This window comes from Mesoplodon densirostris, chromosome 7 (assembly GCF_025265405.1).
Source record: "Mesoplodon densirostris isolate mMesDen1 chromosome 7, mMesDen1 primary haplotype, whole genome shotgun sequence".
Lineage (NCBI taxonomy): Eukaryota > Metazoa > Chordata > Mammalia > Artiodactyla > Ziphiidae > Mesoplodon > Mesoplodon densirostris.
Genome location: NC_082667.1, coordinates 124,842,392 through 124,910,921, shown reverse-complemented (window position 1 = coordinate 124,910,921; position 68,530 = coordinate 124,842,392). Strand labels below are relative to the sequence as shown.

The 68,530-nt window shown below is 58.6% G+C and overlaps 1 protein-coding gene across 1 annotated transcript; it reads left to right on the top strand.

The window, feature by feature from the left end:
- Positions 1-16,026: 16,026 nt before the first annotated feature.
- IGSF9B (immunoglobulin superfamily member 9B) lies at positions 16,027-57,559 on the top strand. The gene is made up of 20 exons (XM_060104662.1): positions 16,027-16,090; positions 25,093-25,290; positions 26,657-26,803; positions 31,752-31,903; positions 32,152-32,269; positions 33,301-33,442; positions 33,710-33,855; positions 35,990-36,132; positions 36,416-36,556; positions 36,641-36,757; positions 36,986-37,136; positions 37,937-38,048; positions 40,117-40,292; positions 41,518-41,744; positions 42,465-42,549; positions 44,352-44,513; positions 44,772-44,817; positions 45,379-47,028; positions 54,276-54,397; positions 57,351-57,559. The coding sequence occupies exons 1-20, from the start codon at positions 16,027-16,029 to the stop codon at positions 57,557-57,559; spliced, it is 4,308 nt and encodes a 1,435-aa protein (XP_059960645.1).
- Positions 57,560-68,530: the final 10,971 nt, after the last annotated feature.

Here is a 68,530-nt window from a genome sequence, read left to right as displayed (position 1 = left end):
TGGGGTTGAGGCCAGAGGGACTGGAGGTCCCCAGAGCGCTGCTCTTCCGGCTCTGGTGACTCTGGCCTCCTGGGAGTCTTTTGTACGGCGTGTGGGACTCAGGATTCCTGGTTTAGAGGTGAGAAACCAAACAAGCCAAGATCGGAGGTTCCTTAAGGCAGGCAGCATGCAGCTCTGACGTCAGTCCCCTGGAAGGGGAAGCCCAGGCATCAGGTCAATCTGGCATTGTCCCTCCTGGCCAAAGCACAAGGGCCCAGGGCACCCTGCGGGATCCTGGGCTGTGTCTTCTCTCTGGGAAGGGTCAGCTCCGGCCAGCTCCGCTCTTTCTCTTTCTGGGCTGAGGGAATACTAAGGATGGACTCAGGCCATACAGCCCCTGCTTGCTGTGTCTTTGCAGGGCTGCCCTTGCATTCCCAGCACTAAGTTTTTCTGTCCCTCCCTGGCTTATGGATGGAACAGAGCTCTCTACAGGCTGCTCAGAAAGAGGGGGTGCCAGACATCTCCTTGCCTCCTGGGAAGATGCTAAGATGAGGTGGCCTTGGAAAGTAAGGCCTCTTCCACCTGCTGTGCCCTTTGGTGGCCCACGGGTCCCACCAGACTGTTCAGAATTCACTGCAACCCAAACAACAGGTCTGCCTGTGGCAGGTGAGAAGAGTCACATCTTGCAGCTTTATGGTGCCTAATTAATCCCCACATACCTGCAAGCACAACCAAGTCTTTGCTGTGACCATCTTGCCGCTGGAATCTGCTCCACCCACTCTGGCTCAGCTGGTGGGGGAGGAAGGCAACTGGACTAGGAACCTGACCCCATCTGTCCAGGTGTTACTCTCCAGGCATCCTGTAGTGCACTTGCTGTTTCCTACCTCTCACAGGCGGCCCTTCTCCCAGGCCCTTTATCTGGCTGCCATACCGCTGCAGCGCCCTGCAGGGAAACACTGGGGAGGTCGTGACCCCGCCTGGGTGACCTGCAGGTTACAAAGGCCTTTCCTCAAGGCGGGGGCTTGGGGACTCCAGGGGAGAGCGCAACTTCACATGAAACCCCATCTTTCCTGGCTTCCTCCCTAGCCTCTTAGCTTCCTCCTGGGAGCTCCCACCCCAAAAGTCCCTCGCACAAGAATCCCCATCTCAGGTTCTGTGTCTAGGGAACTCGACCTAAGACAAATAGTTCCTTCCTCTGTGTGTGTGTGTGTGTGTGTGTGTGTGTGTGTGTGTGTGTGTGAAAGAAGAAATGTTGGAATGGGAATCAGATGGATTCAATCTACTGAGCACTTCGGTTTTTAAAAAAATTTTTTAAACGTATTTATTTTTGGCTGCGTTGGGTCTTTGTTGCTGCGTGTGGGCTTTCTCTAGTTGTAGCGAGCGGGGGCTACTCTTGGTTGTGGTGCACGGGCTTCTCACTGCAGTGGCTTCTCTTGTTGCGGAGCACGGGCTCTAGGTGCATGGGCTTCAGTAGCTGAGACTTGTGGGCTCGGTAGTTGTGGCTCACGGGCTTAGTTGCTCCGCGGCATGTGGGATCTTCCCAGACCAGGGCTCAAACCCGTGTCCCCTGCATTGGCAGGTGGATTCTTAACCACTGAACCACCAGGGAAGCCCTCAATCTACTGAGCACTTTGTATGGACCATGCAGAGAGGTTATGGGAGAGGTTAATGTAGAACAGAGGCACTGATGGAGGAGATCCAGGGGACCTCGGGGAGAGGACACTGCCCAGCGTGTGGGCAGATGAATGATGGAGACAAAGGAGAGGAGGGGCAGCGGGGGCAAAGCAAAGAGCCGAGCCCTAGACAGAGCGTAGGCAGCGTGCCCGCGCTCAGCCGCGGTGAGCACTGGAGCCAGGCCCGAGCCCGTCTGCCTGCCTCCCAAGGCCCCCTTTCTCCCACGCGCCTCTCTCCCTTGAGCTTCGCCGGCTGGGTGGGTGAGACCCTGCTCCCCCTGCCCTCGATGTGTACGTGTCTGCGTGGGCACCGGGCCAGGGTAAACAAACAGTTTGTGCTCATCAAGAACCTGCTACACTGAGTCGACTCCCAAACTGCCCTTGCCCCAGCGTCACCTTGTTTGTCCAGGTCCAGAGAAGGATGACGTCTCCCCTCTAGAGATTCCAAGCAGAGGGGGATGTGCTACAGGGTCGCAGGGGCTTGCACTCTTGGAGGGCGGGAGAGGCAGGTTCAGTGTTGGGACAACTAGAACCTCCCAGACCGGCGCAGAATCAGGGCTGCTGAAGCACTGAGGCTGCCGGGGGGCTGAGCCCGGTGAGGTTGGAGCTGCCACTGGCTCCAGACCGTAGACTCCGGGGATCAGACAGTCGGATGGAGAGGCTGCTGTTCACCAAATGCAGAAAATGAAGAATAAACACGGAAGCTCCGGCAGGCGACCCTGAGGCTCCCAACAGCCAAGGCTGTAGGCACATCACCTCCACCTGCTGGGCATCCAGATCCTGTGTGGGTGCGTGTCGAGGACGGGGTCTGACTCACACCTGGAATCACAGCATCAAGTGGGGTGGGGGGCGGCTTCCAACCTCTCCATGGAGATGGTGGGGAGGGGGAGTGACATGGGGTGGCAGAGCCGCCCCGGGGTCCCCCACAGGTTTCTCTCCCCCAGACGGACCCTCTGTTGTTTTCCCTGGAGTGACGGAGGGATGAGTAGCAGTTACAGCCTGGAGGGGAGGGGCAGGGGCGTGGCTGAGAGTCCTCAGGCCCTAGAGGGAGGGGCTGGGAAGGCTCTGCGTGAGTGAGGCGTGCTGGGTCATGTGGAGAAGGTTCAAACAAAGTGGAGAAGGTGACTTCAGGGACCCCGTTTCCTGGGCTGAGGGCCAGAGTCTACAGCTGGGCTGAGGCTGGGCGTCCATGTGCAGGTGCGCCTGGCAGCCCGCATGCTCGTCTCAGACCTTGGACGTGGCGTCTGCTACGATCCTGTGAACCCAGGGGACCCCCACTGTCACTTAGGAAGATCAGTCTACAGAATGAGAGCCGGAACCCAAGTCAGGCTTCCTGCAAAGGCTGAAAGCATCTTGGACTTTTCCAACGTCTCCTCTCGCACGATTGAGGTCAAAGTTACCTGCACGTCCTCCCGAGGGGCAGACCACCCGGGGCCCGGTCGGCTGCCTCTGCACAGCGCCTCCTATTGGGAGCTGTGAGCAGAAACGCTGTGAGACGGTGACCCTTTCTGGAAGTAGCCGCAGTAGCAGAACTGGCCATTCACGATTAAAATGGCTTTCCTTCTGCTTCATGCCAGGTGGTGGATGCTGTTGGGAGGAAGGTTTTGACTCTATTTGGAGAGAATTTGAGAGCTGTTCATCCTGGGACTGGATGAAGGTTCTGCATTTCCCAAGTGTCCAGTGAACACGTTTACATAACGGATGGCCACTTATCCAGAAAGTCCTCAAGGAAAGGTGGGCATTGAGAGGATGGGGCTCGGTCCTCCATAATACCCGGGTCTTTTCTATTTCTGACATTCTGTGCTTCTGTGACTCGACCCAGAGGGGGACCTGGCGTGAGGTCAGTGGCCTGGGGGTGTGTGTGAGGCTGAGTGGATGAACTTGACCTCGAGGGCAGAGGGCCGCACAGCCTGAGGCCTTGGGCTTCAGCATGGGCCGTACCGAGTGAGGGTCCCATTCTGCCTTCTCTCTGCTCTACACTTGACGTTCTCTCTTGGTCCCCACGCCGCAGCCGACGGGAGCGCGCTGGTGGCTGTCCCTGTGCTTTGGCTTCTGGATGGCTGGGCACCTCATTGCCCGCTGTTTGGGGCCCCGGTGCAGACGCACACCAGGCTTCTCTTCGGATGGCGGTGTAACGGGAGCCCGGCTGAGCTGCAGTGGGCGTTGACGGGTGAGGAAGTTGCCAGGCGTTGCTCCAGCCCCCTGCTGAGATTAGCGGACAGGGCACGTCCCAGAGGTGTGGGCACCGCAGCCCCACACAGCCACAGAGGCTTCCACCCGAGGCGTGTCAGAAGCACATGGGTGTGAATCAAGCCTGCGGGCCCCTGAGTGTGCAGCCAGGGAGCGGGCGGGCGGGGCTGCGGAGGACTAGAACTCTGCTCTCCGCTTGGCCGGGACGCCCTTTCTGTGGCTCCAAAGGGTCTCTTCTTCATGCCAGCGGCAGGTGCGTGCCCCCACGTGTGCGTTTGTGTCTGTGGACACTTCTGTACACATGCACGAGAGTATCCAGGAATGGGCATCAGACTACGTGTCTCCACGTGAACACCTACGTGTGGCCGGTGCCCTTTGTGCACATACTCATCCGTGTGCCGTCCTGGGCACGTGCGTGCGCACGTGCGTGCATGCGCCCGAGTGCACGTGCGCGTTTGTGTGCGCATGTGCTCACGTGCACAGTTTGGGTGGGCAGGTCTGTGCTGGGCTTGACCTCGGGCCGTTGGTTTCCTCGAGGGGAGTTTGTATTCGTCCCCCTGTTCCGGTCGATGGCATTGACCCAGGAGGAGTGAAGGATCAATTGTAATCTGGTTGCAGGGCTGGCGCCAGAGTGATTAGAGCTGAAGAGCAGTTGCGGAGGGCCGGGCCCTGCGCCCGACCGGCTGGTGGCCTGGGGGCAGCTGGGGTGCCGGGGAAAGGAGACTCGTTCAAGGGGGTCCGAGCGATTCTGCCTCGAGCCCTCCTGCCAACGAGCCTTCCTTCCTGCCTGGGCTTGGGACGGGCTCAGGGTGAGGCCTGGGGGCCAAGCTTCCTGGCTTTGGTCTTGCTGCCAGGGCACGAGCACGGGATCCCTTGACAGATGCCCCGTCGCCCCCTCCCATGCATCGCTTACATAATAATAAAAACACATGTAATTTAGTCAAGGCTTCTAGCTTCTCCACAAGGTTTCACTTTTCTTTTCTCGTTTGAACCTTAGAGCATAGTTCTAAGGTGAGAGAACAAGCATCACCCCATCTTACAGATGAGGAGGCATAGGCCAGGTGCACGGGGACAGTCGAGTCACCGCGGACAGTCGGGGTGGAGCTGTGCACCGTCCCAGCCCAGCCTGCATCAGCGATTCTCCAGTGTAGCACAGACATGCAAGTGTCTGGGGTGAAGGCTTGTGAGTAAGGATGGCTTTGGAGGCTGGTTCCTGCACATTAGGGCAGCAGGTCCTCAAAGTGAGGGCCTGAGCCACAAGGGGCTCTGCAGGGCGAGTCCTCAGGCCTTTCCCGCTTCTCAGGAGGGCTGGGCCCAGACTAGTCACTAGGCCAGTGACTAGTCCGTCTTATATGGAGCAAGTGAGGTCGGGGGGCAGGGAGCTTCCAAAAAGATGGGGCTTTTCCCCATGTCTGTGGAGCAATTCATTTCTGAGAATCAGAGAATCTTCTCCAGGATGAGTCAGGTTGGGGTTCAAGGACTGTTCAGGGGTCTCCTTTCCCCGAAGTGAGTTGCAAACAGAGTTCCTGGTCTCCACGTCCTGCTTTTTGAGGTGGCAGGGGGGCCTGATACACGCTCACCCTGGCTCTGCTCTGAGACCCTCCTAGGATGCTCTGGGCTACAGCAGCAGCTGTCCCATCACAGCAACTCCCAAATACGCCACCGCAGGTGACACGGTCTACACTAGGGCTGTGGCCGAGGCTGCTGACAGGAAGGGAGCTGGGGAGACCGCAGTTAGAATTGAGAGGCACTTCCCGGGAGACTGGAGAATGATCTTAATGCTCCACAGAGCCATTTGGGCGCCAGGCCATCATGGCCTGAGAAGAGTGTAGCCCCAGTGAAGGATGCTCACGGCTGTGGTGTGGACCCCCTCTCTACTTAGAGTGACGTGCCAGGCCCCGGTGGCACCGAGCCTGTCCTGTTTCCAGCAGTCATCCCGGTTCTCGCTCCCGTGAAGTTACTCAGAGCATGAGCCAGGCTGGGATGCATAACCACTGGCCCTCACGCTTGTGACAAGCCTTGTCTGCAAACTACAAACTATGCCCACGATGTCACTGGTACACAGGACACGGAGGAGGAGGTGCTGCAGCATCCCGGTTCCGAGCGCGGGTTCTGGAGGCAGCTGCCTGGGTCCCAGCCCCGCCTCAGCTCCTGCCGCTGCTGGGATCTTAGGCGAGGGATTTCATTTCCTCTTCTGTAGAATGGGGATGTAACAGAGTGTCCCACCTAGCGTCACGAGGAGTCAGCGATCTGCTCTTTGTAAAGTGCTGGGAACAGGGCCGGTGCGTAGGAGGCTCGGTTAGTGTTAGCTGCTTCCGGTCAATAAAAGGAGATCCCAAGACATAGCGGGGTAAGCGAGCTGCCTGGTTTCAGAGCTAAAAGTTGGCAAAAGGCTGGAGCTCAAACGCAGGTCACCAGCTCTCAGTCCCTCTTACCAATCGAGCAATACTCCCTGCACAGACTGGTCAGCTCCCGGGCTAGAGGGTCATGGGCTGGAACCCAGAGCAGCCGTCCTTGTCACCCTGCCAGGCACGGTGCTGGGGGCCGCGTGGTCTTCAGCTTATGTGATCCTCACAACAGCCCCCGTTTATAAGACCCCAAAGTCCAAGGATGGGGACTTGAACGTCTCTGATTCCAGTGCTGTTCTGGGTGCAGATCAGGGAGCCCCAGGGTGCCCCCCTCCAGAACGGCCCAGGGGTCCCCTGCAGGAGGAGGCGCTGTCCGCAGTGCTGACTCTGCTCTCACGATCCTCAGACCAGGGGCTCTCGTTGCTCAGAAATTGGGATGTTGTGTAGCTGGGAGAGCCATCTCTCCTGGGAGGGGCGGTACCGAGAGCTCCCGGATACGGCACAGAGTGTGCAAGTGTGCACGCACGTGACGCGGGTGCTGGGCACCGGCGAGTGTCTTGGAGGCATCTATCCGTATCCCCGTGGTTCTGCGCAGGGCCACATATATGTGTGAAAGCGCGTGGGCGGGCAGGTCCGAACGTGGTGCCACAGCACCTGTCCGCGTGGGCGGTGAGAGCGTGTGTCCCTGGAGTGTGTGGTGTGGAGAGTGAGGACGGGGGTGAACGACTGCAGCCTGTGGTGCTGGCGGTGCAGCGTGGTGAGGAGCCCCGCGAGCTGGGCTTCATTTCCACCCCCGCCCCGAGCCGCTCACGCAGGTGCACACGTGCGCACACACACACCTGCACCCTCAAGCCTGTCCACACCTGCTTCTTCCACATCCACGGGCAGAGGCAGCCCAGCAGTGGTGCAGGGCACACACACACAGAACGTGAGCACGCGCGTCCACTCGGCTGCCGCCCTGCGCCTCCGCGTCCTGACCTTCAGCCCCTCTTCTCCGGAGCCCCTGTTCCTCGTGCTCCCCTCCAGCCCCTCGGCAGTGGCGCTCCTTGGCCTGGTGCTCGTGGCAGATCCACTCACGGGGCTCGACACCTGCCGCTTTTCCTCCAGACGGGCTTACAGGCGGCTCCTGCTGGCGCCACCTGCTGGTGGCCACTCCCCAGTGTCTGCATAGGTCGGGGTGGGGAGCTGGGCCCCCGGAGACAAGAATTGGGGCGAAGCCCAGAGCCGCCCGGACGCGGGGCTCAGGGCGAGTCTGAGGAAGGTGGACGTCACTGGACAAGGCTCCTTGGGGCCTGACTTAGGCAAGAGGACCGGATGCCATGCTGGGCGTCCTGGCTGGGAAGGCAGGAGGTCCGTGCACGTGGGACGCCCCGGGGGCGGGAGGCTGAGGCACCCACCTGCCGTGTGAGAGCTCGGGAGGATGTGCACTCCGCAGGCGTGTACAGAGGTGGACATGACACGTGCGTGGCTGTCAGAAGAGATCCTGCTTATGGAGGTGGGCACAGGCGTGTCCCGCATCACGTGTGTGATTTTTCATGTGTGAGTGAGTCCCTGCAAAGGTGTGTGCACTGTGTGTGTTTGTGGAGAGAGGTGGGTTCCAGTGGTACAAACATGCCACACGGTAAAGCCTTGGCGTTATCATGCCAAAGGCTTCAACCTAGGCAGGGACCTGGGACGGGTCCACGTATTTTCCTGGGCGGTGACCCCCTGACCCCACCCTCTAAACGTGCTGCCCGATTTCCAGCTGCTTCTTCCCTTCTCCCCCTTTCTGCCCCCCTGTAAATACCCGTCGTTCATGGGGGACAGTCAGACGCTGGAATTCTGCATAGAGAGAACAACCTCTCAGGGGACTGAAGGCAGCGGAACCAGCCATTGACCTCCTTCTTGTCCACCAGGGAGGACCCTTTGCTGCTGAGACTGCAGACCATCCACCCGGCCCCGTGCCCCGCGCCTTTTTGCAGGGCTCATGCCTCAAAGAACCTCCACAAAGGACAGCAGCCCCGGGCAGAGAAAGGCTCTTTCTCCCACAGCAAATGCTCTTTTCAAACCAGCCCCCCTCCTGTTGGAATGGAGCAGGGTCGTCTTGGTGCCCCTCAATTAACCTTGGGAGGCTGCCAGGAGAGCAGCCGTCATGACAGCCTGCCCGCCCCCCCCCCCCGCCCTCTCTCTGCACAGCCCTCCTTCTATGGGCTCATTGTCCTGGGTCCCCCATGGGATCTTCTCAGCGCCTCAACGGGCCTCTCCCACAAACCCTCCTGCCCTGGGCTCCCCTGGCAGCCATGAATCACCCCCCAACCCCGCCGCCACCACTGCCCGGCAAGGCCATGGGCTTTCCCAAGTGGGTTTCCTAGAAAGGGAGGGGGGAGGGAGCTTAGCTTCGAAGCCCTCAGAAGTTGCGGCTCTGGAAGAATTCTCCTCCTTTCCAAAATGGTGCTCATCACTGTTTATGTCTTTCTCCCACGCTACCCCAGGGAACACACCCTTCTCAGAACACACGCCAGAATCTCCCTCTAGCTGGTTCTTCCCGGGTTGGGTCGGCAATCCTCTCCTGTGCAGATAAATCTTCACTCTGTCACGTCGTTTCCTAGTTTCTAACCACCTAGAAACAGACAATGGGCTGCAGTTCCCCAAGGTTAGAGGTTCAGCCCCATCTTCTAATTTTAACCGGTGCCAAAGCGGCTGCGTCCCACGGGGGCTCTGGTACACCTACTTCTCCAGCTACGGGCTGGCCACTGCGCTGACCCTTTAGCTCTCTGTATGCTTCTGGACAACCCTATCGGCTGTTAGCTGTAAGTTCTGTGACAACAAGGATGTGTCTGCCTCGCTCATCCTGCACCTCGCGGGGTGTTGGGCTCACAGCAGGTGCTCAGTACGCATTTGTGAGTGTCAGCTGCTGATTACATGGTTGGACGTTTCTGGAATTCCCAGCGAGGCTTAGGGAAGTCGCACAACTTTCTTAGGATGCACTGTTGCTGAGACAAGGCAGGGAGGGGACTCAGGTCTCCTGACTCTGGGTCCAGCAACTGGTTCTTTACACCATATGTACCTTGTGTCCAAGCACCATGGCAACTTGTTGCTGTGGTACCCTCTGCCATGGATGCTTTTTCCAAGAATAAATCCGGTTCTGTCTCCAGGCTCCCCATACGACTCTGAAACCCAATGAGGGGAGCAACAGAGAGGAAGAGAAGGAGAGAAAATTGGGCAGTGAAGGCTCGTGATAGAGGGGCCGGTGAAAGAAGGAGGGGGGCAGGGGCAAAGGGGCGGGGGGGCGGTGAGGGCGGAGCCGCTGGGGGCAGAGGAGGCTGGGGACGGGAGGGCGGGGCTGCATCTGCACCCGACCTCTGGCTCCTGTCTGGTCCCCAGTCCCCCCTCCTGTTTCCTGCACCTGGTAGAGCGATGCTCATGCCAAGGCTCTGGGGGAGGGGGGGCACGGAATAAAGATGCCCTGGGCATGTCCCAGCTCTCCCGCACAAGGCCCTTTTGTGTGGGGGCTGAGAACCGAGTGTGGAGGGGCCCGAGAAAGAGAGGGCTGGGGGTGGAATGTGTGCCAGAAATAGACCCGCTCGAGCCCTCCAGCTGTGGCTGCACCCCACCCCCGCCCGTCCATCTGTGGGTCCAAAGCAGAAGCGCAGCCCCTCCCCTTTCACTGCCTGGGCCCCTCGTTCTCCCCGCCCCCGCCCTTGGCCCCTTGGTTTTACTTGAGCCGATAGAGATGCTTCTCTTCAGCTTGTTTCTCGCCTCCCCCTCCTTCCCCCTCTCCTATCTGCCTGCTCCTCCTCCGCACCTTTCCTGGCCCACCAGTTCCTCGGTCCTCCAGTGCAGTCTCTGCTGTCCCCGTGTCACCGTACCACCCCACCTGTAGGTCCATCCCCACGCTCGCCCACTGAACGCCGCCGCCTGGCAGGCACCAGGGTACGGAGAGCAGAGAGTGAGGCGGGCCAGCTCTACCCTCGCGGCTCCCAGACCAGCAGGTTCCCTGGCAGCAGCACCTGTTCCCCATCCTGCCTCCTTTGCTCCTTCACTGAAGGTTTAGCTCATTCCTCACGCCCTCCACTCAGCTCTCACCCGTCTCCGCCTTCTGGAGGTTCGAGCCTGGACCCCAGTCTCTCCCCAGGCCCCCGCTGACAGGGTAGTAAGTGCTGCTCAAGTGCTCAGCCTCATCCTTCCAAATGGATGCTAAGCTCCCGGGGGACAGGGATGCTGGCTTGTCACTCTTCCGTCCTCCTCCTCCTCAGTGCCTGGCACAGTGCTGACTGCAAGCTGGTTCCGAGGCTGCCTGTCAGTTGGAGAGTTCCTCCTTCTGAAGCTCCTCGAGCCCTGCTCCTTGATCTCTCCATTTCCTGCGTGTTGGCATGACTTGTTCTTTGGCGGATTCCCCATAAATTCCTGATCCTCCGCTGACATCAATCTTTTGCCAATTTCAGTGATGCCAGGAGCTCCAATCCATGGCTCCATGTGCCTCTGCAGAAGCTTCCACACTATACTAGAATCCCTGGTCAGTCAACAGTCTTGGGATGAGGCCGGGCCCAGTTTTTCTCCGATGTAATGCAGCAGGGGCAAAGAACCGGAGACAGAGAAATAGCACATACGTCCTTTCAGATTCCTCTCCTGCAGACCCTCATCCCCATTACCTTCTCCTGTCCCCTCTATGGATGGAGGGAGTATGGCTCGGACAAAAGAATGACCCAGACCCCCAGCTTGTTAGGGCCAGAGCTGGAGGGCTCCTTTAGACACCTGGAAGCCAGAGCGTGTAAGTGAGGGCCACAGCTTTCCACCTGCTCCAGCGCCTCGCTGCTGGGCCTTTAGTTCCGGGCAGGCAGGGGCAGACTCCGGTGGAGTCCTGTGAATCACATTTTCTGTGACGCAGCCTTTGGCAAGATGAGGGGTTTCTGAAGAGTGACGACCGCGTATTCCTGTGGGTACGTCACAGGGAGGGCTGTCATTAGGGCCCCTAAGCTCTGTAGGACAGACCTATGCAAAGCAGAGAACCTCTTTTCTGCATTCTTTTTTTTTTTTTTTGCGGTACGCGGGCCTCTCACTGTTGTGGCCTCTCCCGTTGCGGAGCACAGGCTCCGGACGCGCAGGCTCAGCAGCCATGGCTCACGGGCCCAGCCGCTCCACGGCATGTGGGATCTTCCCGGACCGGGGCACGAACCCGTGTCCCCTGCATCGGCAGGTGGATTCTCAACCACTGCGCCACCAGGGAAGTCCCCTACATTCTTACATTAAGCCACAAAAACATGAAACATGTCTTCTCTGAGACTGTTCAGAGCTGGCCTGGAAAGCCACGAAGGAAGAGGAGCATGGCTGGTAAGGCTGAGAGGGTTATCATCTGGTTTTCAGATAAAATCATCCTAAATTATGGCTCTACTTTCTTCCTTGGGTAAAAACTTGATCTCTTTTCAGCCAGACAAGAAACGAATACAGTTTGGCTAAAATTCCAAGAACTGGCACCCACCTGCTCTATCCCACCGTACACACGGTTCTGCAGTATCACGCTCTGTAACAGGTGGGGTCCTGGTAGACCCCCTCCCATGTTTGGGAACCCATCTGGATGAGACATCATAAAATGATCCTATGTGGTGGGGAACAGGTGTCTTAAGCCAGGAAGGCCTGGATCTGTCTCTGGGCCAGTCACCACCTCCATCTCACCAAGATGTGGCCTTCAGGGAAACTGTAACTGAGCAGGAGAATACTGGATATTCTGGGAAATTAGAATCATAATGAAGTTTGAGTTTTAAAAAGAAAAGTCTCCAGGAATTTATTTTTGGAGAGGACAAAGTGGACTGTTAGAATAGCTATTCAGGTCCAGAAAAACAACGTATGGCCAGAGGCTGCAGGTGCCTGCAAAGATCTGTGAGCATTTTGAGCTAAGATGGAAAATTCTTATGATAAGGAGGTTTAGAATCCTGCGAAGATTTTCCCCACTTCTCCTGCATCAGATCTTAAGATGAGATATTTATACTTCGGAAATCCAATTTCCTTTGTTTATTTTCTTCTCTCCTTCCAAGTTCTTTTAAACATGCTGACTGGTCTCTGGCATATTGAGAGAAAACAAGGTGAAAGAAGTTGCTTCATAAATGGGCTAGGCTTCTGTAATGGTCACGCTCACATCCCTGTGTGCCTGGGGCTGGTGGCGGCAGCTTGAATTCAAGCAAGAAAATTCTAAGATCTAGATACTGTCTGTCTACAAATGCTTTCTTTCTAGGGATTTCCTCTAGAGTTCAGTTTTGGCTGAATTTTGGAGACTGTTTTCCTGGCAAATTGTATCATTTCCCAAGTGGCTGCAGCATGACCTCACATCCCACGAGCTTTGGGATGTGGACACCGCTCCTATCAAGAGGTCGGGATCTACATTCCCTGCCTTGGAATCGGGGCAGGGTTTTGACTCTACTGGAAGTGGTGCTATGTGTCTTCCAGGGCTAGGACATAAAGGGAAGTCTATCTTCTGCCTGGTTCTACTGGGATGCCAGCTCTTGGAACCCGGCCACCATGCTGTAAGGAAGCCCAAGCATCCCGCGGAGAAGCCCACCTGGAGAATAACTGCAGTTCTTTGCCTGCAGCCCTGGCTGCCAGCCAGCATCACTTGCTGACCACGTGAGTGAGCCGCCTCCAGCGCTCAGCTCCCCTCCCCCGGTTGGTCAGATGTATGAAGCGGAGAAGAGCTGTCCCCACCATGCCCTGCCCAAATTGCAGATTTGTGAGCAAATAAGTGACTCTTGTTGCTTTAAGTCGCTACATTTTGGGATGGCTTTTTTTTTTTTTTAATATGGCAAGATAACCGATACAGTTCCTGACTATAGAAACACTAAACACCCTCTCTGGTGCTCATTGGGGTAAATTACTTGGACTTGGAGATGACTCTCTTCCTCACAAGCAGCTGTTCTGATGGCCGTCCTCACCTAGATTCTACAAAGAGGTCTGGGACCACTGAGGAAGGGGGGATGACAGTGAGTGAACAACTGGTTTTGAGTCCTATGTGCTCAGTGGGTGTGAGGAGGGAGTGAGTACCCCCTCCTCTTCTAGATTTGAAGCTTCCGCAGCCACCTGTCCTTCAGGGCTCCAGGGGGATGTGTGGGTAGGTAGCTAGATGGTTTTACATGGAGGAACTGATTAGACTAGCATTTTGTATTTCCAAAATGTAGGAGGGATGACATCTACTCCCTTACCTGATGTACACACCTGCATTATTAGAGACACTGATGACTAACCAGGTACACCCAGGAGCTGCTCCCAGGAATGGCTTACATCCTTCCCTCATGTCCGTCTTGGATGCTGGGGTCCACGCTCACCTTGAGTCCATTACTGGATGTGTCCCATCCTTCTTGGGTCCCGAGATTAGCCACGTGCCAAGAGGGAAAGACTTAATTGTCTCATTCCTCACTGGGACCTGATATTGTACATCTCTTTTGAGTTGATATGAAACCAAACTGAGACATGTCTGAGGATGATGTTAACTCTTCCCTTTGAATCTCAACTTTCCTCCCTTTTCTCTCTGCCTTCACTCCCCTGTTCTGCTGCATTTCTGGTAGATTTATCTAGAAGAAATTTAGTCCCCTTTTCAGATAGATCTTTTGAAACCCTTCCCAGCCGAACTCACACTCTTAAGCTCTTTATTTTTTCCTTTCAGTCTGACAGACAGTTTTAGTTCCCTAGCAGAAACTACCATGCTGAGTAGGACAAAGTCAATGACCAAGCAAATACAGTCAAGATGACGGTGAGAGTGGCTCCACCCCTTTCCTTACCCTTCAGGCCCCTAGAAGAATGTTTCTCACTCCTCTGCCATGTTTATGCCTACAAAGGGCTAGGGACTGGGGCGGCCCTGGGGGACCCAGCATTTCTCTTTAGGCCAGCTAGCTGCTTAGGGGCTTTAGAAAGAGAATCCTGTTATCGTTAGTTCTGCAAAGGGATCCCTTAAGGCTCATAGTCCTAGGACCCTGGTCACGTGTATATGTTGAGGGCAGAGCTCTAGTTCCTGGACACTCTGGCTGGGAATCAGCCCTTCAGTGGGGGACCAGAGCTTCCAACTCATTTCACATCCCCAAGAAAGGCATCTTGGCAGAGAAAGAGACATTAAAGTGATGGCTCAGGGAGAACTGTCCCTGCATCACCAGAGTTATGTCTCATGACTGGAGCAGTTGGGCAGGGCAGGATTCTGGTTCTCCAGGTTACATTCAAATGCTAAACTTTACCAGTGTATTTGCTGCTCTGCTGGGGAGGGGTCCCAGCTTTCCATCTCCTGGCTGGCGGTGAGCTAAGAGGGTTCACCTTCCAGGGAAGGCTGTTTCTCCAGTGTTCAGGCCACTTTTGATGCATGGTGTGTGTGTGTGTGTGTGTGTGTGTGTGTGTGTGTGTGTGTGTGTGTGTGTGTTTTCTTAGAAGCAAGTTTCCCTCTTGTTTTTTTTTTTTTTTCCTTTGAGCTCCATGTCCTAGAGCCAGTGAGCTCCCCTTTGCTGCCCCTCTGTGTCCCCTCTGCAGCAGCAGCCCATCCTGGGGAGCTGCACCCCTCTCACCACTGCTCTCACTCCTTGAAAAAACAGGCGTCTTCACTGCAGCCTCAGAACGCCCGTGTGAGGGGATTGTTTGTAGTAGATGTTTCCATGACACTCGTTTATTTCTTCTGCAAATACAACTGCACTGGGGGAGGGGATGAATTGGGAAATATGAACACCTTCCAGTTTCCTCCCCGTCCTCTACTGAGGGAATAAGAAGTCTACTTTCCCGGGGTCCCTCCATCCCAGACCCCTACACTGCTCCCCAAATCCATTTGGCTTCATGCTGCTGAGATGGGGCCAGGCTCCCAGGAGGTTGGGGAGGGGGGAGGAACCTTGTGCTTGGGGAGACAGCCTTTTTAGGAGAAGAAGAACAATTTCACTGCTCAAAGTCGAGATTTCGTGGTGATGAGCAACTATGACCCGCACTGGGGGTGGCAGTGTGCACACGTGTGTTCCCGACGGGGCCCGTGACTCTCCCGCAGCTGAGCCAATGAATCACCCCAAATCTTAGCGACTTTTAGAGGTCACTTTAGTCATCCCCCTGCCTTTGGGCTGGATGGAGCTTAACGTAATCTCACATTTGGGTGGGAGGGGGTGCGTTGGGGAGAAAAGAATGGCCGTGTGTGGAAGGGAGCTGGGTGGTGGCGGTAGCGTGTGACCCCTTTGAAAAGATCTCCGGCGAAGGACGTTCCCAGCTTCCCCAGGCTGCCGTTCCCGGGTTTCCCCATCACTGAATCAGCACCGTCCTCACGGGACGCCTTTTTGCTGGATGGAAACCGGATGCTGGGTTCACTAGGTGGGCGGGGGCGCCGACCCCTCAGACCTGCAGGGTACCCGAGACTCCAGGGTCCCGTTAGCCGGCCCGGCAGCCACATTCCCTCCCCCAGAAACTTGCCACGCAGCGGGAGCAGGGAGCAGAACCGAGCGGAGACGCGGTAGCGCCTTCTCCCCGGCAATGCGCATGATTCTGCGGCTCTGGGCTGGCCACACGTCAACGCACCTTGAATAGGCTCACCCCCCTCGCCGCGACGGGCAGGCGTCCCAGCCAATCGGGCTCCGGGTTCGCGAGCCGCGCCCAATGGGCGGACGGCGGGGGCGGGCCTGGGGCGGTGCGGCCGGGCTTCTCCTCGGCGCTGGCTGCGCTCCGCTCGGGCTCTAGTGCAGGTGCCGCTGCGCCGGGCGGGAGGCTACGCGCCGAGCCGAGCGGAGCCGTGGAGGGATGGGGAGCGGGCCGCCCGGGCTGCAAGAGCCGCAGGAGCCGCGGGAGCACCGGCACGGGGCGTAGGCGGCGCGGGGCACTTTGCGATAGGATGAGGCTCCTGGCTGGCGCGCGGTAGTACTATGATTTGGTATGTGGCCACTTTGATAGCAAGTGTGATCAGCGCCCGAGGTCTTGCGGCTCAAGGTGAGTTGAAGTGCAGCGTCCCTCCCCTGCGCCTCCCGGCGCTCTCGGCTCCGTCCTCCTGCCGAGCCCGCGCCCTCCCGGCGGGCGCGCTCCGAGCACCGCGGGGAGGGCGGGGGCCGAGGCCGCGGCCGGCGGGAAGGGCCTGAGCCCGGGCTGCCGGCGGTCGGGAGAGGACGTCTCGGGCTTCGGTCTACTTTGCCACCCTTGGCCCCAGGGCTTCACAGCGGGTGCCGCGCCCGGTGCCCTTCGCGGGCGCAGCTGCCGCCGCGAGCGCTGGGAAGGCGGCGGCTTTCTGAACTCTGCCGCCGGGGAGTTAGCGGGTCCTCGGGCGGCTGCGGCACGCTGGACCCCGCGCAGCGCCACCGCTCCGCAGGAGAGCCGCTGTGGGGCTTGGCTCCGGCTCGCGTCTTTCCGGACCACACGCCTTGGCAGCTGGAGGTCGGGTCCCCTCGCAGGGCGGGGCGCACGGAGCCCCGCGAGAGGAGAAGAGTTGGTTCCGCGCGGGGTCCCTCGCCGGCTGCGAGGAGCGGCTGTCTTCGGCTGGCCCTGCCCACGCCCCGCTCCGCCGCACCTGAGACTGGCCGGGCAAAAGTTCCCCGGGAGCGCGCCGCAGCCGGGCACAGCTGGCCGGGGGCGAGGGCGGCGGAAGGGGGTCCCCACTGCCGCGTCTCCGGGCGGAGGGAGGTTTTCCTCTTTCCGTTTTTCCGGTCTGAGCTGGGAAGAGGCCAGAGGGAAGCCCGCGCGTTGGGTGATGCGCGCGTGAGCGCGCGGGCTTGTGCTCTGGAGACGGCAGAGCCACCTGCGCGCCTCTGTGTGACACCACGGCTCTCGCCCCTTGTATGGAAGTAGGAGCGGAGCCTGGAGGTGCCGGGTCTCTGAGCTCATGGTGCTCAGCGCGCAGACACGACCCGGCTGCGGACAGGTTCCTAGGGCCGGGAGGGATGGCTTCCGGGGAGAACCGCCGGGAGTGGGCGGCAGCTGGAGGACCCGCAGCGGGATACCCCGCGTCCGGCCGCGCTCGCGCAGGAGGGTCCTCTCCTCACCGTGTCTGGGGCTGTGTAGGGGGAGGGGAAGTGATTTGGGAAAGTTTCTGGTATGGAATAGGTCTCCGTGCTGTTTGCGGGTGTGTGAATACAAACAGAGGAGGGCGAAGGGAAGGGTGATTTTGTTAAATGGTGTGTGACCTGGATGGTTTTAAAACTCTCCCTTTGTCACGTGGGGAAACTGAGGCCAGAGTGACCGCAGAAGCTCGTGGAGTGGGGTGTGAGGTCGTTCGAGCTGCGCTTGAGAACCTGTCTCCAGCCTTAGCCACCCCCCCGCCCCATTCCCTTGTAGTCTTCCGATGCCCGCAGCTTCCTCCCCTCCAGTTTTTGGTATGTTCCTGCTATGGGACTGTGGCTGAAAGCACAAAAGGATGTGCTGGGATCTTTGAATAAAAGAGACTCCGAAGGGAGGCTCTGAAATAGCCTCCAAGCCTGAGACTTCAGGGGATGAGACTTCAGGGGAGGCGGATGGATTTTTTGCAAGTTTAAGCACAGAATAAAGGAAAATGGGCTTTATTACAGCAGCACACAAGGTGGCTAGACAGAAGGAAGGACTTCCCAGCATTGAAGGTTGTTGGTTATGAAGCTTTTGCCTTCTTCTGTCTGGGGTGGCTGAACATGAACCCCTGCCTGCCACCCCTGTGGGTCTTGGGGGTCTTTTTAGCCAAAAGGGCTCTGCGTGTGGCGGTGAAGGACCTAGGTCTAGTTACAGGACCTGGACTCAAGTCCGGCTCGGCCACTTGCTGGCCTGTGACCTTGGACACGTTGCTTTGCTTCTCTGATTGTCACTTGCCTCATTGGGGGTTAACAGCCTGAGCTTGTAGGGTTTTTGTGAACATTAGGGTTCTGCAGTAAGTAAGTAAGTAAATGATGATGATGGTGATGGTTTCACTGTCTGGGGCTTCCAGGCACCCCTCTCAATTTCTTTCCCTGGAGCCATTCAGGGCACTGGGGGCTGGGAATGCCTTGGGGTGAAGTTCAGGTGCTGCCTCTGTCGGGAACCAAGTTTGGTTTCCCAGGCGGACCTTGCCCGGGGAGATGTGGAGGGCTGCTCGGAAATCCTTTGAAAGGTCTGTAAAACTGGAGTTTTGTCAGTGGCCAGAGCCTTGTGGGAAGGATGCAGGGAGCCCAGGAGGCAAGCAGCTCATCACGCACAGCCTCCGGGGGCAGGAGACGGGCCTGTGAGGCTGCTGCCTGCACACTGCCAGCATTCAGATGCTGCCGTGTGAGCTCAGCTGTTCTCCGACTGGCAGAGGTGACTTCCGGGAGATTCCTGAGGGGAGGGACTTTGCGGTGCCAGCCTTAGGGTTTGGCTGAGCAGGGGCTGCTCCAGCAGAGGGGCGAAAGGGTTGTGACAGAGGGAGGGATGGGCTTGAGTCACGTGTGTCCGGGGGGGCAGTGGAGAGGTTGGGGAGGGTGTGCAGAAGAGCCTGGAAGATGGCTGTTGGAGTCTGCATCCCAGACTGAACAAGCCTGGGGGGAGGACCTGGGCCTTGACCGCCAAGGCTACCTCCTCCTGTTGACTACAAATCCTGCATGACTAGTGTCCCCAAAGAAAGTGGGTTCTGACTCAGATCCTGCTGGTAGCTGGACCAGTGCCCTGTACTCTTGGCCTGGCCCTGACCCTCCTCCCTCCCTCTGGCAGGGAAGGTGGGAGGGAGGAGGTTCAGGCCTGGAGGCTGCTAGCGAGACCCACGGGCAGCCTCTCAGCTGAGCAGGACTTGGCTCAGGACGTGGCCAAGTGGCATGTGTGTGTGTCCCCAGCACACACGCTAGAGGCAGGGGTGTGTCTGGCAGGCTGTGCTCAGGAGAAGTTGAGCAGGGGGTGTGTGGGAAGAATCAGCTTTCAGCTGCTGGCCCCAAGATCGGCGTGTGCTGGACCTGGAGCTGCCGGGTCCCAGGGCCGGTGGTTTCAGGTTTGAGGCTCTGAGACAGAAAGCTGGGATCTGGTGACCCAAGGAGCAGACGCTGCCTGACCGGGAGGTGCTGAATCCAGCCTTGTTCTGGCTGCCCTCTGTCAACTCCTGGCCCTGTGGTCTCCTCCCTCAGATCTCCCTTCCTCCGGCCTGGCCGCCACAGCCTTGCTGCGCTGAGGGAGTGAGGGCGGACCTGGGCGCGAGGGGGTGAGGCCCGAGAGGGACGAACTCTCTTCTCTCTGAAAGGCTTCCTGTCCCCCTGCACGTCCCATGCCTCCTCAGGCTGGGCTCTGAGCAGCTCTCTCCTGTCTGCGCCCGAGGATGGGTAAAGCAGCTTGTGTGAGAGTGGGTCTGAATTGTGGAAAGAGCTGTCACTGGTGCAAGCTGCTGGAGGTGACTGCACACGCGCGCGTGTGTGCGTGCACATGTGCGTGTGTGCACGCTGTGTGTGCAGCTGTGTGTTTGCATGTGCACGTGAATGCAGCAGACAGGCGATGCAGAGGCTCTAGGAACGAGGTGGGGCATCACTCCCGTCTGAGTGTTGATGGCCGTGGGTGGCAGTAAGGCTAGACTTGGAGCAGGCGCCTGACTTTCCCTGCCCCCTGCTCCACACCTGAGTCTGGGCAGCCCAGAAGCTCCCAAAGTTGGAGGCTCAGCCCAGGGGCTGGTCGAAGGATGCCTGAACTCCCCGAGAGAAAGCTTCAGTGGGGACACACACGGGCAGAGCCCCGGGGACGCAGAAGTCGGGTCTGTCTTGTAAGGTGGGCTCTGGCCTCGGCTGCTCAGTAGCCCAGACTCCTGGGTGGAGAAGGGGCTGGGTCCCTGGGGAGCCGGGCGCACAGGCAGCTCGTAGCCTGGCCCTGCCCATCGGGGGGAGCCCAGCCTGCCCGAGGCAGCTGACCTATTTTTCTTAGGAATCTTCCTGCTTTTCTGTTCTCTCTTGCGTGAATAAGCAGAAGACCGGTGAGCAGAGTCGGGGCCTCCATGAAGGTTTCGGAGAGCAATTCCTCGTGGGCCAGACTGAGCGCGGTCTCAGCCAGCCTGCCTGGCCTCCTGGAAGGGAGGGGACTCGGTGCTGCTCTCAGCCCGACCCTCTACCCCGCCCCGCCCCCGAGCTCCCTCCTGGTCCAGGCCCGGCCACAGGCTGTGGCAGGTAACTTGCACACACGTTACGAGGGGAGCCGCTGTCCTGTTTTCTGGCTGCTGAGTAGAGAGTGCTGACGCTGCACTATGAGCAGACATGGGCTTCGATCCCCGCTTACTCGTGCCCACCTGGCGCCTTACCCGAGGGCTCTCCCGGCTCGCGGGCACTTGGACCAGGCCTGCACCCGCCCGGCAGGCGGGCAGGGTGGGTGTCGCTGGCTCTGTCCATGGAGAAGGCGCTGCAGGGGCAGAGCGGCGGTTGGATTGCTGACTGCTTCCTGCCCGTGGCTCCTGGGGAGAGGCTCTTGGAAATGCAACCCAGCCCAGAGCAGATGAAGGCTGCTAACAGCATCGTTGCTGCCTCTCGGGCTGCCTGGGCCAGGAGGGTTAGGGTGGAGAGGCGCCCACGGAGGAGGGGGCCTGCAGATCCTGCCCCTCCCCCAGGGCCTCGAGAGAAAATGGGAAGGTTCCCAGCCAGGGCCAGGCTGGGCTCAACTGACCTTTGACTTGGGCCCTGAGAGTTTGATGGGGAGTGGGGGCCGAAGGGCCGTGAGGACAGCACTGGGGAGACCGCAGAAGGTGGGGACCTCTCCGAGGATCTGCCCAGGTCGGGGTGGAGGTCCCGGCCGGAGGCAGGCTGTCCCGGTGCCCTCTGGCCCACCTGCCTTCTGGAAAGGACAACCAGGGTGTGGCCTGACGTGGACACAGCCATTCCTCCATCTCACACTTGGCTTTGGGTGGTATGTCTGTCCTCCGCTTTCCTCGTGCAAGCCTCTGGCTCTCCACCCCCCGGGTAGGGGGTGGGTGCTGTTCCCGGGGAGCCTGATCACAAGCTCCCTGGAATCTCCTGGAACCCCCTGGTGTGTCAGGGAGGAGGGACTGGGGGACTGTTGGGGGCTGTGCCTTTTTTGGACTCAGCAGGGATTATTTTTAGGCTGGCAGATGGAGGTGGTGGCTGGCGCTGGTATTATTAGACAACAGGCCTGTGGTTTGGGAGCCTGGTGCCCGAGGTGGATGGGGACGGGGGCGTGGGGGGGTGGGTGGAGGAGGGGAGGCTCCCTGAGGACTTGTACTCACAGAGGAGGAGGCTGGCGCCGCCGCCACACCCAGCCGAGCTCCCGGGTCCTAGGTTGGGGGGGGCTCAGCCCAGTGCCTGCAGCTGCCTTCTGACCCAGGCGCACCCCGCCATCCTGCTTGGGTCCGGGGCTGCAGAGCTCTGGCTGTGAGAACCCGTCCAGAGTGTGTGGTGTGGAGGGGCTGGCCTGACTCAGCGGAGGGGAGGGGCTGCTTCTTGGGTCGGCGCGGGAGGGGCCTTCGTCCTTGGTCCCTGGGCCTGTGGCCAGGCCAAGGGGAGACATGGCAGCTGGAACCTGCTCCGACCTGCTGCCCGGCGGGCGGCTGAGCCAGCCAGGGGGCCCCCAGCCTGCTCACCTGTGAGATGGAGATGGTAGTACGCCTGTCGGCCAGCGCTGAGACCCAGCACGGGCCTGGTATGTAGGAGCGGCCTAGAGGAAGCCGGGTTTGCCTGGTGGCTGGCTCTCCCCGCCGTCAGACCTTCCGGTCCTGGCACCTCTCCTCCCCCAGCCCCGCCTGTGGAAGAGCCCCAGCTTGGGGGGGGGGGCGGCGTGCCAGGCCCTGGATGCCCCGTGGTCCTGTGCTCACAGGGGATCCAGTGGCAGCCCTGGACCCGGCTACCCGCCGGGCACCACCTGGCCCAGAGAGCAGGCGGTTTGTCCCCAGTGGGCTTTCGGAAAGGTCAGCCAGACCGCAGGGGCACCGCGTCCTCCGTTGCCCTCTCTGCCCACCAGGGTGTGTCCCCGAGATGCAAATTCGCTCTGCTGCTCCGGGTACAGCTGTGTCCTGCCTTCTCGGAAAGGGGTGTGTGGCATCCAGGACACGTTCCACCCCTGCGGTGCTCACCCAGCAGATGCCAGCGTCCCTTTGAGGCTTGCGGCCTTGTCCCTCGGCTGCTGCAGGCTTCTGTGGTGGGGAGGGGTGTGGGTCCTCCCCCTCCTGCAGCCCTCCCCCTCAGGTCACCACCCATCCCCGTCTCCCCCTCCCCGCTCCTCCCTGCTCCCTTCTGAGCCAGCCAGCCGTGAGCAGCCTGCTGCTCCCGGACTAACGGCCTCCCTTCTGTCCCCCTTCGGCTCTGGGTCCTCTGAAGGCCTGTGTCTCTGTGTCCCAGGCTGAGTCCTGTGTGCCTCTGAGCTCTCTCTGTCTGTTTGTCTCTCTGTCTCTGTCTGTTCGCACCCTGACCATCTGTCTCCATTCTTGCCCCTGGACTCTCGTTCACTCTTCGACTTGGGTCGTGTCCTCCTAGGGTTGAGATCATGTCTCTCCTCCATCAAGCCCCTCTTCCTTCTCTGCTGCCAGCAATGTTTACTTTTTTTTTGCAGTGAGCTTTTCTGGAGAAAGTGTTTTATTAGACATGCTTGGCTCAGAAAGGCTCAGGCTGAGGGGGAAGTGCTCGTGGGTGATGGAGTGAGAGCACACGCTGTGCGTGTGTGTGTGTGTGTGTGTGTGTGTGGGTGTGGGTGTGTGTTGAGGAGATGAGGGAAGCTGATAAATATTTTAGGACTCAGAAAGCCAGGAGGGCTGGTCTGAGCGTGGGAGCTGGGGCAGAGCCTCCCCCCCGCCCCGCCCCGGCCTTCTTCCTGGGAAGCGGGTTTCTTTTGGCTTTGCTCCCCGTCTCTGCACTGCTGGCCTCACCGTGTCCTCTCCAGCTGCCGGCCGCTGGTGGAAGGGTCCTCGGGAAGAACCGTGGAGGCGGGGCTGAGGCCCGAGTGGGCCTTGGTGGGGTGGGTGCGTAGCCCTGAGTCCAGGCTGGGGGGGGGCCGGTGTGGAAGAGGCTGCCTCGCTGCTGTGCGGTGAGAATGAGGCAGCCCAGATGCAGACCCTCACCCCGCCAGAGCCTCCAGAGCCTTTGCTGTGAGAGGGGGGCAAGCGACCCTGCCCCCTGCCCCAGGCGCTGGGGCCAGAGCCTGGGAAGGAGCCCCTTCCGTGGAGCCCTCTGGCCCCCAGGTGACGGACCCCGGGAGGAGCCCCCCCTCTTACCCTGGTTCCTGTATTTCCTCTCTTCTTCTCCTCCAAAGTCTACACACTCACACGTGCACGCATACACGTACACACACGCACACACGCGTGCACACGCGCTGCTTTCCCTGCTTGCTCAGGCGGCCTGCTCCTTGCCCATCCCTGCAGGGTCCAGGACCAGCCTTTGTGCCCGGGTGCTGCGAGGCGGGCTCTGTCCCCACCTGGTGCCCCTGGGGTGGGGGTGGGGTGCCTGCTGCGCTTTCCCTGAGGGGCTGTAATTCAAAGTTAACCTAAAGCAGGGCTGGGAGGGTTGGGAAACCGGCTGGGGCCTCAGGCAGGTGAGGGCAACAGTCTGCTCTGCCCCCAAAATACTCTGTGATCTTAGCTCTTTCTCTAGAAAACAGTGATGTCACCGGTAGCCAATCAGCGTCTGGAAGGGTTGCCTCCTCCTCCTTCCGCAATTTGCAGGAGGAGAGGGAGCTGGAGCGGGAGGGCGAAAAGGAGAGACAGACAGAGACACAGACCCAGAGAGATGGAGGCAGAGCGCACCACGGAGACCGGGCAGTGGAAAAGCAAAACCCCTTCCCCGGCACAGGCGAACAGAACCCCACAGGCCCCTCCAACACACACACGCGCTGACAGAGACATATAAACGGGGAGGTGGGGAGAGACAGGCAGGTAGACAGAATCACCCATGTAGCGGGGAGCTAGAGAGAAAGTGACAGAGACACAGCGAGACAGACGTTGGAGGAGGAGCCAGAGCCAGCCAGAGAGTCAGAAAGACACAGAGACACGAAGGAGAGACGGACGAGAGGAGCGGGGCAGGAGCCGCCAGGGGTGGGAGGTGTGGTCAGAATCAGGCCCAGAGGCACGCGGAGGACAGGGGCTGCTCTCCTGGACGTCCCCGGCTGGGAGCCTCCGCGGAGCAGCTGCTGTCCCTGGTGCTGCCTGGAGGGTCCCAGCCGGGACTGGAGGGGAGGGGCGGGGTGGAAGGGCTGGGCTCTGGGGGGTGGTGTGGGTACTGGAGGGAAGGCAGCGGGAGGGGCCTCTTTCACTTGGAAGGGAGCTGGACAAGGTGCCTTTGGGCTGGAGGTGGCGTTGCAGGCCTCGGGGCGGAGCCTGGGTTAACCGCTTCTCTCTGCGGCTGGGGGTGCGGCTGCTGGGGAGCCTCTGCCGCCTCATCTCCCGTCCCTTCCAGTCCCTTTCGGGAGGGTGGCTGAGCCCTGTCCAGCCGTGCGCCTCGTCCTCTGCCGGAGGTGGGGATGTTCCCCTTAGCTGGCTGAGGTTAGCAGCCTCAGGGTCCCCCCTCCTGCGTCCCTAGCCTCCTGCGGTCTTAATGGTGATGTCTGGGGCTTCGCAGCCTGATAGGCTTGGGGCGTGGAAACGGGCGGCCTGGAGGCCCCTCCCGCCCCCTCAGAGGGAGGAGGGGCAGAAAGGCCAGCTCGTGCCCCCGGGGTTTTCCCTCTGGTGATGCCGTGAGCAGCCTCTGCTCAGCCTGTTCGGGATTCCCCGCTCCTGCATGGAGCACTCTTGTTTTGTGCTGTGAACATCAGGCTGAGCTGGGGGCGGGGCATGGGAGGACGGCTGGCTCTGCAGCTCCTGCCAGGCTCCAGTGGGAAGCATCCTGGTGCAGGAAGACGTCCCATGTTCACCCGCTGCAGCGCCCAGGCCACGGTGTCCACAGAGGGGCCGAGGCCCCTCCACCTTCTCAGTGGCCACGCTCCTCAGAGTTGGCGGGGGTGTCATGGGGGAGGTTGCGGTCGGGCTCCGCTCTTTGGGGTTGGCAGGGCAGGGGTGGCCTCTGCGGGGGCCGGGCGGGATCTCCTTTCACCTCCTTCCCTGTCTCCCCGTGTGGCTGTCCCAATAGGTGCCCACGGCCTGCGAGAGGAGCCCGAGTTTGTGACCGCGAGGGCCGGCGAGAGCGTGGTCCTGCGATGCGACGTGGTCCACCCGGTGACGGGGCAGCCCCCGCCCTATGTCGTGGAGTGGTTCAAGTTCGGGGTGCCCATCCCCATCTTCATCAAGTTTGGCTACTACCCGCCCCACGTGGACCCTGAGTATGCAGGTAAGGCTTTCCCGCCTGGCTCCGGGGCCCCCGCACCGTCCCTCCTGCCTGTGTCTCGTGGCCTCTTGTCTTTTCCGACGGGCTTCTTATCTCTGTTTTCCAGTCGCTGTCTCTGTCCTCCCATCCTTTGCACTCTGGTAGGTTTTAATTAAGTGGTGTGAGGAGAGGGACACGGAGGTGGGGCAGACACAGAGCTTCCTGCACAGCCCCGCTGGGCCGCAGGGGGCAAGGCCGGAGGAGGAGAAGGGAGGCCAGGAGCCCGATGCGTGGGAGAGGAGGCCGGCGGGAGGGCGGCTGGCTCGGCAGCAGCAGCTGCGTCAGAGCCATGGCGGCCGCGGGGTTTGCTCTGTCTGGCTTTGCCCACTCCCTCCCTCTGGCTCTGAAGTTGGGGCTTCATCCCGTCCTGAGTGTGAGGAAGTGTCTGGGCGCCTGCTCCACTCGCTGCCTCGTCCTCCGGCCTCCCTCCTCCTGGCCCCAATGCCGTCTTGCTCTGCAATTACTCCTGCCAGCGGTGGCCTCACTGAGTCACTGTCAGGGCCTGCCCGCCAGGGAGGAGGGCGTGGGGCGGTGTGAGTGAGGGGCGTGTGTGCCTGTGCGAGGGTTGCACGTGGGCTTGTGTGTGTACGCATGCGCGTGCGTTGGGGTTTAAAGGAAGAGAGGAAACTGGCGGGACACAGCTTTTATCGTTACCTCTGATTTCTGAGGTCCGCACTGCCTTTTTCTCAGCTTCTGTTTTTCTTTCTGTCCTTCTGTGTCTGTATCTCTCCGGCCCTGGTTGGTTTTGACTGTCTGGTTTGTAGGCAGATTGCCATCACCGAGGAGACAAGGAGGAAAGCATAGGAGGTCGTGGGGAGTGAGCGGAGGGGGGACCCCGAGGGCTGCTCTGGGGAAGGGAACGGAGTTAGGGAGGGCGGCTCGGGTCTTTGCTCGCCTGCCAGCCGCTCCTCATTCTCGGGCTACAGGCCCTGCGGCCAGACTTGGAATCTGGGCTCTGGCTGGATGAACGCTCTGCTCTCTGGCCTCCATGACAGGACTAGGAGGGGACGCCGGCACCCTGTCCCCAGCGGCCTCTTCTCTGCCCACCATAGGGGTGCTGGGCGTGGCAGCCACAGGGACCTGCTGGGGCGGGGTCCCGCTCCTCCTCTTCTGGCTCTCTGGCCCCCTTCCCGCCAGCTCCGTATCCCTTCTGCCTTTCCTCGGCCCCAAGAGAACAGGAAGTTGCAGGGAACTGAGGCTTTGTCGGTGCAGCTGGCGGGCAGCGAGGCTGGGGCTCTCGGGGCCGCCCTGCTCTGGGCCTGCCCGGCGGCGGGCTGGGGTCACAAGGGTGCTCTGCGCGGCCCTGACCCACTTTGTCCCCTTTCCACAGGCCGCGCGAGCCTCCACGACAAGGCGTCCCTGCGGCTGGAGCAGGTGCGCGCCGAGGACCAGGGCTGGTACGAGTGCAAGGTGCTCCTGCTGGACCAGCAGTACGACACCTTCCACAACGGCAGCTGGGTGCACCTCACCGTCCACGGTGCGTGCGTGCGCGCGCGGGCCTGTGCGTGGTGCGTTTCTGCGTGCAGGCATGAGAGTGTGTGCGTGCGTGCGAGTGAGCAGGCAGACGTGCGTGGTGCGTGCTTGCATGAGTGCGCGCAGGCGTGTGAGCGTGCGTGCGTGCGAGTGAGCTTGCATATGTGGTGCGTTCGTGTGCGCTTCCTTTGCGCGCCCCCGGGCTGGGGGCCCCAGGCCCCCTGGTTCGTCCTGGAGCCCCTGGGGGCCGTGGGCGCAGAGGCCTGGCAGCTCCCGGCACCAGGGCGCTTGCCGCCGGCGGGGTCGTCAGAGCCCAGCGCAGGGAGGTGGAAACCGGCATCCGAAACCGGTAGGGTTGAGGATCTGCGGGACGGACTCGGGAGCAGCCGCAGGAAGATCCTCTCCGGGCATCTCCCCGTTACAGCCTTCCTTTAGTCCATTCGCCTCAGTAACCGTTGGGCGCTAGTCTCTACGCTGGATGATCCGCAGCAGCAGAGCACACCCAGGGCCGGGCGGGGGTCCTGCTGGTCCCGGTCCGGAGGGCGCCTTCTGATGCCCGCGGGTACTTACTGCCCAGGTGAAGGGTGACGGGCCTCGTGCTGTGCCGTGCTTCCCAGGGCTCCGGGGTTCCCCTGCACCGAGGGTCCCCTGTGCCCTTGGGAGCCCTCTCTTGGGAGGGGACATTCCGGAGGAGCCAGGGGGCGCTGGAACCGGGAGAAAGTGGAAGGAGAAGTGGTCCCCACGGTGGAGGGGAGCAGGGTTTTTGCTTTGATTTGTTTTTCTTTTCTCTTTCTTTCTTTTTTTTTTTTTTGGTACGCGGGCCTCTCACTGTTGTGGCCTCGCCCGTTGCGGAGCACAGGCTCCGGATGCGCAGGCTCAGCGGCCATGGCTCACGGGCCCAGCCACTCCGCAGCATGTGGGATCCTCCCAGACCGGGGCACGAACCCGTGTCCCCTGCATCGGCAGGCGGACTCTCAACCACTGCGCCGCCAGGGAAGCCCTTTGATTTGTTTTTCTGACCATACAGTTACTCTTGCTTCAGTTTATGAGCCGACGTGTTCAGCCGCCGCGTGTTGCAGACGCTGCGTTGGTTATTGAGGTGTCCACAGTGTGTGTGCTTTGGATGCACCCCTCACTGCTTGCCTCTTTCTGGGTGTGATGTCTGTGACCCTGGGTGCCGCGGTCGGGAGAGAGCAATGGGCGCTTGCCTGGGTTGCAAGTTTCTCTGAGCCTCGAGGGTCCCTGCCTTGTGGGGTCATGTCAGGCCGTGCTCCTTCCGCCTTGAAAACCCATCCAGGGCCCTGGAAGAACAGAGTATTTTAGCCAGAGCACTGGTCTCTGGAAAGCGAACTTAGGGACGGTGGCCCTGGGTCAGTGGTCCAGGCTGCCTGAGCCCCTGGATGCAGGTGCTCCTGCTGGTCAGTCCCCAGAGACCAATTGGAGGCTTATATAAATCTTGGTTGGGCTGTCCCCACCACCCGCGAGTTTTTGAGTCATCCCTTTTCGATGCCAGCTGTTGTATGTGCCCAGAATGAAAACTCGGCTTAATATTAGCCCAAGCAGAACATAATTAGGAAGGTAAACCTGCTGCTGACAGCATCCCTGACGAGCACCGAGCCAAGAGCCCCACGCTGCTTGCTTTCTTGTGCCCTTTCCCGAGGCGGGCCGACGCCTCCTGCAGCCCCACCTCCTCCCCTCACATCACTGCTGGGTCCGGTCCAGTGAACAGAGAAGCAGGCATGCGCAGACACTCCGAGCCGGGACGCAGAGCTTCGTCCAGAGTCGTGTGTCCTGTTAGAGCTCGGGCTCTGTCTGCACCAGGGGGAGTTCATGGCTGGGAATTCCTCATTGCTCGGATGGACCGGCACGGAACGCGGCCCGATGAGACTCGGTTTATTTCACGCATCCACTGCGTTAGCTGTCTGATCCCTGGCACCCATGTCACTTCTCTGAGCTTCCCTTTTGTGTTTCCAAGAACAGAGCCTGTTTGTAGGGCTATTGTGAAGATTAAGGGAAACGCTGTGGGCGAAGATGTCTGGCACCGCGCCTGGAGGGTTGGCTGCGCGGGGTCATTGTGTGCAGGATGCTGGTTATCCTCCTCCTTAAGGGAGAAAAAGATGAAGTCGGGTAGCACAGGAGGCGCCTCAGGTTGGGAGAGGTGGCCTGTGGTGGTCGGAGAGCCCTCAGGAATACACCCACGATCACCCATTCAACACACGTTTCTGAACATCCACTTGGCAGGCTATGGGGAAACGCAGTGGGTGTGACCCAGACCCAGCTCTGAAGGACACGTCAGGAGGCAGTCAGGTCCAGAGAGAATTGCAGTATGGGCTTTGGGAGCGTGAGGGATGGAGGGCTTCTCTGAGGCAATGAGCCCTGGGCAGAGACCCTTCGGGGAGGAGGAGTCTGCCAAGTGCGGGGGCAGGAGGCAGGAAGGGTGTTCCAGGGCGGAGGGAACAGTATGCCTGGAGGCCCAGAGGAAGGAGAGCTGGCGCATTTAGGCAACCTGGCAGGTTGTTCGTCCGGAAGGGTCAGGCTTTAGCACTGGGGCTCATCATCGGATGCTTTCCCTCACCAGGGGCCTCCCTCTCAAAGGGTGGACACCACAGGCACCTCCCAACGTAAGCGATCTCACCCTTTCTTCCTCCTGCATTCTGAGGTTCCTTCCCACGTAAATACTTCCATTATCGAAGGAAAGCGTTTGGAGCACCCACGTTGCGTTGCTTCCAAACTAGAATATTTAATGTTAGGCATTTCTGACTGGGATCACCTTTGGAAAATGAAAAATTAGAATCACAGATTGTCTTATTCTCCTTCTGTGTTTTCTCGAAGACCAGTTGGGAGGAAACAAGCCCAATTATTTTTTTATTGCTTATAAAATACCTGGAAAGCCAGAGTCAGACCTTGCTTTAGGTCGATGAATTGCTTGGAGGAGGGGCCAGCCTATTTCTAACGTGCACGATTAATTATAGGGCATTTGTGAAAAAGAATTAAGCCTAGAAATGCAGCTGGTAAGCTCACACCTAATCGAGTAAATAATCGGGAGTCAAACCATTATTTTCCGGAAAACTCGAAATTGTTCAAAGTGCTTTCCTGATTAGCACCTAAATAGTAAAGTGATTATGTAATTAGTAATTAATTTGTCACTTCAGGATGCAATTTACCATATTATCTTTTCTTTAAGTGTGACACAGAGGTAACAGAGGCCACGGCTGTGTGAGCTGGAATTCAAGGGTAGGCGTGGCGGGAGGGCTCTGCTGGGTTAAGCGCACGGCTAGGCCAGGAGGGGCCTGGGGTTCGGATGCCAGGTTCCCTCTGCAAGGACTTGGAATGAGTTTTACCATCACTTTTGGTGTATTAGACGTTGGGTGAGGATGGACCTTCTCAAGGATGTGTCGTGCGTGATGAAGCCTGCTTCCTGGTCACCCAGTCCTCACTCCTGTGCCCCCTTTGCGGCCACGCTCAGCGGAGGGGTGGGGAGATCGTCGAAGAAAGCCGTCTCGCCATGGTCTTGTCTTCGGTTTTGTGTTTGCATTTGTGTTGGTCTGTTGTGTGTGTGTGTGCGCATGCGTGCAGGTGTGTGGCTCTTTCATTGCATTCATCCATCTGTTCAACCAATGTTTGTTGAGACTCTACTACATGCCAGGAACTGCGCTAAAAGCTGGGCACATAGTGGGATTCTTGGAAATCTCTGCTCTCAGGAGACTTGGTCGTAAGTGCTTTCAACAGTCTGAGGAGACAGGAATGCAGCAGGTGCTTTCCTAGACCGGCTGACCAGGCGAGGCAGAGGCCAGCAGGCACCGAAAGGGTGAGATGTGGGTACAGCCCAGGAGGGGGGATGGCCGACGCAGAGCCCCCAGGAATGGAAGTCCTTGGCACGTGTAGGAAGACGGGAAGGCTGCTGTGTCAGAGCAGAGTTGAGGGGTGTGCAACAGGAGGTGAGGCTGGTGGCAGGTGGTGGGTGGCCGCGACCCCCGGCGTGTCCTGGGCCTGGGGCAGGGCAGCCTCCGAGGAGACCCCTCTCACAGCGTCTCGTCGGGGCCTCAGGAGCCCTGGGCGGCCGACGGTGATGACGGTGGTGACCGAATGAGCCCCGTTTCACGTGTTTACGTTTTACCAGCTCCTTTCACGGACTTTACCTCGCTCATTCCTGCCACTGGTCTCGTGGTAAACTGGGGTTTAGGTAGAGCCCCGGGCTCCAGAGCGAGTGGCGGCTGGACTTAAACTTGGAGCCTCGAGCCCGGTGCTGTGGACCCTAGGCTGGTGTCATCTGCCCCCACCTCCAGAAGGCTCTGAATGTTCGGCCGGGAGTTGGGGCTGATCGGGTGGCTTCCACAGGCAGCTCAGACAGGCGAGACAGAGTGTGTTATTCGTACCGACGGGATTTTAGTCAGAAGCCCGAGGCAGGTGCTGGGGGACAGGGTGGCACAGCCTTGGAGACTTCGGAAGTGAGTAGCCCGTGGACTGGGCTGTCCTGCCTGGTCCCCAAGGCAGCTGCGGGGAAGGTGGGGGATTGTCGCTGCAGAGCCTGGGTGATTCTTTGTCACCTGGCTTGTGATCCGTGCTAGGCCTGACAGGGCTCAGACGGCAAATGTCCCAGAACTGTGGGCCTGGCTGGGCTGGGGCTACAGAAGGAGGGGTGTCTGGATGATCGTGGGGTGACGGGAGCCTCGTTTATTGCCGCATCCCTGGTGCTGAGCATGGGGCGCCTGGGGGTACTGGACAAACAGCCCTTTATTGGGAATTAGGTGTATGCAACGGGGAAAGTTGAGACTTGGGGCCCAGCCACACTGACTCTGAGCTCCAGGCCCCCCGCCACAAGGCGGGGCCTGTCACCTGTATCACCTTCCACCTCCTGGAGGGCGCCAGCCTCGTGGGGTGGCCCAGCGCAGGGCCCTCGCTGTGTTCAGGGCCGCTGGCTGACCCCACCCCGCGCCTTGGGTCTCTTGCAGCTCCCCCCACCTTTACCGAAACGCCCCCCCAGTACATCGAGGCCAAGGAGGGCAGCAGTGTCACCATGACCTGCACAGCTTTTGGGAACCCTAAGCCCATTGTCACCTGGCTGAAGGAGGAGATGCTGCTAGGCGCCAACGGCAAGTACCAGGTGAGTGTGGGTCTGCTGCGGCCGCTGCACCCACCTCTCCTTGCCCTGCGCCTCCATCCCCGTGACAGTTCACGCTTGCGGAGGCGCAGGCGGGGCTGGAGGCGGCAGGCGGAGCGGCAGGCACCCGTGTCCTCGGAGGGAGAAGCCTGCTTCCGTGTCCCCAGGTGCATGGGCCCCAGGCCACGTCCACCTGGATGGAGTTGGCGGGCCCAGGGCTGGGAGCTGAGCCCGACTCTCCTCGGCCCCAGGTGAGTGACGGCAGCCTGACGGTGATGTCGGTCAGTCGGGAGGACAGAGGTGCCTACACCTGCCGCGCGTACAGCATCCAGGGAGAGGCCATCCACACCACCCACCTGCTCGTCCAAGGTGAGAGCGATCTGGCCTCTACGCCCTGGGCCTCTGGCAGGGAGTTCCGGCCCCACTGAGCTTGGGGGGTTCTTCCCAGGGCATGCGTGGCTCAGCTGGGGGTGGTGGGAGCTCCTCTCCATATCGTGGGGCTCCTTGGTGGCCTGCGGCGGCCCTCCCGTGAGGTGGCGGGAGGCGCCATGCCGAGTGGGTTTCTGCTTTCTCTGAATGTCCAGAAGGCGTCCCGCTGGGCCTCCTCCTTCCCCGGGGGAGGAGCCCTCTCTCAGGCTTCCACCCTCTGATGATGGCATCAGTCAATAAAGATAGGAATTCCGTCCAACCCCAGAGGGTTACATAACATGGAGGGTGTTTGGTGGGGCTGGTGTCTGTGGGGTCAGCACCTGAGGTGCCGGCCTGCCTTGCCTGGGGCCCCGAAGCCCCCAGAGGGGGCGGCCTCCGTCCTGCTCGAGGGGTGGGGTGGCGGCTGCGCGCTGCTTCTGCGACTCAGGCCTGTCTGGAAGGTGCGCACCACCAGGGCTGCTGGAGCTCCACCCCTCTCCTCCCCTTCCCCGACCCGCCCGCCACCCTCATCCGGTCAGCCCGCAGCCTCTTACTCCTCTAGAGGCAAGGCGGTTCCTTTCTCCTTGCAGGGGGGGGTGTGGGGTGTGGGGTGTGTGTGTGTGTGTGCGTGTGCGTGTGCGCGCACGCCTGTGTAGGGGTTAGCTGGCTGCTCGGAAGCCGGGTTTACAGAGGGGCTGTGCATGGGGCGGGCGTCTACAGCGGGCTGGGAGCACACGGCCACACCTCCGGACCCCTTGCATCCCTGGGACCTGCAGGGAGAGGAAGAACCTGAGCACAGGCAGCAGCTGGATGCGTCTCCATGACAACTGCTTGGTTGCGCTGCCAGCTCCTGGACCAGTGCCTTCCCCGCTGTCCTTCCCAGGGCTTGGGGTGCCCCTTCCTGAGGGTCGGAGCCTCCTGGGAGCCCAGTGCTGTGGCCCCCGCCACCCCACCCCCGCCAGGAGAGGTCATGCTTGTTCCTGTCCCCCCAGGACCTCCCTTCATCGTCTCCCCTCCTGAGAACATCACTGTCAACATATCCCAGGATGCTCTGCTCACCTGCCGGGCAGAGGCCTATCCCGGCAACCTTACCTACACCTGGTACTGGCAGGACGAGAATGTCTACTTCCAGAAGTGAGTGCCCGCCCTTCCCTTGGGGCCCAGCCAGGCCCCCTCAGGGTGAAGCTTCCGAGCAGGGGCTGCCCTTGGGCTCTGGGAGCTGGCAGGGGTTGGGGGCATCCGGTCCGCGTGTCCCTCATGCTGAGGCCAGTGTGTGTGCAGAGGGCGCCTGCCCCCTCCTCAGCCGTGTGGAGGACTCGCTGGCATGTTGTCCCAGCGTTGAATGGAAGACGCCTGCCCCCACCCCCCTGCCATTGTGTCCTGTGTTCTGTGTCCCTGCAGCGATCTGAAGCTGAGGGTGCGGATCCTGATCGACGGGACCCTGATCATCTTCCGGGTGAAGCCTGAGGACGCGGGGAAGTATACCTGCGTCCCCAGCAACAGCCTGGGACGCTCGCCCTCGGCCTCGGCGTACCTGACCGTGCAGTGTGAGTGGGGCAGGCTCAGGCCACGCTGGCCACACGGGGGGCTGGAGGGCTGCGTGGCGGCAATGTGGGCGGAGGAGGGGCCGAGGCGGGGACGGGACAGCGCGGGAGGCGGCCTGACCCGGGCTGGTCAGCGGAGGTGAATCGAGCCCCCGCCAGGCTCTTCTCCAGGCCGCACGGCCGCCCGTGTCCACTAATGCATTCCGTCAGCCTCGCCCCGGTTGGGCTTAGGGACAGGCGGGCCTTCTGGACACTGTCCTCATGCCGGTGCTGGCCAGCTCCTCTGTCCGCACCTTGAACGAGGTGTTTTTTTCTCAGTATCTGAGGGCATGTAGCTCAGACCCAGTGGGGTAGCTCTCCTGCCGCTCTCTGCTCCCCTGCTGGGTGGGCAAGGGGGACAGACCCTCTCTGGGGCGACTAATCTGCTTCCCCAGCACCGGGCCCCTGGCGGCTTCCCTACCGCGCCTTCCAGGGCTGCCTGAGACCCAGGGGAAGGGGCTGCTCTTGGGCCGGAACGACCGAGGGCTTCTGTGCAGCATCATTCAGCTTGCTGGTCTCGAGTGGGGGAGAGGATGAGTGCCGAGGGCTAATCTCTTCCTCCTGATTGGAGGATGACTCTGTCACTTTGACAATAAAGGCCCCTCTTGACATGGTGGGTGACAGGCTGTCCATCACACAAGGGCTCATGTGCAAGAACCACTCCCTCCCACAGCACGGAGGGGCGGGCGAGAGTATGACCATCTGGAGAGGTGTGGCCCAGAGGTGGCATCTGAGCTGAGGACATTAGAACAGCTGGTGACCCCAGGAGATGGGCTGAGCATGGGCCCGGTGGTGGGCCCCCCGAGTCCCGACCTCACTCCCTCACGTAGTGATGCTGCTGGTGGGGGCAGAGGCTTCCTCTCTGCTGTCCACAGCCGAGGACGACTCTCAGCTGCTGTCTTATGAGCCCCGAGTTCCTAAGAGCTGTGAGGCCTAAGGAAAGCTGTGTGACCCAGAACCGCAGGCCTGTCCCACCCAGGAGAGAAAAAGCTTTGATGAGTTCCTTCCTGTGTGCCCAGGCTGTGAAGGTGCCAAGGGCAGGGCAGGCTCCTTGTGGAGCGGAACCCCTCTGCCTGTGTCACCCGGGCACGGAGCGGGCAATGGCGGAGGGGGGAGGGCCAGCAGGGGTGGTCTCCAAAGGACGATGATCCACCAGGACCAAGGCTCCCGTCCTCCAGGCTGTGGCCGTGTCTGCTGAGGGGAGCGTTTCCCTGTCTCCCTCTGGCACCATCACCCACTCCCACTTGTCGTTTTTTACCTCTTTCCTGCCTTCAAAGAGAACCTGGGGGGTGAGGTTTTCAGGTGGGTGAGACAAGGATCTTTATTTCTGCTAAAAAGCAGTGTTCAGAGTATTTCCCATTCATAAACCCTTTGAAAACCTTGGAGGAGAAAAAAAAATCTACCATACAAAAGTAGGAAGCTATGTCTAAATATATATTTCGGCCTGGTATTTATGTAATGCTCTTCTCTGAAGGGCTCCAGACGCTAACAGAGCCGCCCATTCATCCCCACCGCCTCCCGGGGAGTTCTGGATCCTTCTCCTCCATGGCCCTCGGGGAGAACCTGGGGAGCCTCGGAGGGGATGACTCACCCACGTCACAGGACTGCTGCTCCTGCTCTCCCGAGAAACTTCCAGCGGCTCCGTGGCTGACTCTGCACCCCACCTGCACAGATGGGAAACCAAGGCAGAGCAGAAAAGCAGCCTTGTGGTTCCGCCCCTGGTCGCCGTCCGCAGAGGACGTGGGGCGAGGAAGGGCTTGGGGTCCCGCAGAGACTTGGGAGGGACGCTGCTGTCCTATGAGTCCCGGCGGCTGTCGCGTCTCCGGGCGGAGGTGTCTGGGGGGAGCTGCAGGCGGGCAGGAGCAGCGGTGCCTCCATGCATTCACACGGGTGTCCTTCAGGATGCAGGGCTGGACACACAGGACGGTTGCTGTGGCCTCTGGGCGGTCAGCCCGGGGGGTGGGCTTTACCATCTCGTGGTCCCCGCTGGGCCGACCTGGCACTGCGCCGAGTGGGGGGCCCTAGGCTGCGGGGTGGCTCGCCCCCCCCGCCCCGCCTTCTCACCTCTGCTTCCCTCCCCACACCCCCGGCCCTGCAGACCCAGCCCGCGTCCTCAACATGCCCCCCGTGATCTATGTGCCTGTGGGAATTCACGGCTACATCCGCTGCCCCGTGGACGCAGAGCCACCGGCCACCGTGGTCAAGTGGAACAAGGACGGCCGCCCCCTGCAGGTTGAGAAGGTGCCGGAGGGCCATGTGCCGGTCGCGGGAGGCCCCCAGCCCTGAGGTGCTACCTCTGGGGATCTGGTTCCCGCCAGGGCCCTTCCCCTCCCCCCAGGATTTTGGGAGAGCAAAGAGCCATTTCCCGTGGGCCGAGTCCAGCAGGGCCTGGCCGTTCTCGCATCGCGAGACGCCCCCGCTCCCGCAGCCTGTGCACGGAGGAGCGGCTCAGGTCCGGCTGAGGGGCCCGGGCCGAGCACCGGCTCCTGACCCCAGCTCCCCTGCGCTGTCTGTGCCCCAGCAGAACCTGGGCTGGACCCTGATGGAGGACGGCTCCATCCGAATCGAGGAGGCCACAGAGGAGGCTCTTGGCACTTACACCTGTGTGCCTTACAACACCCTGGGGACCATGGGCCAGTCTTCCCCCGCGAGGCTCGTCCTGAAGGTGAGGCCGGGGCTGCGGGCCGCCTCCGTGCGGGCGGTGGGCGCCTGAAATGCCCGACATCACAGCCTCGCCGCGCTCTCCTAGGACCCCCCGTACTTTACGGTGCTACCAGGCTGGGAGTACAGGCAAGAGGCCGGCCGGGAGCTGCTCATCCCCTGCGCTGCCGCCGGGGACCCCTTCCCTGTCATCACGTGGAGGAAGGTACCTCTGGGCTCCGGGGCTCCCGGGGAGCGCGGTAGGGGCACGGCCTGGGAACGGCGCTGTTCCGACGGGGCGGGGGCTGAGTAGCAACGGTGACTCCTGGTGCGGGGGTGGGGGGTAGGGAGGGCTGCGGGCTGGGGCCCGGTGTCGCCCGTCCTTCCTGGACCCCTGAGTGTTGGTGGCTTCTCTTCTTCCCTGCCCCTCCTCCCGCCCCTGTGTTTGGCCAAGGTAGGGAAGCCCAGCAGAAGCAAGCACAATGCCCTGCCCAGCGGGAGCCTGCAGTTCCGTGCCCTGAGTAAGGAGGACCACGGAGAGTGGGAGTGCACTGCCACCAATGTGGTCACCAGCATCACTGCCAGCACCCACCTGACTGTCATCGGTATGGGGCGTGGGAAGGCGGGCCGGGCTGTGGGTGCGGGGCTGTCTGCCCCCGGGTCCGGGCTGGGCCTGGAACAGGTGTCCTCTTACCTGGGGCTCCGCGCACGTGTGCCCACTTCCTCTGCCTGAGACCTTGTCGCCAGGACCTCGGCCTGCACGTTTTCCCTGCCCCTTTGGGGACAGACAGCCACAGTTGTAGCAACAGCCAGTGCTTTTTGAGCATTTACCACCAGCTTTAGGCTCAGCACCTAGTGGGGCCTCATCACACACGTGTGTGAGGTGGGAGCTGGTGTTCCCCCCACGCTCGCTCATGGAGACCAAGGCTGGTTTGGGTGGCACGCCCTGCCTGGCGTCACTGCACTGAGTGGTGGGCCCGGGACTCAGGCTCCTGCCGGAGGTGTTGACTGCCGTGCCGGGCTGGTGGGCGGCTCTCACGTTGGTGTTTGGGTCTCAGGCCAGAGAGCTGTGTGGGACGGGGGCCTTTGGGCTTTGCCTGTGGCCGTCGGCAGCACTTCCATGCTCTGCAGATGAGCCCAGGCCTGGTCGTGGCTGATGACCAGGGGCTGGTTTCCCTCCGGCCCTTATTCCTGATGCTCACGCATCTCCTGCTGGAAGGACAAGCCTGCGTGCGGGACGGTTTTCCCCCTCCAGCCCCATGACCCAGCAGGGCTGGGTGCAGCTCCCCGGAGCGTCCTTGTCCCCATCTCTCCCCCGGGGCACAGCTTTTGCCAGGTGCACGAGGTCACAGCCCGGCTGCGTGGGCTCAGTTCCTCCCACCTGAGGTGTCTGCTTCGCCTGCAGGCACCAGCCCCCATGCCCCGGGCAGTGTCCGGGTCCAGGTCTCCATGACAACTGCCAACGTGTCTTGGGAGCCAGGCTACGATGGAGGATTTGAGCAGACATTCTCTGTTTGGTACGGACCTCTGTGAGTCACCCCCGCACGCCTTGCTCTCTGCTTATCCCCCACCCCCGCCACCTCAGTCCCTGGGGTCAGGGGGCAGGTTATGAGAAGGGTGTGGCTCTCCACCTGCCCTACCTCCCTCCGGACGGTGGGGTGTGTTGCCCGGTGACCAGGCTCCAGGGGGTGGGGTGTCTGGGATGACGACGGGGCTGGGGCCTGGATGGTCCGTCCCCCTGTGCTGCGCGTCCCCAGCTGGCCTCGCGGCCCCTCCCTGTCCTTGGCTCGCTCCTCCAGCTTGCTCTGTTCTCTGGAGCCCAGAAGAGACTCCTGATGTTCAAGGGCATCATAAGACAGCCAGCCACAGCATAGATCTAACTTTTACTCTGGCCCTGCACCAGTGGTTCCAGAAACCAGTGTGAAGTGGCGCTCACCTTCCTGGCCTTTTCTGCACATGTGCATTTTCTCTCTAGGACTGTGTGTCTGTCGTCTTTGTACCTGGTTATACATTCACTTAGTGAAGTGCAGAGATTTGAGATCTTTCCCAAACCTCGGGGTACACAGACATCTTAATGCATGAAGCAGGCTGAAGACAAGAGGTGTAGAAAAACTGGGAAGAGAGGCCTCGGCTGAGGTCCACCCCTCCCCTCAGGATTTTCTCTCTCCACATCCCTATCCTGAGCCAAGCACTGGCCACCTGCATCATGGGTGACATCCTCGAGTGGGGAGGGTGAGCCCTCACCTCCTCCTTTCCAGACCTGTCTCATCTGGGTGTGTAGCCCCAGCCAGGCTCACCAGGTCGGGACCGGGTGGGGGGGCAGGAGGAGGAAGCATAGTTGGGGGCGCCTGGAGATTGAGGGAGAGTCCTCTGTGTACTTCTCAGCAGCAGGGAGTAAGAGGGACCTGGCCTGCTTCCCAGACTCTGATTACCTAGGCGTTCTGAGCTCTGGATGCCAACTGGACCTAGGTGGTGAGCTTGGGGGGCTTGGAGTTGAAACGGAGCCCCCTCCCATCCCCACCTGTTCCCCAGGGCAGGCGGGACGCTGCCAGGCGGCTGCGTGGCCAGGGCAGGGCGCGTGGCCGCCTTTGGGGAGGCCCGAGCTGAAGGTCTGGGCATGGACTGGTTCCCCCGCTGCCTGGGCTCTGCTTCGCTTTGTCACTCTGCTGCCTGCTGTGGTGCCGGCGGGGGAAGGGCGGTCACGGGGCTGGGGAGGCCTCCTTCCCGCGCTGGTTTCTCTTTGCTGTGCTTTCGGCTGCCTCCGCTCCGATTCCTGGGCAGAGGCTTGAGCTGTGAGCCGTGAGCCCTTGGCCTGCAGGGGCCTGGCCTCCGCGGGGGCCCTCAGGCTGCTGAGGGATTGTGCGGCCAATCCCAAGGGACGATGTGTCCTCCCCGTGGGGGCGCCGGGCACTGTGCCTGGGTGCTGGCTTCATGGCTGGCAGGGAGTCAAATGGGCTGCAGAGCAAGGGTCGACCCTCACCCCCGGTTCCAGTGTTCTGTAGCCACAGCGCGGCCTGCCTTGGTGACTTCTAACCCAGAAAGCCTTAGGGGTGGGTCCTGGTCCCCATTGTGGGGAAGCACTGGGCATTTTTGTCCTGTGCCCAGCTCCTCCTCAGTGACTCAAGCCTGCTTGGACAGATGGAGCCCTCGGGGTCACGCAGGTCCCGTTTGGCTGTCCCCGGGAGGCCGGGTGGCCAAGGGCACCCGGCCTCCCCCTGGTCCTGCTCATCCCCACTTTCCCACTTTGGTACCTGCCTTGTCCCCAGTGTCCTCACTCCCAGGGCTGCGCCACTCTTAGGGCTCTGACCAGGGTGAGATTCTCCCAGAATGCAATTGGTAATTTGACCAGTATCTCGAGCGTCAGTCGCCAAGGGTCCCTTTTCATAGAATAGGCACCAGTAGTGGCTGGGGACCTGGCTTCATGGGGACCGGCACCAGCCACAGCTGGGGGGTCGTGACCTGCTCCTGACCTCTAACCCGGGGAGGCTGGGGCAGCGCCCCCAACTCCAGCACCTGTGTGCCCTCTCGAGTCTCCAGTGTAACCCACCCCACGCCCTTGTCCCCGATCCTCTCTCTCTCGGGCAGGATGAAGCGGGCACAGTTTGGGCCCCACGACTGGCTGTCCCTGCCTGTGCCTCCGGGACCCAGCTGGCTGCTGGTGGATGCCCTGGAGCCCGAGACAGCGTACCAGTTCAGCGTCCTGGCCCAGAACAAGCTGGGCACCAGCGCCTTCAGTGAGGTGGTCACTGTGAACACTTTAGGTGAGGCCGGGCCGGGGTGCTCCTGGAGGAGCTGGGATGGAGAGCGGACATTTCCTGCCCGCTGTGTGCGGGCGCCTTGCTAAGTGCCTGACAAGACCAACACTGACCTCCCAGTGAGGGTCTGTCCTACCGTCCCGCGGGGTTTGTCCGGGCCAGGGTGCCTCGTGCCCCGTCTGAGCGCCGTGGGCTGCCCTGACGTGTCCTTGGACGGATGGAAGAGCTTCAGTTCCATCGATCCTCGCTGGCCCCGTGTTTGCATCTTTCTGTGCCTCCCGGCAGGGTGGGGGTCCTTCCTCCTCCTTTTGCACTCCCGCTGCTCCCTTCCTCTGGCCCCCCGGCCTCATCTGGTGGCAAGGCGTAGGGTTGCCTCTTCCTCCCTGACCCAGCGGCTCACCCCGCCCTCCTGCTGTTGCATTTGGCCCCTGTCTGTGGCCAGAGAGGTTGGCTGTGACCAGGCAGCCCCACGCCAGCCTTGTCCCACATTCTTTCTTGCAGTGGCTCACCCCGCCCCGAAGCCCTGTGCCCTGGGGCCTGTTTTTCCACCTGGGCCAGAGGGGAACGGATGGAGTGAGCAGTGCTAGGGAAGATGTTCCTCCTTCCTTGGAAGAGAATGAAAGATACGTTTTGTAGTATCTTTTTTTCATTTTTAAGATATATTTGATGTGGACCATTTTTAAAGTCTTTGTTGAATTTGTTACACTGTTGCTTCTGTTTTTTATATTTTGGTTTTTTGGCCCCGAGGTGTGTGGGATCTTAGCTCCCTGACCAGGGATTGAACCCACACCCCCTGCATTGAGGTGTGTGGGATCTTAGCTCCCTGACCAGGGATCGAACGCACACCCCCTGCGTTGGAAGGTGAAGTCTTCACCGCTGGACTGCCAGGGAAGTCCCTATAGTATCTTTTCAAAGATACTGTCTTATTCAAAAGATAATTACATTTCCTTCTTCCCTGAAGTTCCTGACTCTTTTCCTTTCACGGGACCTGACGCCCTTGTGTGTGTCGTTAGAAGTGCTCTGGAAATGGAATCAGGAGGCTCGGGCCCACCGCCCTGCCCCCTTCCCTTGGGTCAGGAGGGCTCTTCATGGGACACGTGTCCTGAATTGATGCCTGCACCCTGGGGGTGTGGCCCTCATCGCCCTGGGGTCACTGCCCCTACAGGGACGTGTGGGTAGAGGGGTTGCAGCGGCCTCGGCACCCCCGCCATCACCCCTCCCTCCCCCGCAGCATTCCCTGTCACAACTCCAGAACCCCTGGTGCTGGTTACCCCACCGAGGTGCCTCACAGCCAACCGGACCCAGCAGGGTGTGCTCCTGTCCTGGCTCCCACCTGCCAACCACAGCTTCCCCATCGACCGCTACGTCCTGGAGTTCCGTGTCGGAGAGCGCTGGGAGACGCTGGATGACGCCATACCTGGCACTGACGGGGACTTCTTCGCCAGGGACCTGTCCCAGGTGAGGTGCCTAGCATTTTCCCGGCTGCTTTTCTCAATTCCGGAAGTGACGTGACTCTTCCTAGAATCACTGGAAGCTTTGAGTGACCCAGCTCAGGTGTGTGTGTGCCGCTGCGTACCGTCCCACACCTGCACTCCTGTGCTCCCAGGTCTCCTGCCAGGGTTTGGGATCCTCAGATCACTTCAGCTGAGGTCCGCAGGTTCAGGGCCTGCCCTGTGGCCGCGGGGAGTGCTGTTCCCGCTTGGGGGGGTCTCCAGGTGCCGACACGAGCCAGGGTGGGCTGGGGGCCCAGCTCCCTGCTGGAGTCTGACGTGGGCAGAGGCTTCCCAGAAGGGTTGTCTTCCACTTGCCCAGAGGAGGGTCCCCCCTTTAACAGTTCCGAGCCCCTGAGGAGATGACGGTCCTTTTTTCCAGCGGACTCCCCTTAAACCGGGGTGTCCCTCTAGTTGGAGAGGCAACAGCTAATTTCTCAGATGCCCACCACCCCACCCATCTTCCCTCTCCCTTCCCTGCACTCCTGAGAGCCCGTGTGGCATCTCTGCCCAACTCTGCTTTCAATGACCTCATATTGGTAGCTTGAAATCGGCCACGGTGGGAGTATTTATCCCATGGAAATCGGCAGATACTCCGAGTCGCAGAGCTGGGGTGGGGGGAGGATGGGCGGCTGTTGCAGGTCCGGGTCGCTTGGCTGACGACGGGGTTTCCTCCCTGGGGCTGTAGGACACATGGTACGAGTTCCGGGTCCTGGCTGTCATGCAGGATCTGATCAGCGAGCCCAGCAACATCGCCGGCGTCTCCAGCACAGGTACTTGGGGGGAGGGGCGGCGTCTGTGGAACAGCTCTTATGGGAAGAGGCTGAGCTGGAAGTAGAGCGAGAGCGCCAGCTGAAGCCTGCCAGGTGGGTAGGATTTCTCCATCTAAAGAGCTGCGTTCATGGCCGTTTCTATAAGGTAACCACAGAGAGAAATCCAGTTAAGGCTCTTGTTAGAATAGTCAAAAAGGACTTCAGCCCTTTTGCTGTAACATTTCTGTTCCTCCGGTGTCATCCTCTTGTGGGGCGGGGGGCGAATTGGAGCGAAGAGACAGAAACAGGTCAGCAGTACTGACGCCTCTCGTTAAGACGGCTTCATAATTAGGGTGTTTCATTTGGAAAATTGCTGTTTGGTGTTGTTTTCCTCCATTCCTTCCTCTCCGTAGATACTTTCAGGCTAAATAAAGCCAACTCCCCAGCATTTTCTCCATTTCTCTTTCTTTCTCTTGGCTCTGGTCCCATTTCTACACATCTTTCTCCAGCTACGCTGCCTCACGTGGAGCAGGTCCCTCCCCCAGAAGTGGTTCCCTTGGTTTGGAAAGAGGTTTTTGCTTAGTGATCCAGCAGTGGCTCACGTCCTCGGGCAGCGCTTGCAGAGCCCCTCGGAGCCAGTGGGCAAGAGCTGGGCCAAGAAGCTCATGCTCGGGCCTGGTAGAGATATGGGGGCAGCGGGGAGGGCAGGGGGTGGGCGGGCGAGAAGGCCCGGGGTGGGGGGAGCGGCTGCGGCTTCTGTCGCGTGTACTAGGCACCGTGGGCTGTTGTTCTCTACACGGAGGTGCCTGCTGTAGCAGCAGAGACGAGCGTACTTCTGTCTTGGCTTCCCTCCAGGGAAGAGAGCTGCAGCCAAGCTAGAAGAGAGGACTTGAGGGTTTGGGGGTGCCTCTCGTGAACTGTTCTGCATTCGGTGGCTTTATGTCTCGTTCCCGGCAGTCGGGAGGTTCCTGTGGTAAACAAGGATGCAGCTCCCTCAGCATTCCCTGTCTTGAAGCCTCCCACTTCCAAAGGCTGAGCCTTCATTTTCTACTCAACCAGTCAGCGCAATCTGGATTGTTTAATCCCTTGCTGTCATTGACATGGCAATGGATTCTGGCCAAATGTATCAAGATATATAGGCTTCCCCTTCGATGAGCCTGTAGAGCGGCACTTACTAACACAACTGTCGGGTGACATGTAACACAGTGGACTGGTCCAGTCTTGGCTGTCACTCTGAGCTCTGCGCACCTGGGCACCAAGTGAGGCTCACTTCTGCCTGTAGAACAAGGATGTTGTTTGATGCCCCTATCCGTGCCAGCACGTGCCTGTGGTGACCAGGACGTGCTGACCCCCTGCAGAAGTTGCCTGCCTGCACTGTGATGGTTAGAAAGGGGCACCTGTGTTCTGGAGCAACAGCCCTGTTGCTGTTGCAGAGTTTTACCCTCTGGACCCTGGTCCTATAGGGAGGCTGGTGGGAGTCACGATGCCCGTGTGACGCTTAGGCCCCTGCAGTGTCCAGTCAGCTAGTCACGGGTTCCGTGTAGAGCGTGCTGGTAGGTGAGGGTGGCTGGTAAGGTCCTGGGCCAGCGCAGACCATCACAGAGCTGGCGTCCCACAGGGAAGAGATAACAGATGGGGTTTCCTCTCCGCATGCAAGGTAGCGATTCCTCGGTTCTGTAAACGCCCTCTTCTCCATCTTCCCGCCACGCCACCTCTTCATTTTTAGGGCGGAGCCTTAGTGATGTCTGTCCTACACAGGTGGGGAACCACCTGGGGCTCTGGGGAGGGAGGGTCTAACCCGTGCTCTCCCCCTATCCCCCCAGACATCTTCCCGCAGCCGGACCTGACCGACGAAGGCCTGGCTCGGCCGGTACTGGCTGGAATCGTGGCCACCATATGCTTCCTGGCTGCGGCCATCCTGTTCAGCACCCTGGCCGCCTGCTTTGTCAACAGGCAGCGCAAGCGGAAGCTCAAGCGCAAGAAAGGTAGGTGTCGCCTTGAAAACTGGCAAACTGGGACCTCGTGGGCAGAGCTGCTGATGGGACTTGCTTTGATGGTGGGAGAGTCGGCTGGGACCGAAACGAGGGAGGAGGCAGACCCGGTGGGGGCACGTGATCCTGGACCCAGACGTGCCAGATGCTAGGGTGCTGCTTCCCTGCGGGGCTTTGCTCTGGACCCTGCTGACAGCTGGGGAGGGCTGTGTGGCGTCAGGCCTCAGCGGGCTCCCCTCTTTCTCCCTCCAGACCCTCCACTCTCCATCACGCACTGCAGGAAGAGCCTGGAGTCTCCGTAAGTGGTCTAGCCCCAGAGAGACAGGGTACGGCCATCTGGGGTGGAGGGTGGAGGGCTCGCTCCGTCCCGTGACAGTGTTTCTAAGCTGTTTTCCCTTAATTGATCTGCATGGTAATTTTAAGTTGTCCGCACTAACAGGGGGAGCAGTAGTGTAGATGACCCAAAATAGTAGATGAGCTGTTTATTTCTTTGAGTTTTTTCCATTCTAACAGTTGTGTCTTCTCAATATGCCTTGCTTAAGTTACTCTTAAAATGAGCTTGCATTCCTTGAGCAACCTGGGAGTGAAGTTGCAGGTGTGAATGCAGAGAGGTAGCAAACATAGGAGCAGGCAGAACAAACGTGGAAACGAGGTGTCCATTTGGAAAGTGGACAGTGCACGCCTGGACAGTTGAGAGTTGAGAGTCGCCCAGAGTATTTCATGCCAGCCCACGCCACCCGCCAGCATTCCTCCTCCTCACTAGCGTCCTCCTAGGCGCGTGTGGTACTTTGCAGGGAGAACGGAAAGCAGTAGTGTCCTCTGAGCTTCCTCACGCCTGCTGCTCTCTCCCTGTCCCCAGCTTGTCCTCCGGCAAGGTCAGCCCCGAGAGCATCCGCACACTCCGCGCCCCGTCCGAGTCCTCCGACGACCAGGGCCAGCCGGCGGCCAAGAGGATGCTGAGCCCCGTGCGGGAGAAGGAGCTGTCTTTGTACAAGAAGACCAAGAGGGCCATCAGCAGCAAGAAGTACAGCGTGGCCAAGGCGGAGGCTGAGGCGGAGGCCACCACGCCCATCGAGCTCATCAGCAGGGGCCCCGACGGCCGCTTTGTGATGGACCCCTCTGAGGTGGAGCCCTCTGCGAAGGCTCGGCGCATCGAGGGCTTCCCCTTTGCGGAGGAGACCGACATGTACCCTGAGTTCCGCCAGTCGGACGAGGAGAATGAAGACCCGCTGGTGCCTGCGTCTGTGGCCGCCCTCAAGTCCCAGCTGACCCCTCTGTCATCCAGCCAGGAGTCCTACCTGCCACCACCAGCATACAGCCCTCGGTTCCAGCCCCGCAGCCTGGAGGGCCCCGGCGGCCTGGAGGGCCGGCTCCAGGCCACTGGCCAAGCCAGGCCGCCCGCCCCCCGGCCCTTCCACCACAGCCAGTATTACGGGTACCTCAGCAGCAGCAGCCCTGGGGAGGTGGAGCCGCCGCCCTTCTACATGCCGGAGGTGGGCAGCCCCTTGAGCTCTGTCATGTCCTCGCCACCGCTGCATGCCGAGGGGCCTTTCGGCCACCCCGCCATCCCCGAGGAGAACGGAGAGAACGCTTCCAACAGCACGCTGCCCTTGACTCAGACGCCCACCGGCGGGCGCTCCCCAGAGCCCTGGGGCCGGCCGGAGTTCCCCTTTGGAGGACTGGAGACCCCGGCCGTGGTGTTCCCCCACCAGCTGCACCCGTGTGATGTGGCTGAGAGTCTGCAGCCTGCGGCCGGCCTCCCCCGAGGACTGCCGCCCGCCTCCCTGCAGGTGCCCGCAGCCTACCCGGGCATCCTGTCTTTGGAGGCGCCCAAGGGCTGGGCTGGCAAGGTGCCGGGCAGAGGCCCTGCCCCAGTGCCCCCCGCCGCCAAGTGGCAGGACAGGCCTGTGCAACCTCTGGTGAGCCAAGGGCAGCTGAGACACACCAGCCAAGGCATGGGCATACCCGTGTTGCCTTACCCCGAGCCGGCCGAGCCGGGGGCGCACGGCGGCCCCAGCGCGCTGGGCCTGGACACCCCGTGGTACGAGCCTCAGCCCCGGCCGCGGCCTAGCCCCCGGCAGGCCAGGCGCGCCGAGCCCAGTTTACATCAAGTGGTGCTACAGCCCTCCCGGCTCTCGCCTCTGACCCAGAGCCCCCTCGGCTCGCGTACCAGCTCCCCCGAGCTCGCCGCGCGGGCCCGGCCGCGCCCCGGCCTCCTGCAGCCCGCCGAGGTGTCAGAGACCGCCCTGCAGCCGCCGGCTGTCGTCAGCTTCTCACGCAAGTCCACACCGTCCACGGGCTCCCCGTCCCAGAGCAGCCGCAGTGGCAGCCCCAGCTACCAGCCCACCGTGGGCTTCACCACTCTGGCCACGGGCTTCCCCTCCCCTCCGCCGGGCCCCGCGGGGCCTGTGGACCACTTGGATGTGTTTGGACAGACGCCTTCCCCTCGGAGGGTGGGGGAGGAGCTGCTCAGACCGGAGCCCCCGCCGCCACCGTTACCTACTGCAGGGTGAGTGTGAGCCGTCTCTCCTGCCCACCGCCGCCTGGTCATCTTCCTCCCCCTTCCTCCCCTGCCCTCGCCCTTCCATCCACCGACTGACAGGGCTTGTCAGGACACGCTGCAGCATCCCTTCGGGAGAGGAGCGCTGGTCTTGGCAGCGGCAGGGAGTGTCACTGGGGTGGGGGTGTGGCTTACCTGCCCAGGTACCCTGCCAGGGGCATGAGGGGTCTTCCCCACCCAGCCCAGAGCTCTCAGGAGGCCATCTGGGGGCCGGGGGAGAGGACGTGGCCAGGGGGTGTGTGGTGTGTCCCCATGAGTAGTCCCCCGGGGCCTTCTGGAGTGGAGAGCCCACCACGTCCCCGCGAGCCTGGCTTCGGGTGGTTCCAGGGTTGGCCCAGAGACCTTGTATCCAGCCTTCTTTTCTTCCTCGGCCTCTCCTCCTCGAAAGCAGGACCCTGGAGCCTGACTTCCCTGGACCACCAGGCTCCCGTCCCCAACCTCCTGCCCTTAGCAGCCTAGTGAGTGCCGCCTCCCGCCCCCACCTGGCCCCCCAGCCTCCCTGGAGGCTGCGTCCTGGAGGCTGGGAGCAAAATCTCAGGCCTCTGAACCGTGTGCCCGAGCCACACGCCCCACCCCAACCTGTGTGCCTCGCAGGGAGCTGCAGACAGACAGACAGACAGACAAGCCCCTGCGATCAGCCGGCCTGGGGGAGCCCACTGTAAACTGTAGCAGCTGGTGTGCCAGGTACCAGTCAGCCTGGACGCCTGCCCGTGTTCTCTCTCTCTGGTCTCTCTTTTGCTCTCCTCCCTCCTCCTCCCACTACTTCCTCCCCAAGTCCGTCCTTCTGTCCGTCTCTCTTCCTTCTCCATCTTCTTTGGGTTGGCCCGACTTGCTGGGAAGAGCCTGCACCGTCCGTAGTCCCCCATCCCTCCTGCGCCCCGCCCCGGTTCCGTCCTTTGGTCTCTTCTTGATGTGGCCGCCTGTGCAGGGGAGCAGGGTCCAGAGGAGGCTGGCCTGGTGGTAGGCAGACGGGAGGAGGTCGAGAGGAGGGAGCCCGGCGCCCTTCCCTTGCCCCCTTCCCTCCCCCCCACCCTGGTACCTGGAAGCACAAGCCTCACCTCCCACCCCGGCTCAGGTGGGGAGCAGCTCGGGAGGCGGAGGAGAGCTGCGTGCTGTCTGTGCAGGAGATGCGGGGGGCCGCGCCCTGTCGTCTGTGCTTTGTGCAGCCTCATCTGCTTCGTCCCATCGTGCCGTCTGGGTCTCTGTCTCTCTCCTTACTGCTCCTCACCCCATTCTCTGGCCTCGCTTGTCGGTTCTCTGGTCCCCATGCTCCTCCCCTTCCCTCTGGGTGTGCGTGGGTGGTTCCCCCGCACCCATGTTGATAACCGCTTTGTTTCTGATTGATCTCAGCTATCTGGGCAGTGTTGTCGAGACAAGCCTCTCTTCAGCTCAATAGGTAAGGGAGCTCCGGCTGGGTGGGTGGGCAGGGGGCGGACCAGCGGACGGGCTTCCGCAGGGCCAGCGCTCCCTCCGCAGGGGAATCCAGACCACAGCCCTCACCCCTCTGTGGGGCGGCAGCCTCCGCTCCGATGGCCCGTGGCTTCTGGGTCCCCACGCCCTGCTGCTGCCACAGCTGCTGGGCCTCGCTCGCACGGCCGCGCTGCAGCTTCTGAGCCCCTCCCAGAGCCTCCCTGCAGTTTTTGCACTCAGACACCTCGCCATCCTGCTGCCCAGAGCTTCCCACAGAGGCCCTTGGGGCCCTGCATGCACCCTCGGGGGCCTAGAATGCCTACGAGCGCTTTGCACCTCTGCACCTTGGCAACCTGGCTGGGCACGTGGTGTCTCGGAGCACCGGCCCCTTTCTGCCCGGTTTCCCCAGTAGTAGGCATAGAGACGCCCTTCCTCCCTAAGCCCCCCGGGTGCAGATCCTCCCCTGGGGGGGCCCCTCCCTCACTGTCCTCTTGGGATCCTGCTGATGATCGGTCCTCCCAGGAGCACGGGGTTGGGCTATGGCCCTGCTCCTTTCCTCACCAGCCGGGTCTTTCTCAGGACCAGGCCACCTGTCGTCCTCTGAGGGCAGGGGCGGGGAGAGGTCACCACTCCTGAGCCTGCTCTGCAGCCTGCTGGCTGTCACAGGACTGAGGCGTGGACCTCGCCCGCGGGCTCACGTTGCTCTCAAGGCCCCTGCAGTAGCCACTCCTGATGTCCCTGGGCCACAGCTCCGGGAAGGGGTCTTGGAGGAGCTCTGCCGGAGGAGAGGACAGGCCCCCGGGCGGAAGGCAGCTCTGCTGTCCATGTGGGCGACTCCTCTTCTAGGTGGAGGTCTCAGGAACTTGACAGCAGAGGGGTGCCAAGTCTCTTTGAGAGGTTTCTGTGGTCCCCTGAGGCCTGCTCAGTCTCATGGCAGCTGACAAGATCTTCCCTTTGCCGTGGACGCCAGTCCCATGCTTGTGGCCACAAGCAAATGCAGGCACCAGGCACTCAGATGGGAGAGGGAGCCTCCTCTGGGCGCTTCTGGCTTCCCGGGTTGAAGGCTCTGCATCCCTTCCCCACCTGGAGACGGCAGGAGGGCTAACGGTCCTAACTCAGGACCATCAGTCTCCTCTGGTCGTAAGGATGGCCTCCCGTAAACAGGACGGCCGTGCCATCTCCTCGTGATCTGCAGCCATGAGAGTGTCCGCAGCCAGAGGTCGTGGGATTGTGTGAGGCTGGCCGGGTGCCACGCCGCAGCCATGAGCTTGGGGAGACCAGGCACAGCGTAGTTAGGAGCGGCCAACGGGGTGATAGTGATGGGACCGCCCTCCACCTTCCTGCTCTCCTCCCTGCCCCCAGTTGTGACCCCCCTGCTGCCCCCAGAGAAGTGATGACTCCAGGCCCAGCTCTCACTCCAGTCCGGGAAAGTGCCTGGGCCCGGGCCCCGTTCTCGTTCGTGACCGCCTCCCCGGTGTCCCCACCTGCCAGACCTGGGGGCTGAGTGCCCTCTCACTGCTGTGGTAAAACCCAGAAACCAGGGGCGCAATGCGGGGTGGTTTCCGCCCGGCCCGGCCAGCTCCAGCCTTGGGGAGTCAGGCCCTCACCGTGCTGCCTGCCGAGAGCTCTGGGTGGAGGCCGCTGGGCCCTTGCAGGAGCCAGGCTCCTCCTCGGGCGCCACCCTCACACTGCCTTTGCATGTGTCCCCAGTGGGTCTCGTTGGAGGTGGTGTGACTCGTCTCGTCCACGTGTGTCCTTGCTCTGTTCCCACTTCCTTCGCTCTCCCCTGTTCTGCTCCCGCACTCCCCGCCCCGCCCCTCCTCCTCTCCCCTTTCCTCCTCCTCCCAGCTCCCTTCTCTACGTGTCCCTTTGTGGACGGGGCTCTCAGTTCCCTGTCTGACACCAGTAGCGGCCCTGTTCTTGCATCCCCTCTGATGCCCCTTCCTGTTCATACTGACCTTGGCCTCCACGAGGCAGGTGGGTTGGGAGCGTGCTGGGGCCCCTTGTACTAGGTGAACCTTGGGAAGGAGGTCCCGTTGGTAAAAGCGTCTCCCAAGTTCGGAGGCCACACACTTGGCCCACCAGAGGGGGGCTGTCTGTGGGCGCAGTGGTGGGCACTGATCTCCGGACTCCTGGCTGGCTGTGCTGTGACAGAGGGTGGGTTCACCCATGTCCTGGCTACACCGTGGATGTGAGTGGGTGTCCTCGGTCTCCACCCCAGTCCTGTAGTCAGAGATCAGAGTGTCCGCTCAGGAGAGGAAGGAAGTGCTCCTTTATCACTGCTCTGCCTGTCACCGGGCGCGGCAGCCCTGGGGTAACGGCCAGCTCTTGGGGCAGGAGGGCAGGAAAAGTCTGGAGGATTTCGACTGTCCTGCCCTGTGGTTTGCCTTTTTGAACCTGGCTGTGTCTTTCTTCCACTGCTCTGGGTGAGCATAGAGATACACACTAAGGCCTCTGGGGCTATCTGGTTGTGGTTTGGATTTTGTATGGATTTTATAACAGGTGAGAGAGAGAAAAAGAGTGTTAAGGTCAATTTCAGGCTGTCTTTGGTAGGTGTGAACCACAAAGAAACACCTGTGGGACAGAGAACTGGGGTTCATGGGGAACACGCTCCAGAGAAGCCCCTGGGCTTTAATTTCAGGCCTTCACCTTCCAGTACTGCTCGTACTTTCTGGGGGATGGGGTCCACGTTTGCTGAATTCTTATGTGTTCTGGAAGAACTGGGGCTGACTGGAAAGAGAACTCCGGCCTCACCTCCCTGGAGGGCAGGCACCCCACTGGTCAGCCCTGGACTCCCTGCTGCCCCTGTTCCAGGGATGGGATGGAGCTGCTTCCCCCAGCCTCCTACGTCATCGGCGTCAGAAGTCCATTACCTGAAAGTTCCGTGGGGGGCTCGGCGTTGACAGGGGACATGGTCCCCCTTCCCCCTTCCCAGAGAAGGGAGGTGGTTTGATTCCAGTCTGCTGGGACACATTTCATGTGACTTTTCTACATAATTAGCTGAATATAAAGACCCATTTTGCCCCCTCCCCTGTACCTCCCGTCCTTCCAGACCCTTGCTTTTATTTTTTGCCTCCTGTACTGGGAGAGTGTTCCAGTGCCTTGGGGAGCCTTCTCCTGTCGTGCATCTGAGCCTGAGCACCAAGCCAAATGCGAAAACAGGCGGACAGCAGGTGTCTTGGAAGAGCTGGAGCTTGGCTGCTTCACAAGGGAAAATTGGCTTCCCCCACTCAGTGGATTGTTGCTGCTCCGGAATCATTGCCTGAGGGCATAACTTCAGCCAGCTTTTCCCCTCCCTGGTCTGTCTTCTCTGACTCTGCCACCGAAGCAGAGAATGTCAGTGACTGTGGCAGCGAGTGCGTGCAGGGCAGGCTGATTGCTCAGGTGCATGCGAAAGCAGTGTTTCCCTTCCATGTAGGTTCTGCACCTGTTTCCCTTAGGAAGAAGTTGGACACGCAGTTTATCTGATGTTGAGTCCTGGCTCTTATCCCATGATAACTGGATTATAAGACAGACTGCCTAACCTCTCTAACTTCAGTTTCTCCATCTGAAAAGTGGGGTCAGTACAGTATTTGCCTCTTAGGGATGTTGTAAGGGTTAAAGAAAATTATTGCAGGGAACATAGAGCAGCGCCTGGCGTGGTAAGTGGTAAGTAAATGCCGTATGATACAAGTGGTAATAGCAGTAATTTGTTGCTTGTAAGAATAATGTTGGCCCTGGAACTTACAGCTGGCTTGGAGAATCCCTAGGAGTTTTCGGGGGCACCCTGTACCCATTTCTCTCATGCCCAGAGGGTCACCCTGAATTGCGTTGTTTGCTTACTGGACCCTGGGTCCACTTGCTTGTCATGCGCCTCCTCAGACTGTACACCATTCATCTGTATGGCCTTTTGGAAGACTCTGGCCAGGACCGGGAGGCAGATGAACTGAGGTGTGGATTCATGTCTTTTTCCTTTTAGGCAGCACGAAGAAGCCTTAGTCCAGGATGAGCGGGGGGTGAGGACGTTGCATCAGCTCTGGGAAGTCCTGCTCCCTCGTGCCCTGGCCATCTCCAACCTTTGTCTGCCTCCCAAGTTTCCTTCCAACTGCTGCTGTGCAGGGTCTCCCTGGGTCGGCTGGGGGGTTTGTGAAGGAGGAAGGAAGGGGGAGGTGGCAGTCAGGTCTTTGGGGTGAAGGCCCGGCCTCCAGTGGTGAGCTGGACTCCTCCTCTCTGAGACCGTGTGTGCATGTAGCTGGGTTCTTAGTTCTGTGCTCTTAGGGGGCTGTTGAAAATGAACACGTCTCTGACCTGAACTTGGGAGGAGCTTCTCCATGCTTTATCTACTAAAGGACGATGGAATGATGGCGTTCGTCAAAGAAGGTGTAGGTTTGCTTCACTGTCAGTTAGTGCAAGAAACCCCGGGAACCAGAGGCTTATCCACAGTTAGTCTGTATGTTTTTCTTTCTCGTCCCTGCAGAGATATCTGATGCTGGGGGGATGTGGCTGTAGTCTTCCCACCCCTCTTTTTTTTTTTTTTTTAAACCTTAGATTGCTTGCTCACCACTGGGGACTTTTTTTCCCCTCACAGGTTTGGCTGTCTACTCCTTCCTGTCAGAATTTACCCACCACTGATTGTGAGGGCGATGGAAGAGGGAGGTGTGGGGATGGAGGGAGAGTGACTCGCCCCCATCCACCAGGGTCCTGGAGTGTCCCTGCTTCCCTGATGGCGTGCTGATGCCAGCACTGGAGGGAAAGAAAGAGCGACCTGTCTCCCTCTTCCCCCCTTACTCCTCAGGGTCCAAGTTTGGCTTACTTTGAGAAGAAATGGCATTGATCCATGTCTTCTAGATTTTCTTCTTTTATGACCCTTGAACAGTTCTCTCCAGTAAGTGCAGACTGTCACAGACAGTCCATCCTCTCAGCTCTCTTTGGGCCCCTTTGTCACCTGGGCAGCACAGGCTCCAGTTAAGTTGTTGCCTTTGTCCTAACCATGCAGTTGCTCTGTTAGGCAAATGGCTACACCCACTCGACAACCGGGGCAGGAAGAGATGCTGACGTAGGTGGTCTCCTCTCCCATAACCTTGGTTTTTCTGTCGAATCTTAAAATATGGATCCACTGGATACCTGCTGCGGATGTCAAGGGCTTTGCAAGCCTGATTTGGACACTCTCACCGCCACAATCCACTCCCATCCTCGTCTGTTCTCTCACGTGACTGATGAAGTCTGAGCCCAGTCTGCTGCTGAAATGTTGGTGGACGACAACTGTTAGTTGCTGTTGGCTGCCGGGGCTCTGCCTGAATCTTGGCGATGGAGGGGATGATGTCACTGGGCACTGGGTTCCCATCTGGCCCGGCCCTGTCTTTCCCGGAGGAGGACAGTCAGTGGGGTGGGGTGGTTCTTCCCCTCCTTTAATCTGCCCCTTTACTTTTCATTTCAAGGTCTTGACTGTGATGATCCATAAACTTCAGACATCAAAGCTGTTTCCTTCTCCAACTTCCTTGCCCCAGCTTGAGTGCCATGTGATGGGTTTGCCATTAAAGCCTGTCTCTCCCTTTCCTAGGTCATCCGATGGCTCTACAGATCGGTGTCCACCTGCAGCAGGCCTCCCACTGCTGGAGCTCTCCACTGGGGTTCTCTCTTCCAGGAGCAGCAGGAAGGCAGGTGTCACGGAGCCGTCATGGGCACCTGGGACTCCGTAGAGCTGGGCTCTTTTTCCTCTGGGTCAGCTACTTGGCTTTCTTCCAGCTCCTCTTCCAAAGCTCTCTCGTCCGGGAGCTGACCTGTGCCTCTCCAATTGTCCCTTCCAGGACACATCCACCTGCTCCTGGGAATGCTGCTGTACCTGAGAGGCTGGAGGCTCTGAAATACCAACGGATAAAGAAGCCCAAAAAGTCATCCAAGGGCTCCTCGAAGTCAAAGAAACGATCCGGTAAATGTCGAGAAGCACCCTGTTCCTCTCTTCCCACTCTGACCTGCCACTACGGGCTTGTCTGGCTCAGGATCCCAGCCCTGGGTTCTCTGCACAATCGACTCCTCCAGCTTATCTTGTTCTTTGCTTCTCTTTAATAATAATTGTCAAGTAATACACAAATAGAATTTTCATATCAAAAAATGAGAAAAGTAAGGTTAAAAGTCTCAGATCATCCTCCCAGTTCTGTTTCATCCAACCTGGGAACCATCCTTCTTGGGGGTATGTGTGTTCAGAACCCTTCTGTGCATACGCCTTTAGAAAATACGTGGCATTGTTTTAGTGTATTTTTTTTTTTTTTTTTTTTTGGCTGCGTTGGGTCTTTGTTGCTGTGTGCAGGCTTTCTCTAGTTGCGGCGAGCGGGGGCTACTCTTCGTTGCGGTGTGTGGGCTTCTCTTTGCGGTGGCTTCTCGTTGTGGAGCACGGGCTCTCTAGGCGTGCGGACTTCAGTAGTTGTGGCGCACGGGCTTAGTAGTTGTGGCGCACGGGCTTAGTAGTTGTGGCTCCCGGGCTCTAGAGCGCAGGCTCAGTAGTTGTGGCGAACAGGCTTAGTAGCTCCGCGGCATGTGGGATCTTCCCGGACCAGGGATCGAACCCATGTCCCCTGCATCAGCAGGCGGATTCTCAACTACTGCGCCACCAGGGAAGTCCCCTGTATTTTTTAACAACATAAGTAGTACTTTTCTTTCTCATTCTGTCATATGCCTTGGACATGTCCCTATCTCCTTAAATATTTCCTCTTTATCATTTCAGGCCTCTGGTTGGACATGAAATTCTGGGGTCCTACTCAGTGTTAAGGGGTCACTGTGGCATGGACTCAGCCTCTGCGGGCTGGCCAGACTTTTCTCCATGAGATAGAGTGAAATTGCTGTATTTCATGAAAAGGACACCACTACTGAAATGTGTGATGTTTATCCAGCAGCTATAGGTAACTTCTAATATAGTGCAAAAATAATTCAGCCCTTTTTCATACTTAGAAAATTCCTTAATATTTATCACGTGCTCTCTTTTTACCAGTGGTTTTAGAAGTGCTGTGACAGGCCGTCCAAGAAGACCACTGCACAGCTTCCTTGCCAGTCTTTCTTATCTACCAGAGTGCAACTTTCTGCAGAGGATGGGTTATGGAAGAGTGATACACAGAGGCCCTTGAATCTTTGGGAGGCAGTGAGCACTTAGTTCTCACTTAGCCTTCAGGTGGTACTATTATCTTGTTAGTTTATAGGTTGGAATACTGAGGTGGAGAGAAAGAAAATGAATTTTTTAGGTTTTGAGAGAGAAATTAGAGCCCAAAGCTGAATTTTCAACCCACTTAAGCCCATTTCAGGTTAAGACCCATCTACATACCTACCTACCTACCTACCTATCATTTATCTATTCTGTTTTTTTTTTTTTTTGCAAAAATTCCCATGAGGTGCCTGTATTCTCTGTTGTTCTGCTTGCAGTGGTCCTGTTCCCTGTCATACGTTCACAACTCGCAAATGCCCTCCGTCTTTAGCCCAGATCTTGTCCGTGAGCTCAAGTCTCATATGTTCAGGTGCCTGCTCCACATGCAGCTGGATGGCCTGTAAGCCTTTACCGTGTCCAAAATAGAGTTACTGATTATCCAGATATGCTTCTCCTCGGTTCTTTCCCAGTTTCATAAAAGGCTCTCCTACCTGCCCAGTTGCTCAGGGTACTTCATCCTTGACCCTCTTCCTTTCACGTCTTACATCCAGTCCATCTGGTAAGGTCTGTTGACTTAACTTTTAAAACACATCCTGAATCTGACCACTTTTTTCTGTCTCAAATGCTAAAGCTAAATTACGAGTCATTCCCATCTCTCACCTTGCCCAGAGCAGCGGCCTCCTCTCTGGCCCTCCTGCCTCCATCCTGGCTCCTGCAGTGTATTCAACATACAGCGACCAGAGTGATTTTTAGAAAGTCACGGGAGTGTGCACGCACATACCCGCATGCACACGTACACACACACTTCTGATTAAAACCCTCCAGACGCTTCCCCCTGCGATCAGAACAGACTTCTGCCTGCCTCACCGACTCTGCTCGCTCTGAGTTACCGTGATGGCCTTCCTTCGGTCAACAGGTCACGTTTGCTCTCAGCCTGGGGCTTTCACACTGAGGGGACTCTTCTCCCCTAGGTCTGTGGAAGGTTCCTAATTCAAGACTCGCCTTGGTGTTACTCCTTCAGAGTAGAAGCAGTGCCTCGTTCATTTGCCATCTAGTGATCCTATTTTATCTTTCTTGGTAGGACTTGCAGTATCTGACAGTTTTATATCTGTAGTTTTTAAGTCTTTATAGTTTGTCTCTTCCTCCCCATTGCCACATTGAAGTATAATCTTCTAGAATGCAAGGGCTTTACCTCTGTGTCCCCAGAAGGACCATAAGGCAGAGGGTGGCCCTGGCAGTCCAGGGTGGGCCAGACCTGACTCTAATGCGTATGGATAAAATCTGTGTGACGTCCGTCACTGCCTGGGGGGGCGGTGGGGGGAAAAGTGTGCTGAGTCCCAACCCCAGTACCGAGAACGATGCCTGGTACCCAGGAGGCACTAAAAGAGACATATGAATATTTCTTTAATATCGATAAATAGAAGAAATATTAGATAAAAGGTACTGAATATATTCAATATTAAATACAAGATGTAAAAGAGATGTTGCTTGGCTAGATCTGTGAATCTGCAGGAAGTACAGCCACAGCCGTGCTGCTTCCTGGCTCTCACTAGGACAGCACTTGGGGCGGCCCCGGGCGCTGGCCCTTCATGGTTTCTCTGCTGCACATTCTGCACTTGGGTGATTCCGGCGTGTGACACGAGAGGCCGGGCACCATGCCCTGCAGAGGACGGCTGGGTGTGTGAGGCTGCCTTCTCCCTTTCACCACTGTCTTCTCTTTTCCTGTGTGTGTGCACCTGCTCCTCCCCAGATGGTTCTGCCTCCCAGGCTCAGAACCTTCCAAACTCTCAGGTCCTGTGGCCCGACGAAGCTGTCTGCCTCCGGAGGAAGAAGAGACATTCCCGGCCCGACCCCTTTGCCCGACTCTCAGACTTGTGCCACCGCCAGCTTCCGGAAGACCAGACGGCAATTCTCAGCAGCGTGGAGCATGATGACCCTGGCCACGCCACTTTGCTGTGATGCCACAACTTAAGTGTCCCCTGGGCAAGGATGCTGGCCAAGGGGCAAGGGTGGGCACGGGCGATGGGTGTGCGGGGCTTCATCCTATCCTGCCAGTGGAGGGGTGGCCTGGCCGTTAGTTTCCAGGGCTGCTCAGACCCTGGTTCTGCTTGTTCTCCCTCTGGCCTGAGCGGGTGTCTCCTCTGCGTCCTGACCTGCTGGCCTCGTGTCCAGCAGAGAGGGCTGAGGGCAGACGGGCCGCTGTGGCTGTGTGTAGAGCTCGGGAAGTGAACTGGGGACGGGGAGAGAGATGCCTCCTCCCCCGCCTTCCCCTCTTCACTGGATGGATTTTTCCCACCTCCTCAAATATCTCTGGAGTGCAAAAGAGGAAGCAATGGCTCTCACTGCTATCTGCTTCTGTTCAGTTTCTCAAGTCCTGAAAGAGGGCTGGACTTCCTGCCATCTTCCAGACTCTACATATATATAGATATAGATGCAAATGCGTATGTGTGTAGTTTGTGGGTTTCTTTATGTATATATATGTACGTGGAAGCAAATGCTGTTTACTTCTGTGGTCAGTGGAAGGAGGAGGGAGAGGGCAGCTGGCATGTGGGCTTTGTGAGGGGCTGGCGGGGGCCCTGGTGTCTATATCTCGGGAATGAGTCCTTCTGAAATGGGATTCATGCCTTCTCAGCTGAATTCCCCATTTGTCTTGACCTTCTCCCATTCAGAGTGGAAGTAGGGGCTTGCCATGGTTCCTGCTGCCTGCTTTGGGGGGTTCAGCAGTGAGTTACCACAGGACTAAACACAGCCTTTATTTCTTGGTTCTGGTTGAAGAAGGGTGGCTGGTGAACGGCCAGACAGGCATCTCTCTTCGTTTCATGGTTTGGCTCAGAAGTAGAAGCTGCTTAGCAGCGGGGCCGGGAGGGGGCCCTGTGCTCAGACTCAAGCTCATCGTCAGCCCCTTGGTCCAGCCAGGCCGGGTGCCCTGTGGCCGAGGGCCTCCCACTCTGGAGCCATCTGTGCCGAGCACCAGGCGCCGCGGCTCTATTTATATCCCAGCCTGGCTCCGCACCCTCTGGAGCGCTGTTCCAAGGCCCTGATTGGATTCCTCCTTTCCTTTTGTGGGAGCTAATTCCCCAGATTGATTAATTGCCACGTGTGGGGAGCCCGCCTGCGCTCCTCTCCACGCTTCCCACGTGCAGCCCGCCGCAGACCTGAGCTCCCACAGGATGGGATCAGATAAAGCTGGGGGGCCTCAGATTCTGGGTTCTGGGGGTGCTCAGGCCCCCTATTCCCCCAGGTCTGTTTATATAGAACTGGCTGAGGCCTGGGAGTGAAGCTGGAAGGGGTGGGAGGCAGGAGCCAGGCTCCATCCTTTCCCTGCCGAATTTTTGTCCTAACTCAGACTCTTAGCACCCAGAAGCTTCTGCGAGGTCGTCTTACAGCGACTACAGATGTATCTCTCTCTTCCAGTAAGGTAACGGCACTGCCCTCGACAGGCAGAAGGCCTGAGTGTGGGTGGAGTGTGTCTGGCCTCTTTCTCCTCCTCTCGTGCAGGAGCCTGCTCTTCTGGCCACCCGAGAACCGAGGGGGCTGTCAGGTTCCGCCAAGTACTTCCTTCTTGGTGCTGCTGTCTTGGTGGGTTTGGGGACATCCCTTGTCCCCAGATACCTGCTTGGATGTTGGCCCAGTCAAAGCACTGGAGACTTCTGTGGCTCTCAGCGCGGTGACCCAGGCGAGGCGGCCCGAGAGCGGGCAGCTGCACATCCCTGGGAGCTTCCATCCTAGGGGTGAATCCGCTGCCACGCAGACCCGCCTCGTGCTTCCTTCTCTTGCCCAGCGAGTGGGGACCAATTCCACCCTTGAGGCTCTGCCTCAGGAGTCACAAAAACCCCAGTTTCTTTCCAAATGTGACACATTGTGGAGAAAGAAGTGGCAGGGGCAGCATTTGTGGCCTCGCCGTGTCCACTGCCCAGCCCCCGGGTGGAACCTGCACCTTCTGGCCAATGCACTTCGCTGGGCACCAAGTCCAAGTCCAAGCCACCCTCCGGGCGGCAGCTCCAGCGAAGCAGCGACTCTGCTTCTTTCCTGAGGCGGCACTACCTCTGCCACCGTGCCCCACAGGGGACGCATGGGCACCTCCTCTGGGCCCTGGGGTCGGTTGTGGCCTTTGTCCGCACTCTCATGGTGGCTGTTTCTCGAGCAGAGCAGATCCTGCTGGACTGTACGTGGGACGTCAGGGCTGTGTGTCTTCAGGGTGACCTAGGCCACCCTTTCTGAGCCCCATGCTGGGACTGTAGGCCCCGAGGTTACAACAGAAGAGGAGATGGGGGAAGGCTCTGCTGCTTTACGGTGGCATACAGGGCCCCGCCCGTGAGCCATCCCCAGTGGTGACAAAGGTGCTGACTTCTTCCTTCCTTCCTCTGGCAGTGCCCTGTACCTCAGCAGATAAGACCAAATGGTTGGAGCTGTGCTTTTTGCTGGCCACTGGGTGGCAGCTGTGCTGGGTGTCCCCAAAGCTGGGGAAGGACATAAGGCCGACCTATCTCTCAACAGCTTCGGACTCATTTCTCCTCCCAAGAGGGCTTCCTTCTTGTGACAGTGTGCATGGAGACTGGCAGCCTTCCTGCACCTTGGGGAGCTGGTTCGGTACCTCCTGTAAGGATTGCAATGGAAACTGGCAGAATACAGTTCCCTCTGTCCGTGAGATGGAGACAGGGATGGCACGGGCACACACTGAAGTGCTGAGTGTGAGCATGTGCAAGAGGGTGTGCTTGTGAATGTCTGCATGGTGGGGTGCAGCCATTTCTAAGGGCCAGATGTCCCTTGCACCCTGCCCTTGAACAACTGCAGTGACGACTCTGAACACGCTCCAGTCCATGGGAGATCAGGTGTCTTCCGAACTGCCCCCTGGATCATCTGGTAGCCTTGCATAGGAGTAACCTGCCCCTTCATCCTGTATCTTGCCTGGAGACTGCAGCTGTTTCAGGTTAGGTGACTCGGAGACCAGGGAAAGGGTAAAGTGATGCCATAAGTTGTTTGGGGAAAAACAGCAATAAGGAAAGTGGGTTTCCTGTTTCTTGATTTGCTGGCTGACCAGGTGTGGTTGAGTGTGGACCCCGCCCAGCACGCGGTGGTCAACTTTGTGAGCTCCCAGCCTGTCTCCCTCAGCCTTTCTCAGAGACACGGGTCTGAGAGGCCTTCTGAGACTCCGCTTTCTCCAAGGGAAGGACGCTTCATCCCACAGGGCGGGCAGGGTCTGCACCCCCTTTGAGGAGGAGCCCATGTCCCATGATCGTGTGCAGGGGGGTGTCTCAAGCAGGGGTGGATTGGAGTCAATATTTTTCAATACTCTGTCTTTATTTTTGATTTGAGATCTAAAATATTTGGGGTTAAACTGATTTCAGCTGTTTTCCTTTGCCCTTTTCATGCAGAGGAAACCTGGTAGGATTCACAGGTGAAATTTCCTGACTAGGGTTTTGTTTTTTTTGTTTTTTTTTTTTTATAAAAAGGTTGACAAGATAGCTTCAGGGAGGAAACAGACTTCACAGAGCATCAGGGCGACTTTGTCACTGGCCAGGATTAGAATTCGGGGCCAAGTGTGCATAGCTGGAGCTGTTTCTTCCACTTTTGTTAGAAAAAGCCTTCTGGGGGATTGGGGTGGGCTGGGGGGAGGAACTGTACATAAAGTACACTTTATTACTATGTAGAGAAACACAGGGAAAGAAAAGTTCATGGTTAATCCGAGGCTTGCTTTGCTTGCACGTGACAGAGCTTTTGGGGGGGGCATCACAGGGATTGTTGCGCAACAGCAGGAGGGTAGAGGAAGGCAGGTGCCTGGGGGCTCCCCTGAGTTCATCCCCCACCCGCTCTGGGAAGCGGGCGTCCATGGCTCAGTTCTGCCTTTCTATCTTCAAAATAAAGGGAGGCTGGAGGCTCGGAGCCCCGTGGGGCTGCATTGTTGCTTTGAGGAGAGGACCCAGGAGTGTTTTGGGAAGGGCGTTAGAGAGCTGGAGTGTGGAGAGGAGGTCGGCTTTCTGCCGTGTGTCTGTAAGGCCGGAAGGGGAGTAGACAGCCAGGTCGGCCCCGGAGTGGGAGGCGGGGATGGATGTGACGGTAAGACCAAAGCCAGGGACATCAAGCTTACCTTTCTTTCTGGGCACTTGGTAACTTAGTTACTATTCAGGGTGCCGTGTACAGGTTGGGCGTGGCCCCAGGAAGAGAAAGAGGAGAGGCTGCCCTGGGGTGGGGTGGGGTGGGCTGGGGGCGGAGGCAATGAAGACCTCTGCGGGGGGGCGATGCAGTCATTGAAAGAAGCCTGGGGGTGAGTCTTGGATCCCGAAGGGGCCTTGCTTCTTGGCTGGACCTCCGTGCTCCCTCTAGAGTCAGCCTACGACACTGAGTGCCCAAACCAAGCATGGATGTATTCTCTGTGATGTCAGTTTGTGGGGACTCCTCAGGCCCAAAGCTGGGAGACTTATCTTGAGGTCCCCATGCTACCACCAGGTCTGTGCTAGTGGAGAAGGAAGAACTGTTCTTAGGGATTTGCGTCTGTTCTTATAAGGAGAAGGGCAGGTGGCCTCTTCCATGATCCTGAGACACTGTCGCTGGGGATGGAGAGGAGGGACTGGGGCTGGGTTACACCTTTCCTCCTGAGGGGGCAAGACTGCTCCAGTTCACAGAGCTACACAGAGGCTGTGTTCCTACAGCTTTCGTCCTCACCTTCTCTTCTTTTGTGAGATGAAAGCTACCCGTCTTGTGGACGTAGGAGGGTGAAAGGGTCCCCCCTGAAGTCAGACCAGCCATTCCTCTGTCCTCTTTGATGTCGCCAAACCTGCCTCCTTTCACATCAAGAGGCAGAATTTTAAAAGTTGATAAACCAAGGATCAATGCCCAGATTGGACTTCAGCGCTTTAGCAACTGGACGTTTGGTTAGGGGTGTCCATTACCACCCCCTCTGGCTGGCAGTGAATCCACACTGGTCCAGTGCTTTATTTCTGGGCCCCTTGTCTGTGCTTTCAAATAAGTTTTTCATGAGCAAGTATAATATTTTGTTTGTTGGGTTACTGAGCGGGTAGAAGTGTTTCTATGACCCATTTTAAGCTAGAAGAATAAATCAATAGGTTGACTCTTATCCAAAGACATTCTCACACCCCAAGGGTTTCTGTGTAGGATGAGGAAGAGTGAGGCATAAGTGCAAACATCACTGCTGGCTGCCCATACCTTCTAGAAGAGCTGGTGCCTCTTGAATGCTAAATACTCTGGTAGAACAGCAGCCATTAATAAAATCACTTGGACAGCCTCCTCCGTGGTGGATCAGCAGTGGTAGTTAGGGTTTCTGAAGAAGGCTGATGAAACAGTTACTAGCTTCAGATCACTGGCTGGGAGAGCTGGACTGGGGGGTTAGGGAGAAGCGGTATGAGTTCTCAGTTCCTGTCCCTGGTCCTTTGCCATGTGTCTTTCCCATCCCACTTGATGGTGACATGAATGGCTGCTGGGCCTCTTCTTTTGGAGCTTGAAGAAATATGCTCTATGAATCCCTCCCCTCCCTGGCACTGGATTCCCTGGCTTTATTTTAGGACCCAGGCCACACTCTCCCTTCCGCCCCATATACACACCAGTTACTTCCTTTTCCTTCCTATCCCACTTCTTCACGGCTCCAGGGATCCTGACCTTGTGCATGGTTTACGATGGGGAAGTGGTTGGGTGGGGAAGGGAATCTGAGAGGGGAGAAGGTTTGGGCTGGGGAGGGGGATTTGCATTTTCAGCCTTACAAACACTGCGAGCATGCTTTTGATGATGTGCGACATACGTAGAAGGAAGGGGCAAATGCCGACTTTCCTCCTATTCGTTGATGAGGGCTTAGGGGCTTTTTGGTCCCTTTTGGCTTATGGCATCTAAGAGACCTTGTTTCTGGTGTGGGGAGTAGACCTCCTGACGGCCGTCTTGCAGTCTTTGGAAGGGAAACTGTCAGTCTCAATGAATATTTCTATTGCCTACTGCGAACCAAGAGGGGTCTGTTGTGAGCAGACAGTGTCCAAGCTGGGGCAGAGAGGTGGGATTGTCTCACCTGTCTCTGCAGTCACCAGGCTGTCTCCCTGGTCTCTAGCCCCAGCCAGCTGTCTTGTCCATGTTCCTTTCCTGGGCTCAGGAAGTGAGAGAGAGAGAGAGAGAGAGAGAGAGAGTGTGTGTGTGTGTGTGTGTGTCCCTGCACGCATGCATGTGGTATGTGACGTTTTATGGTTGTGTGTGTGGTGGGTGTGCGTGGTGTGTGTGTGTGTGTACCTATGCCTGTGGTGTGTTGTGTGGTGTGTATGGTACGTTTGTGGTGTGGTGTGTATGTGTGGTGTGTTTGTGGTATGTATTTGAGTGTGTATATGTGTAGAAGAGGTTTGTAGGGACACACTAATTGGCCTGAGTAGCCTCAGGCCTAGGAGATCCTCTTTTTGGTTGACTCTTTCTTTGTGAGGCAACTCCTACTTCGGTAGGAGGGTGAAATTAGTAATATACCATCTTTAGTGTATTTTTTATGGAGATTGTATATAAAATTATATAAATATAATTTGTTCTATTTTAAGGAGAGAGGAGAGCTTATGTAAGGGGCGGGGTGGGTGCAAGGATAGAATGCAATAGTCATGATTGGGAGGCTTCAGGTAGTGGGACATGTGGGGAGTGGGAAATGGGAGGGCAAGAGACTAAAGCCGGGAGAGAGGATTGGGGATTCATGCCCTCGGCACACATATATAAATGGACAGAAAGCCTATATAAAGTCTATCTATCTAGCTTGTCTATATATCTATATGCAGTCATAGTTGGCTTTATTTTTGTAATTGTGCTTAGAGCTGTGTGGGCAGGACCACCTGGGTGACCTGGGATTCTAGCTCATGCCTTGGTGCCCCCCCCTTTGCCATCCATCCTCCATGCCTCATCTTTTGAGACACTCTCTGTTCAGAGTTGCTTGGGTCTTTCTGATGGAAATGTGTACGTAAAAGTTTAAAAGATAAAAAAACAAACAGTGCTCCTGCAGAGAGGACAAGCGAGCCGAGGGTTGTGGGAAGCTACTGGATCTGATAGTTCTGGAGAGCCAGGATCCACAGCGTCTCTTGTTACTGGGAGGAGACACTGCGGCTTGAAAGCTTTGGCACAGGTGCTTAATATAGTGAGTGTGGAGCGGGGAAGACTCTGAGTCCGTCCCCATATTGCTGGGGGTGGCGCCCTCATCGAGGTTACCTGGGGGCTGACAGCAGTACCTATCCTGGTTTGCGGCACTTTGACGCAAGCACCCCTGCAGGCATCTCAGGAGAGTTGTGTGAGGCCGGTGGCATGGGCTCGGTCTTGGAGAAGAACACCCTGGTCATTCTTGCTGCAGATTCTTGGAACCAGTGTGGGAGTAGTATCTGGTATAAGTACATCATAGACGCTTTTTCCAGTTATTATTTTAATTGGAAAATAGGTGGCATTGGAAACAGAATGGTCCAATCCTGGGACACTGAGTGGAGGATGAGAAGTGGGAGGAGAACTTGGGGCATAATGGGGAGGACGGGGCCGCTGGACCCTCCTTCTGGCACCCGGCCTGGGACTTGCGGAACTGAACAGTGTATCAGTAGAGTCTGACCCAGAACTGGAGATTCTGGGGAGTAGGCATTCAGTGGCACTTGAGCAAGAAACTTTGTGTGCCCTGAAGAATACCTCGCTGAGAACTCAAGACCTCAAATATGCTGCAAGGACCACGTACCCCGCAGCCTCAGCAGTCATCTCTGGGTGCTGGCTTTTTTGTTGACTTGCCAAGAGCTCAGAGTGATGTGTTTGAAGCTGGTGCAGGGCCAAATGGTGCAGAGAGTCAGGAGAGACCTGTGGAGGCAGTCTCTCTGCCCACACGCTGCTGGTCAACTAAAAAAATGCAATACTAACGCCTCCTCCCCAACTAGAGTGTCATGCTGGCCAAGAGCTTTTGTCTTATGGAGTCTGGTCGTTAGAGGAATTCAGATGCCTCAGCCACGGGAAGGGCCTTTTTTTACATTTGGGATATGAATGGGAAGGGTAGGTAGGGGTGGAACTCAAGTTTGACTCCTGACCCTTCTCCCACCCTACTGCAGACTTAAGGGGCCCTGGCATTCACTCAGGCACTGTCCTTAGTCCCTTGCATTCCTGCTCAAGACATTCTCATTTCCCAAGGATACTGAAGGAAAATGGGCTCTGTCCATGCAATACCGGGGGAGCTCCAATACTGGGTCCCACTGGCTGTGTGTCCATCCTTGGCAGGTAACCAATCTTTCCTGCAGTCTTCTCAGGAGGCCAAAGGAGGATATGGCCAGATGTTTCTTGTAAGATTTTTCAGGGAGGTTGAACAAGAGGAAAAGCAGCACATTCTATGTCCCTTCCCGGCTTGCACCCTTTTCCAACCTGCCAAAACCTCCACACCAAGAGGGCTCTTTCCAATACTGTTCTTTTGGCTGTTAGAGCAATCCTCTCTCTTTCTCCACAGACCCTGTCCCACTTCTGGTACCATGCAACCAGAGAAACAAATCACCTCGGCATCACAGGCCCCTCAGAGGGTTAGTACCCCACTGGGTCTGGGGTTACTCTCAAACTCTTGCTTCTTTCCATACGGAAGCCTAGGTGTAGTCCTTAGCATCAAGGAGTCACTGACCTGTGCGTTCCCATCCCGTCCCTCTACCTCCAGTTGGAGTCTTCATTTATGGGAAGAAAAGTGAAGACAAGGGACATAGCCCTACCTTGAGATTTCAGAGCTTGGAGGGGATGTGATGTTTATCTCTACCTGGTCTATGATCCTGGCCCTGAGCCTCAGAAAGAAGGCGAAAGGGTAGACATTGGCGGGGAAAGGATAGATAGCCCAGCCGAGACCTCCACTTTCTCTGAAGAACCAGCCTTTCACAAAGGCAGGTGGGGCAAAACGGATTGAGATTTGATTATATGCGGAGTAAGCAAAGTTTTCTGTCTTTGAACCTCTCAGTTGATAAGACAGGCGGGTGGGATGGGTACTCTGGTTGGTTAGGTCTTTGGGGGCTGGAGCCGCGCGCCGCCCCATGTGCTGTGCCATACTCCTCGGTCCCCGTGTGGTGGAAGGGATACTGAATGTTGGTGCTTCTCCCTGTTGGTAGGTGGCAGGGGGGGGGCATCTACAGAGTTGTTTTACTTTTGCTACCTCTGTCCGCTCTATGGAACAGGGTTTGGAGTAGACAGATTCCCTGGGCGTTGCTCACCCAAGGATCGGCGTGGGCCGTATCCTTTCTCCTCGGTCATCGAGTAGTAGCTTGGGGAAGCGGGGTTTGCCCACTGCCCTCTGGCGCTTCCGTTCCTCTTTGCTGTAGGTATTCATGCTGACCCACTTTGGGCAACGTCAAGGCAGAAGGTGGGAGAACAGAACCCACACGGCACATTCCCTGACCTGAGGGTCTGGCCCCGGTGTTGGCATGTAGGGGTCTCTTCTGTGCTGCCGTGCCCAGGGCCTGGGAGGGGTCGCTGTGTGCAGGGGTCTTGATTGCTGGGACTTTAGACGGAATGGCTGGTTTAGGGAAGAATAGCAGTTTAAAGCCCCCCTTACCAAGTCGTATACATCAGTCTCCAGAGGTCTTAATGCCTCGTTCAGATTTCATTTCCAAACTGCCATCTGCGGGGCCAGAGGTAGGGGCGCAGGTGGGTGTGCGCTCACCAGTTGCTCCTCCTTTTCACAGCCAATGATCCGAAGGGACTCTATCGGCTTCATGTCAGTGATGCCCGGTTCCTCTCGTCTCCAGCTTTTTCTCTTTCACCAGGAGAGACTTTATCACCCTGGGTATGATTCTTCCATCGCGCACCTGGAAACGTGTGTGGATTTCTTTTCCCCATTTCACCCAGTGGCTTGTAGACACGGAGGGGGGCGGGGAGGGGTCCCACGGTCACCTCACCACACCCCAACAGCCCTGCGCCTCTGTCTGCCCGGGGCCTCTTGCATTAGTTCTTTTCTGAGGAATCTGGGTATGACTCTCGGTTTGGTCGTGGGAGTTCCTGCTCTCATAGCAAACGCTTTTTCCTTCTTCAACTTTCTTTGGGGGTTGCCCCCATCCATGCCAGGTCTTCTCAAACCTCGTTTCCATTTCTTGAATGTTGAGTACTACAACGTAACTGCGCTAGGGTGCTTTATGGTGCTGTTCTTGAAGAGGCCAGCTGGGCTGTACCTCCTTCGTCCAACTGGTTCCCTTAAATCTTGCTGTATTTTGTCCTCTGTTTGATTTTTCCCCTAGGGGTTTGGGGTGGGAGACGTAGGGGTGGCTTTTGTGTTCTCATTCTCTCTCTCTTTTCTGTATGTATGCACTGGAAAAAGTCAGTTATCATGGGCAGCTGACTTCATGGTATTGGTTGGCTGACTTTGGTTAACCATTAAAGACAAACCAACAAATTGTACAGATGCACACAGAACACCTTTGAGTGTGAATCTGAATGGCAACTAGAGGCTTACTTTTTGAACTTCAGGTATGTAACTCAAAAGTAAATAAAAACACTATTTTTTCAGTAAGCTTTTTTTTTCTTCTAAGAGACAACTTAGAAATCAAACGATAAGAACATTTAATCGGTGCTGTACCAAAGCCTTATTTGAACATATTCTACACTCTGTACAACCTGTCTCTGGTGAGTGCCCTGTTCTGTCACCCTCTTCTCAAAGCCTGGGAATGCCAGTGTGTGCCAAGCCTGGGGCCGGGTCTTGGGGACCTGTGGGCCAAGGAGACCCCTTGGAGCGGAGGATGATGGTGAAGATGGGACACCATTCTGCTTCCTGAGTAGACTCTGGAAGGACACCAGGCATTTGTGTGTGTGTGCATGTGTGTGCATGTGGGGGGGCTGGGGTGTGTGTCTGCATATGTGTGTAGGTGTGCTACAGGTGCACAATGCCAAAGTGAATGCACCAACCGGGGGCCTGAAGGGGAGACCCAGGCTGGCTCTGGGAGTGGGCTGGTTGTAATGAGAGGGGTAGGGTGTCCTCCCCCGTTT

What these genes read in the sequence shown, in the direction of transcription:
- IGSF9B (XM_060104662.1), top strand. Translation starts at nt 16,027, where the DNA reads ATGATTTGGTATGTGGCCACTTTGATAGCAAGTGTGATCAGCGCCCGA. An exon ending in GAGAATGTCTACTTCCAGAA is followed by an intron (nt 33,443 to 33,709) that starts GTGAGTGCCCGC and finishes GTGTCCCTGCAG; the next exon opens with CGATCTGAAGCTGAGGGTGC. An exon ending in CGCCGGCGTCTCCAGCACAG is followed by an intron (nt 42,550 to 44,351) that starts GTACTTGGGGGG and finishes CTATCCCCCCAG; the next exon opens with ACATCTTCCCGCAGCCGGAC.